This window comes from Equus caballus, chromosome X (assembly GCF_041296265.1).
Source record: "Equus caballus isolate H_3958 breed thoroughbred chromosome X, TB-T2T, whole genome shotgun sequence".
Taxonomy (NCBI): Eukaryota; Metazoa; Chordata; class Mammalia; order Perissodactyla; family Equidae; genus Equus; species Equus caballus.
Window position 1 is genome coordinate 20,485,996 of NC_091715.1, and position 72,089 is coordinate 20,558,084.

Consider the following 72,089-nt stretch of genomic DNA (forward strand, 5'->3'; position numbering starts at 1 on the left):
TTAATTAAATTTGCATTCCTCAAGAACTGATATTTTTTCCAGCTATGATATAGGGTTTCAGTGACCATTATTCAGAAAGCTACCTACAAGAGAAGGGAACAGCTTTCTAAGAATGGGACAAATCTGAAAACATTAACCAAATCGTACATAAACCTCTATCCTGTACTATGCTTGGACATATTTTTCAGGACTAGATGACCCCCTAAATCAACATTATCATCATCGTCATTGTTTAAGAATGAAGGTTTAGGAAAATTTCTTAGGGTATTTCATAAGATTGCTTGTTTCAGACAAAGATTCTTAAAAAATTTTATTTTGAAGAGAAAAACACAAAAGGATACAAAATGATTTTATGTAACTGGAGATGAGAAAATGAGACCCACGCTGTCCTTATGAGCGCCTATTCCAATTACATAGGTTTACATGAACCTAGGAGCTAGGTAGGTACCTTGTAGCCACTGTTCAGATAGATATTCTATTTTAAAGGGATAACCAATTTGAATTCCTAAAGTGAATAAAACCTAACTCAGTGACAGCTTCTCAGAAGTGAGAACATTGTAAGTAAGGTTCATGTACATTAATGTTATTTTTCTCTGAGGGGTAACAAATATTGTCTTTTATTAGGGAGAGTTGCCTGCATTTTGTCTGTTAGAATCAAAACGGATCAAACATATGATAAAGTTAAATAAGGTAGTAATTATCAAAAGGGGAAAACTAGGCAACACTTGGAAATTATTACTAAGATATTTAATTGACCAAGACTGGAAATAAAAAGTGAGCATAGGGGGATTATGTGAGAGGAAATGAAAACAAGGCACATAAAAAAGAGAGCAGGTTGTGTTTAGTTGAAGGATATTCGAATGACCGAAAAACAAAGAGGCATATGCATACACTTAACAGCATCTTTACTCTTTAAGACAGGAAAGTAGATACTATAAGCAAATGCAAAAACAAAGCCAAACAAAAAAGAAAAACAGAAAGAAAAATGAAAAAGAAAAACCCATCTTGGTTCCCCAGGAGTAAATTCTAGTCTGCTTCTGGTTCAAGTGAATTTACATTTAGGCTAAAAAGATTACGCTATGTGTATTTCAACCATTGTTTAGACTCAAATTCTAAATACACCATGGACAGTGGCTTGCTTTTCATTGTTTAAGTCAGTTTGGCAAATCTGTGGTTTTCGGATAGGCCAGGCTTGCATTTCACTCATTACAGAAATGGATGTGTAATGGACAGTCTCTGTGTTTATGCTGAAGGAGAACAAAGCCACTCCAAAGTTACAGTGAGGGTTAAGGCTCAGCAATTATCAGGTATTTTTTTTCTTCTTCTTCTGCCCTACCTTTGACCAGAGAGGCAGAGAAGAGAATGGCTAGTAGAGTGATAACTGTGGGACAAATACCTTTCTCAGTCTTCTCTCCCCTCCTCTGAAACTCTTTTTTTTTTTTTTGAGGAAGATTAGCCCTGAGCTAACTACTCCCAATCCTCCTCTTTTTGCTGAGGAAGACTGGCCCTGAGCTAACATCCATGCCCATCTTCCTCTACTGTATACGTGGAACACCTACCACAGCATGACTTTTGCCAAGCAGTGTCATGTCCACACCCGGGATCCGAACCAGTGAACCCCGGGCTGCCGATATGTGGAATGTGCGCACTTAACTGCTGCACCACCAGGCTGGCACCCCGCCTCTAAAACTCTTGATTGTAGGTTGTGTTACAAATTTGGTACTTACTTTATACATGATGCTCTGTATTTTCTATCTAAATGTCTCCTTCATTAGATGGACACTACTTGAGGGCATGGACTTTGTGTCAGATGTTTTGTAACCCTCTCCCACTTATCACCCAGCCAGAGATCCCACCAGCTGGTCCTTTGTTTGCTGTCAGTAAAATTAAAACTCATTGACCCGGAGCTAATAATATCTCCCTTTTATGTGCACAGCATAATCTAGAAAAAATGCCTCGTGTGTTATCTAGCATAGGCACACTACTAAAAATCTAGAAGTAGTTCACATTCTGTGAATTAAAAAAAAATTAAATAATTTGATGCTAACAGCCCTAATCTAGAAGCAGAAAACTAAATCTTGTACTGTCTGGATTGGTACTCACAGAAAATTTTGCTAAATTCCCTCCAAAAACCAATGATCTTTCAGTCCCAGGACATCATTTTAAAATGTGGTAACCTAATGGTCGTTGAAAGGGGCTTCCAGACAATGTCATGGCTTGCTTTTTTGTCGCAAATTGTTAAGACAAGCCTTCAATTCCTTCTTGACCACTGGCATGGAACTAAACAATTAGATGTGTCACAAAAAAAGATCTGCTGTATTTTAAGGTACAGTTTCATGCATTGTCTTACCTTCTAGCTGGCTACTCATTGGGGTTAAAAAAAAAAAGGCCAGGAAATACGTACCCTTGCAACCAAACTCAAACTGCAACCTCAGCTTCCAATTTCCTCAATGAGCCTGGGGTTTAGCTTGAGTGACAGTGGAATCCCCAGCCAGCCAATTAGAGGGTGGTTGAATTGGAGGAAGGCTGAGAGATTCAACAAAGAGTCCAGCTAGCATGTAGGGGTGGGTGAAGAGTGTTGGGAAGTGCGCTGTGGCTGGCAGAAGTGATTAGGTTTGATTTCCATTGAGTTCTCTAACACGGGTACAGAGCAGGGAGAACCAGATTTCCATGGAATGGATGGACTTTTTCTGAGCAGTAGCTGCCACAAAGGCAGAGTCAGAAATGAGCATGATGCAAACCATTGTGAAGGGCTCATTAGCTACATTTCACTTTTATGACACTCTGTAAATGGCATCCCATATAGCTTTTGCCTGGGTTTCTTGCAACCTGAGAGGATGGTTTCTGTGAATGGTAAATGTGCCTTTTTATAATCTGTCTAAAAGAAAGAGGATTTTTAAGGCAGTTAATATTTCTGAGAATTTGTGCAGCTTGTATTAACTAAATGTCAGTACCGAAACCTAGGATGTAATTTTTTTTTTTTACCTAATTGGCTATTATTTTCATGATTTTTCTCTAGTACGGTTGTAAAATCAGAGATGGCCAATATGAGGGTATTCTGTCCTTGGATAAATATAAGGAAAGGTGTATGTAACAATTTTTTTCATATTCCAAGTACTGAGTCTCTAAATATGTGGACAAATATTTGATTTTTGTTTGTTGATTAAGCAGTTCATATCTCTGTTTTAACTCTCTTACAAAGCACATCCACCCTCTGCCGTGTATAAAGCAGCCCTTGTCAGGTAGCAGTGAGAAGTGGGATATTTCTTCTTTCAAACTTCTATCTGATAGGTCTCTCTGAGTAGTGAATCTGACTATTTTTGACTTTTCTAGTAAAGATGCTATTTTCCCCTGGAAATTATTATTTAATGATCTCAGTGGCAATCTAGTATATCAATAGGAGTTTTGATAGTTATATTGGAAAGCACTGTACCCAAGTAAGATACTTTATGTTTACATAGAGATTGTAATATAGTTGCTATAGTTTAGAAGATAAAATATTATTATTATTTTTATAAGGCTCTTGAAGGTATCTTATTAGCAACTTTTTAAATAATTTCCTTAAATAAACAGGTAACTCATGTAGTCACAAAACTGATATTAACTGTTACTTTTTCTCTGAAAAACATATAACTGAACTTTTCGTCTCATCATGATTAATACAGTAACATTATAGATTTTCTATTCATTCCTTGGTGCCAACAGCTGAGAGGTGAAGTGAAGATGTTACAGCTGTTCAGGCATTTATTGTGTACAACCCATGGCACATATTGTACAGAAGCTCAGACAAACCACAAATGCACAAAGTAGAAGAAAACCCAACAGCATGGCGTGTATCATTTTTTTGTTTAATTTAATCAATTATGTGTTGCCAGTGTTTACTAAGGATATTCTAATTAATACCAAAATAACACATAGATTCATAAACAATATTTGGTGTGTATATATTTAGATAGATAGATAGATAGTTTTGAGTTCTGATTTATGGAATAAATAGTCTTACTAAGCTGGGGGAACTATCAGATTCTAACAAGATATATGAAAATAATTACAGTTTTAAAATATACCTAACCTTGTTTACTACTTTTTGCTCTGCATACTTTAATTAATCTGTAATTTGCATATACTGACCAAAATTACACATCGGAAATCTACTTCATTTAAATAGATACTGCTGTTTATGCGGAAAGCACATGCATCTTTTCTTCCTTGTTTCAACTATCTAGTATATACTTGCCCTTTATTCTATATTTAAGGCAGTAGAAGTAGACTTGGGAAGCCAACTCACCCAGTACAAATTCTAGCTCTGCAACTTATTAGTTTTGTGTTTTTGGGTAAATCAGTTAACATAATGTTGCCTCATTTTACATCTCATCTGAAAAATGAGAATAATATACAGACTATTCTAGATTATTATGAAAATTAAATGAAATAATATAAATAAAATAATTATAATATTGCTGTCACTATGTTAGCACTTAATAAATGTTAACTACCATGAATTTAAGCCTGGATATTAAATACAGCATCTCCTAACAACCCACAAACCTATTTATAAGGTTATAGTAAAAAAAAAAAAAGTGCCTAATACTGAAAAGTAGGGCTAAGCACTAATCTATTAACCAAATAAAAGAGCAATTACAACTAAGCAGGTATTCTTAAGAATTGCATTTAAAATCTCAATAAAAATTTCCACGTGACCCAGAAATTTCACATCTAGTTTTTTACCTGGGGAAAAAGAAAATATATGTCTAACACAGACTTATATAATGCTGTTTATAGAATCTTTATCTCTAATAGTCAAAACCTGGAAACAACCCAAATGTCCATTAACAGGTGAATAAATAAATTGTGGTATGTCTATACAATGGAATAGTACTTAGCAATAAGAAAGAACTACTGATAACATATAATAACATGGATGAATCTGAAAAACATTTTACTGAATGGAAAGGCCAGGCACAAAAGAGTATGCCATTTATGTGAAATTTATTGCTTTCATATGAAATTCTAGACATGACAAATCAGAATTATAGTGTTGGAAAACATCAGTGGTTTTGGGGGCTGAAGATGGGAAATAAACAGTTGTTTGTGTTAAATTCCATCTGTTTTAAATGCTTAATGTGATTGCTATTTTGCTGACTGGATTCTGCCTAAGAAAACAATTGTGGCAGGACATTAGAAAAAGAAGAGCATATTTATTACACATAAAGTAAAATAAAAAATGAAATGATAAAGATAATAGCAGAAATTAGAAAAATAAAAAATTATAGAGAATATGAAGTCAAAAGATCGTCCTTTGAAAAGACTAATGATATTGATAGTCCACTGGCAAGACAGATTAAATCCAAAAGTGACACATATATCAGGAATAAGAAAAGAAAAATTACTGCAGATTACACAGACACATAAAAGAGAATAATAGGATGATAGGACTAGTTTTGGAATGATAAATTAAAAACTTAGATGAAATGGAAAGTTTCTTAAAAAATACAATCACCAAAATCGAAACAACAAAAAATAGAAATTCTGAATATCCCCATTTTAGTAAATAAATTAAATCTATTATTAAAGGCTTCTCATGGGGTTAAGTTCAGCACGCTCTGCTTCAGTGGCCCAGGGTTCACGGATTCGGATCCCAGGCGTGGACCTACACCACTTGTCAGCCATGCTGCTGTGGCAACCCACATACAAAATAGAGGAAGATTGGCACAGATGTTGGCTCAAGACTAATCTTCCTCAAGCAAAAAAAGGAAAAAAAAAGCTTCTCACAGAGAAAACTCCAGGCACAAATTACTTCACAGATAAATTCTCCTGAACTTTTAAGTAAAAATGATGTCAAGTTTGTATAAATTCTTCAAGAGAACAAAAAATGAGGAAAGACTTCCCAACTTGTTTTGTGACTTTAATGTAAACTTTCATTTCAAAAACTTAATGAGGATCTGGCAATAAAGGAAAATTACAAGCATAGCTTATAAATGTAGATATAAAAACCCTAAATGAAAATTAACATACCAAATCCAGTGATATATAAAATAAAATGTGTCATGGTCAAGTAGCTTTATAAGGATAGAAGATTGGATTCATATTTAAAAATTAATCAGTGCCATTTTGCACACTACCAAAATGAAAGATAAAATCACATGATCATCTCAATAGATGTAGGAAAAACATTTGATAAAATACAATGTCCAAATATGACTTACAAAAAAAAGCTCTTAGAAAACAAGGAATTGGAAACAACTTTCTTAATCTGATAAAGATTTTCTACAAAAACAAAACAAAACTATCAGATACATTGTACTAAATGGCAAAATGTTGAAAGCTTTCATTCTGTGATAAGGACTAAAAGGATGTATTCCATAATCATCTCTATTCATCATTGAATGTGAGGCCCTGACAGCAAGAAATGCAAGAAAAATGAGTAAAAGTATATTAATTTTTAAGGAAGAAATAAAACTGTCATTCTCATATACCATTGTGTATTTAGAAAATTTTAAATAATCAACAGAAAGACTAATCAAATTAATAAGGGTATTGGCAAGATCACTGTATGCAAGGTCAATACATAAAAATCAGTTGTATTTCTATATATCAGCAAAATTAGAAAGTGAAATGTTAAAAATGATACCATTTATAATAGCATAAACCCACATAACTTCTCAAAATAAAGGTGCATCAAAAAACATATGCAAGAATATTTGTAGCAACTTTATTCATAATTGCCAAAATGAAAAACTACCCAATGTCCATCAGTAAATGGATAAATAAATTGTAGTATAACTAATACAATGAAATATTATATAACAGTGGTTCTTATACTTTTTAGTATCAGGATATGTTTTCACTTTAACAAAAGATTGAGGACCTTAAAAAGGTTTTATTTATGTGGGCTGTATCTATTGATATGTACAGTATTAAAACTAAAACTGAGATTTTTTTTTAAATAAGTTGTTTGGAACAGTCACATGTCTGAGATTTTACAAGATAGCCTGCTACAGTTTCCTGGGTGCTGGCAAAAGAAACGAGATGCCTAGGTCAGAGACAAAGGGTGTTATAACTCACAGCAATAGCAATAGCCAGAGTATCAGCATTTTCTTTTACTGGTTCTCTGAGCCCCAATTCCCACAGGGCATCATGAAGAGGGCCAGGTGATACCAGCACATGCAGTGAGTCATGTTACAAGAGAGAAACCCTGAGCTTAGGAGCCTGATTCTTTTATAATGGGCAGTAAGCATACCTGCCCTTTACTCTGGAGGGAGACATTACCACTATCTCTCAGGCTGTTCACTATATAAACATCCTTGAAAAAGTAGTCCAGAACAAAGGCGGTGAGTGCCTTCACTAGCAAGAAAGTGTAGAAACATGAGAGACTCATGTAATTGTCTTCCAACCCATTTATGTTAGCATAAATAACATTTTATGAAAAATAACTGTTTTCCAAAACAAAATAAAATTAGTGAGAAGAGTGTTGCACAATTTGACTTACAATTTTGCAAATCTATTCAATGCCTGGTTTTATAAAGGAAACAACCTGGATGTCTAATAATAGATGGCAAGTTAAATAAGACAACATTGCTGCATGGAAATAACATAAACTCTTTTAAGAATTGAGGTAGATCTACATGTGCTGATATGAAAAAGTACTCAAAAGATGTTAAGTCTATACATATATATATAAAATATATTGTATGGTTACATTTGTGTAAAAGAAACTAATACACATATGCATGTGTGTCTATGTGTCTATCTGTAAGGAAACAAAAGAAATATCAACAGTAGTATTTTTGTGTTTGAATGACCAGAAAAGGGGGAAATCTTTTTTTTTTTTAGTTTAACCTTCTTTGCTTTAATTTCTTTTACGATGATCGTGTAGAATTTTTATACTAATTGAAAAATGCAAATCTGTTCCTTTATTGTCCAAATCCCTTCAATGAGTTTTCTTTGCCCATAAAATAAAGACTTAAATCCTCATCCAAGCCCCACCATGTCGCCCCCCCCCCAATCCCTGCATCCTTGGCTGTACCACTTTCTGTCTCTGCTCTATTCTTCTAGTAGAACTTCTTTTCACTCCTCCCATTAGAATGCAAGCTCCATGTAGGCAGGAACTGTATCTATCACCAATTGCTATATCTCCTCCCTCTAAATTAGTGCCTGGAACACAGAAGGCACTCAAACATTTGTTGCATGAACAAATTTAATTAATTAACTGCTCCAATTCTCCATACAGTTTAATAGGTCAGGACCTTCTTTCTAAATATAAGTTTCCACTTTTCTCCACCTAACTATCTCTTTCACATCTTATTGGGCTCAACTTAAAGGCTATGAAAACTTCTTGACATTCCAAACTTGGATAGGTCTGCCTGACTACATGCTCCTCCAATACCCACTATTTCTCTCTCTTAACACTCAGCATAGTAGTAATCTTCTAATTACAACCCTGACTACCATCACCACCAATCCTCCCAGCTCACTCTGTATCCTCACCGTCATTTCTTAACTACACCTAACCCTCCACTCTATTTACATTATATTAATATTTCTGTACCCACCATCACACCCCTCACACTCACCCCTCAAGTGAGTGTACTTCCCCTCTTATGCAGCTTAAAGAGTCCTTCGTTATATCAAGTCCCTGACCATCAGTAACTTAACTGCCCCTCACTGCTTCCACTGTACTTGCCTGGCAAAATGCAACACCCTCCACATGATCTCTTGATCTCATTCGCAGCTTGTCTTCTACAAGATTTTCTTCTTGCAGTGAGTCCTCTTTCTCCTGAATCATCAGTTATTCCTTCCCTAGAAGATCATTCTATTAACACGCAGATATTCTCTAGTGACTCCCGTATTAAAAAGTCTCACCCTATCAATCCCCATCTCCCTCCATCCACTACAACCTCATTTTTCATTTTATAGAAAATTTTACCAAAACAATTATCTATAGGTACTGTATCAACCTCCTCACTTTCCATTCTTTCCCAAATCCCCCCATCAAGGCTTTTCTGTCTCATCACTTCACTGAAACAGCTGTTATCAAGGTCAACAACAATCTCCATGTTGATGGTCCTCACTTAGCAACATTTCATCTAAATATCACCTCTTCCATTTCTGAAATCCTTTCTTCTTTTGGCTTCCAAAAGACTTTCTTCCTACCTAACAGGCAGCTTCTTTGACTCTTCTACCCAACCTTTCCACATGGAATTGGTTGCTCCATGGCATGGTCCTGACCTCCTTTCTCATCTTTATCCATACACTCAGATTTTTTTATTAATTCCCAAGACTTTAAATACAATTTATTCCAAATACATCTCTAAAACCCTGACTTATCCCTGAACGAAACATTTGCACACCAAACTGCCTATTTCATGTTTACTATTTTCAAGGCTTTCTTTTTGATTTTCAAAAATTTTTAAGTTTAACATATTCTTGATTATCCAAGACCAACCTGCTGTCTCTACAGTCTCCTCCTTGTCGTTCAACCAGAGGCACTACCATCCACCCAGTTGCTCAAGTGACAATATCTAGAAATTATGCTTATCATTCCTTCACATTAAAAATTTCTATTCATTCCACCTCCACAATATATCTCAAATGTGTTTAATTCTCTCCATCTTGTTTTTTTGCTCCAATATACTATTATCCCTAACCTGGAACATTACAATAGTCTCCTGATTGTTTCACTCTTGCCTTTGGTAACATCCATTAACTACATAGCACCCAAATCAATCCATTGTAAATACAAATAAGATTGTGTTACACAGGAGAATCAAATTCTCTAAAAGCTTCCCAATATAATTAGAATATATTCCAAAGCCTTTAGCCTGTCATAGAAGACTCTAAGTTCCATTTAGGCAGGATTGTGCCTGACTTGCTCAGAGCTGAATCCTCAAACCTATAACAGACTTGTGTACCCAGTAGGTGCTTAATAATATTTGCTGAATTGATATAGGAAAAAATGAAAAGTTCAAGTATGTGGCTCTTAACAAGACCTTGCCTTTGGAATGCTTCAGTTTTATTTTGCCATCCATGTACCACTGAGCAGGTCATTCTCCTGCTTAAAAAAACTATAATAGAAGCTTTCCACCACTGCTAGGAGAAGTTTTAACTTTGAGCATAGATGCAAGGCCTTCCATGAGTCTGGCCTTAAACACATTTAGAACTTTATTTCCAATTTTTAAAAGTTTCAGGAAATAATCTGTACCTGAAAAGCTTTTCCTCCCTCCTTCTCTCTTTTCTTAGTCTACTTGCTGATCTCTTTATCATTCTTCAAAAGTTGTTACAGTATATTGTAAATGTTTTTGCATTTACATTACATCCTTCATTAGAATATGAGTTCCTAGAGGGCAGGGACAATTTTGCATGGCTTTTAAAAAGGCATCTCAAACAGATTGGTGGTTAGCAGAGAAGAAGGGGAGTAGGGGGAGGACAAAAGGGGTAAAAGGAGACATGTGTACAATGATGGATGGAAAGTAGACTTTTGGTGGTGAACACGATGTGGTGTATGCAGAAGTTGAAGTAGAATGATGTACAACTGAAATTTATATAATGTTATGAACTAATGTTACATCAATAAAAAAGGCATCTTCAGGTGAAATTATATCAATGTAGATTTTAAGGTACTTCATGGGTAAACTTCTATTATGCCTAGATTATTACTCAAAGACTAATTTATACTTCAAAATCAAAGGCCTGTTTTTATTTATTGAATTGTGATGTTGCCACAAAGATACACTCTCATCTTCAGCACTTAGCGTAAGGACTCGCACAAAGGCCGTCTCTCATCAAGCATGGAAGTAAGGGAGAGAGGGAAAGGGAAGGCAGAGAAGAACGAAATATTTCAGCATCACCTGAAACACATTTTATAATTCTTTTTTACATCTCCTTAGTACTCAACATTTCTCTCTTTTTCATGTTTTTTTTTAACCATTTTGTTCTTGACTTCAGCAGATGCCCTGTTTTATCCTGTAAATTGTATCACTCCTCATTTGAAGAACTCATTCATCCCTTAGTCTAAAAGACCCAGTTCAATCCCTCTTTCCGTATTTGGCAGAATCTGAAATGGACCCCACATTTATTCTGGACTAGTAGTCATAATTACTTCCATTGCTACTATTTATTTTTTAGACAGGGAAAATCATACACTATCTTAGGCTTTTGGCACGGTCTCAGATCTATGCTTTATTATAAGTTTGACTCTACTTCTTTGTCATGAATATATCTAATCCTGACACAGGTTGAGTGTACAATCCATTAACATTACTCATGGATGATGACTGAATTATATGTATATACTCAAGGCAAAGATAATATAGGATACATTCTAAAATTCCAATGACGACAAATGGCATATAGCCCACTTATTTTAAATATTCACATAATGTGTCTAAGATGCTGAGCTTCTGAGCTCTGCTCTGTTTTTACTTCATTTGTTGAGTTCAGCTATATTTAAAATAGCAGGGGACTATCCATTTTAGCAATTGACAGAGCAGAATCTCTGTACCATTTTTTAAAATCCTAAAATATAATAGGATATTCAAGGGGGGGAATCAGCTCATGTGAAATATACAGAGAAGCTTTATCCTTGTTATTCTAGTAGCTTCAGAATCCACTCAATGAATCCCTTTATGATAATATAGGAATTGGCATTGAGATGTGGGGGATCAGAATTGGCCACCCCAAAATGTGTTCCTTTGGCATGAGGATTATTTTGGATTGGTTACTTTTAAAAATTGCAGACATGGGAGAAGCTCTGAAAAGTAGAATTTACAGTTGTAAGAGACATTTACATTTGTAAGGGAAATCTCCATCTGTAAAGATGTCTCCCTCTCTGTACCAGGAAGAAGAGGGGATGACCTTATCTCTTGAAACTCTTATCAATGAGGAAGGCAAGGACTTAAATCTGCATAATAACCTTACTCTTGTTTACTGTACTTTTCTGGCAATCGCCCATAGCTGACTCCCCCTACCCCCAACATCCTCCTTTGTCTTTAGCTGAAGATGGTATTTAAGATGAGAGTCTCCACCATTTTGGTGAGCTGCTCGGTTTTTCCTGTCTTCCATGTATACAGTTATAAAGCTTTCTTTTATTTTCTCCTGTTATTCTGTCTCATATGAATTTAATTTGTAGCCAGCCAGAAGGACCTAGAATGGGTAGAGAAATTCTCTCCCTTCCCTACAGAGGCAATAAAAAAAATACAAGACAAAAACGGAATAAATATTTTAGTCTTATCTACATGGCAGAAAATAATCAGCCATATGTGCAAGGAGGGCCCATACAGCATAATAAAAGTTTGCTTGTAAAAACCAGGATTTTGAATGTGTAGTTCACAAAGTACCACTCTTATATAAACTAGATCATGGATAATACTGCAGTTAATTCTCAGTAAATGAATAACATGTCAACTTAATTGGTAAAATAAAGAATACAACCAAAGTAAATAAATAATGTTAAAGCTTGATCAAGTGCTAAAATAAAGAGTTTAGACAGTAGCTATTGAGGAAATCTGAGAAGAAATCATTGACTCTAGAAGCTAAGGAAAGTAGTGGAATGAATTATTCCCCAGGACAATCAATGACTCAGCAAGTGTCTCTTGGGTCTCTACTATATGGAAGGCAATGCCTGAAGCACAGGATTTGCATCTGTGGAAAGGAGTGAGATGGACAGTCTCTGATCCTTGAATTTGAAGACATCAATTTACCCTTCACTCTTTCATACTCTACAAGTCTCAATAAGACATTTTCTCCAGGCCAGTTAAATACCTACCCTTGAGTTATTAAAGTAACCTTTATTAACTGGTCTTCCCACCATCAATATATCTCCAGAGCAAACACTTTGTGGTAGGCAGAATAATGCCTATCACCCTAAAGATGTTCAAGTCTTAATCCTAGGACCTTTGGATATGTTATACTACGTGGCTAGGGGAAATTAAGGCTGCAGGTGGAATTTAGGTTGCTAATCAGCTGACCTTAAAATAAAGAGATCATTTGAGATTATCTGAGTGGGTCCAATGTATTCATAGGGTCATTATAAATGTGGAAGACAGAGGCAGAAGAGTCAGAACCAGAGGGATGATATCATGAGCAAGACTTGATTGGCCATTGCTGGCTTTGAAGATTTTGGAATGGGGGCAAAAACCAAGGAATGTGGGTAGCCTCTAGAAGCTGGAAAAGGCAAGACAATGGATTCTCCCCTAGAACCTCTAGAAAGACAAGCCCTGCCTACACCTTCATTTTGGGTCAATGAGATTCATTTCCGACTTTTGACCTCAAAACTGTAAAATAAAAAATTTGCATTGTTTCAAGCTCCTGAGTTTGTGATCATTTGTTCCAGCAGCACTAGGAAACTAATATACTCTGCTGCCAAGAGGACAGGTTCCTTTTCATACTGCATCTCTTGGAATTACCCCTTGTATAGCCTGTGACTTAACCACGTGGAATTACTTGGCATTCCCAGAACATCTCAAACTCTTTTCCACTCTAGTGCTTTTGCATATGGGCCCCCTGTCTGGAATGACTTTTCTTGCCTGCTTTATTTATTTCATTTTTTCTTTGTTTTGTATTGTCTATATTATTACTATTTAGTTTTTTTACTGGATTATACTTTTTTTCTGATTTTCTTTTCATTCTGGAAAATTTGGGAAGTTTTGAAAAATATAAAGAATAAAACAAAAATCTCACCATCCTAATATATCCAAAACTGTTTTGGTCTATATAATTCTAGTCATTTATTTAAATAACTTAATAGTTTTAACTATTATACATTATAATGAATGTTATTTTATAATTTATAATTTTTATAATATTGTGAGCTTTTCCTCATATTATTATTCTTTGATGATCTAATTGTTGTTCAGTATTCATTGCAATGATATTCAACAGTTTACTTGATCGATTGCCTCATATTATTGTATATCTTAGTAATTTCAGGTTGTAAAAATTTCTGCAGTGTTTATCCTTATGGTTACATCTTTATGAATATTTCTGATGATTTCATAGAATTACTTCTCAAAGTTAAACAGCTGAGTTAGGCTCTGAGCATTTTTGGTATGTTCTGGAAAGCAGCTTGATGGAAAGGTTGTACATATTTACTAATCTTCAGTAATATATGAAAGTACCAACACACTTTTTATCATTACAATACAAATAAATGAACAAAAAAATTTGGTCGATGGAATTTCATCATTGCTTTAATTTATATTTCTTGGACAGTTTGTGAATTTTCATGTTAATGTTTCTTACTTATTTTTCACTCTTGAGTTGCCAGTCCATGTCCTTTATCAGTTTTAAGAGTGCTTTTGTGACATAATCTTAAGACCTATTTTGTTATATAAATTGAAAATATTTTTCCCAATCTATCTATTTTTGTTCGTTTATTTTTGATATAAAAATACTTTAAGTCTTTACATAGTCACATATACCATGTGTTTTTTATACTTATGTATTTTGATACATATATTTTTTATACTTATAAAGGCCTTCATTGGTGAGGGATCAAATTAATATCTACCCACACATTATTCTAATTATTTTGTGTGTATGTGGTTTTTAATTACATTTCTGTATTTAATCTACTTGGGATTGATTTTGTTGTATAGTTTAATCTTTATCTTATATTTTCAAAAATAATAATTTGTCCAAGCCCTATTTATTAAATGATCATTCATAATCAAATAGTAAGTGCTTACATAAAGTTCGGTCTGTTTTGGACTTTCTAAATACATCAAGGATCTCTCTATTCTTGCACATAAACACAGTACTATAATGATTTGTCATTTTAAAATGCATTCCAATACCAGGTAGTGGAAGTTACCTTATTATTCTTTCCTTTTGATTTTTTAATTCATTCTTTTTTTTCTTTTTTTCTTTTTTTGAGGAAGATTAGCCCTGAGCTAAGTGCTGCCAATCCTCCTCTTTTTGCTGAGGAAGACTGGCCCTGAGCTAACATCCATGCCCGCCTTCCTCTACTTTCTATGTGGGACGCCTACCACAGCATGGCATGCCAAGTGGTGCCATGTCCGCACCAGGGATCTGAACCACCAAACCCCGGGCCGCTGAAGTGGAACGTGCGCGTTTAACTGCTGCACCACTGGGCCTGCCCCTTAATTCCTTCTTCAAAAAGAACTTTAAAATCATTTTGTCAAGTTAGAAAAAAATCCTTAATGGATCCAAAGTGCATTTGTACATTACATCTTTATGTGATTCTTTTTCATCTAAGAATAGATTCTCTTTCCATTTATGCATCTCTTCCACTATATCCTTTACCAATTATTTCTATTTTTAGATATAAAATCTAATATCATTTATAATATTATAAGTTTATTATTAACAAAGATTTTACATTTTGGTGTTTAGCAATACTATCTTTTTTCCATTATATTTTCTAACTAGTTACATTAGTAAAGACTCCGATTGCTGTCAGGGAAATTTACTGCTGTTAGCTTATACCTACAAAAGGTGGAGGTGATATTTAATAGCAGGATTCAGAGGCCTCTCAATGAATTTTAAGGCAGGGGTTTTTCAAGGGCTCAGAAATGAATTGTAAGCAAATGCCCCCGAGATTCCCAATTCTTCCTTTACATCTTGTCACTCTATGCTTGTCTGCTTGTTTTGTTTTGTTTATCCCTCTGAGATAGGTTTCCCCTGTTTTTTCCTAGACAAAAAAATGCGGTGAATGATTTGCTGTAAACAACTCATAACTTCTGACTTTCCATTTAGCCAGTTAAGCCATTCTTTCTCCCAGCCTGACTTCCAAATTCCCACAGAAGGCCCTGATTGAGCCAAGTTAGGTCAGGGGCTAACCCAGCACTGATCATCTCCCCCTTCTAGGGTACACTAGAAACAAAGTTTGTGTGGCAGTTTTACTTTTTTCATTTCCTATGCTTGCCTTCATGCAGCAGTGATCTGGAATAAGGAGAAGTGGTGAAAGTTTTAGTCTGGAGTCTTCAAATGATACTTGGCTCTCTTGTTATTGACCTGCTTCTTCTTTGTATGTATTTTTACTGTTTCCAAGGACAAAATATTGCACCTTGAAGTTACTATTTTCTAGAGAGGTATCACTTCTTATGGAGGCTGTCTGTTTAGCTTTGGAAAAGGATGAGTGAAGAAAAAGGATGTCTATGTTAGTAATTCAAAGAGATAGGTGAAGAAGGTACTGTTACTAGACAGCTGACTTTTCAACCTAAACACCAAACAGTATGGATTTCTTGGTGTCAGAACTGCAGTTTTAGATATTTACAGCTATTCTGAAATCATCTTTCTCAGAATTACTACTTTCATTTTAAAAAAAAACAAAGGGTGGCCATGCGTTCAAGAGCCCCACTAGTCCCTGTGCAGATTCCAACAGGGGGCACATCTCTCAGTAAATAGTGAGCCAATTAGCAATTCTGAGCTCTCACTCAAAGTCATCCTGGTCTCCGGGATGCTTCCAGAGATCCATGGTGGGTGCTCCTGCTGATCAAAGCTATTTCAGAGCTGGTTGTCTTTTTTCATGGTGATAATGATCTTGGGCATCTCACAAACATGATCACAAAGTGACCTAACCTTTAAAACTTGGAAGCAATATAATGGATTTTGCCTTCTTATTCTCATTTGGCAAAAAAGATGTGAATCCCAAACACCTAATTACCAATTGAATCTTTGCTTTTGACCATTCTAAGTCCCTACAGGCTTGGTTTTGAGCTCAAGCTACCTCAGAAGAAAACCTGAAAGGGGTCCAAGCTTTACTATCTTGAGCCAAAGAAAATTTAAGGCAATAATTCCCAAACAAAGTTATATTCCTTCAACTCTGATTACCTGGTGCTAGGTTTTGACGCTTCCTTATCTCAGTAATATCTTTGAACTAGGGAGATCAAAATGACCAGAGAGAAATAAAATCTTCACATTAGATTCTGCCTTCAAAACTAAACTGTTCACTGCACATGAACAAATTAAACCTTGTGTTTATTCTCACTTTTAGAGAGATGATGGTTGCCTTCCGGTGGTTGTTTGAAATGGGTTTTCTGGACCGTTATGAAAGAATCATGGCCACCAAAATTCCCTCATCTAATCTACCTGAGAGGTGAGAAACAAATTGGTTATCAATTTTTGTATGTGTGTATGAGGTAGATTGGCCCTGAGCTAACATCTGTTGCCAATCTTCCTCTATTTTGTATGTGGGATGCTACCACAGCATGGCCTGATGAGCAGTGTGTGGGTCCATGCCTGGGATCCGAATCTGGGAACCCAGGGCCACTGAAGCAGAGCACGCAAACTTAAACACTATGCCACCAGGCAGGCCCCAAGGTTATCAATTTTTGAATTATAGAAGAGTAAAAAAATTACTTTCTTTAGATGTTTCAGAGATTTTTCATAGTAGGCTGAGCCTAAATGTCTAAAGGCCCATAGGTTATAAATAAACTCTTCTGTGTGTCAAGGTAAACCTCTATTTGCTGGGGCAGGAAGAAGGCAAAAGTGCAGAAAAGGCTCCCCCTTCCAGGGATAGAGTGGTTCTCAGCCATTCATAATTTTGGAATATAATGCAGAGCTCTTTTGATTCATACTTTATAATTCTAGGAAGTAGGTGGACTAGAAAAGAGGAAATTCTCTTATGTTTCTTAAGGGTTAACCTACCTCATAGCACTTTGTCCAGAGGCTTGTTTTGTTGGGCCAGTAGCTCCCCCCACTTGCCACTTGAACCATCACTGTCCCACTACCTGGTAGTTCATATGACTCGCCTGTGCAGTTTTAAAATGCACAGATGTCTGAGCCAAAACACGGGGGATTCTGATTAGATAGTTCTTGGATCTCTACATAAACAACATCAAAGATACTCCAAGGATAATTCTGGTAGGCAGTCTCAGTCAGGCCCAACTGAGCTTTAAAAGCAGGAGGGATTTAGGAGGCTCCAGCCCATCAAGTCATCCTTTTTTCCAGTAGGTTCTAAGGTATGTCCCCATATCATATGTCAAATGAAGTTCCCTTTTTGTGAGTTCATGACTTGGTAACTTTCCTAAAAAATAAAAACTAAAAGAAAAAGAACACCTTTATTCCATGGGGTGGAATTCTGCTCTTAAATTAAAGACCAATACTTGGAGTTCTGTTATTTACTTATAAGATTTCATGATCCCCAAATCTATCAATCCTGATTTCTCAATGATGACTGTTGTTTCCTCCATTGCCATTGCCACCTAGTAGGAAATCAGTACAATTTGATTTTGGATCTCCCAATGAAGAGTTCTCCCCTGGAATACCAAGGAAGGAAAGGCAGCAAAGAAGTGGGGTGTACAGAGTGGTTATATACCATCAAAGAGCCTGTATCACATATGGTTGGAATGTCCCTTTTTCAACAGTCACGAGATTGCCTAGTTGGCACAGCGATCCACACAGCAGGTAGCAAGCCTGTTGTCTCAAGCTGGGTGGTCACAGGGTGAGTGCAGCAATCAATTCCTAGCCTAGGGAGAGATGCTTATCCTTAAGGAAATGCCAATGTGGGGCAAGTTGCCTCTTTATCTTAAGGGCATTTGTTCTTGTCTTTGGGACATAGTAAATGCTTAAAGCAGATATACAATGCATGCTCAACGGCCATGTCAGGCCCTTTTGGAAAAACAAGGTCAGGCCAAATTAGTTTTACACCAAATGGCTTCCTCATATACTCCCATATCCTATTGCTTGCCACTTATTTATCAGCTATTAGTGACATGTTCATTTTCAAGCATGTTTTTCATCATGCCACTCCCATTTGCAGATACCTATGGTGGCTCTCAATTGGCTCTCAAGTTGAATTCCATTTCCTGATCCTGGGTGGTAAGGTTCTTCACTTCTTCATTCTCCTTTACCTAAAAGTCCCTATTTTGCATGCTGCCATGATCACAGCCCTCTGTATTCCAAACCTATTTTTCAGAGTTGATGTCTTCAGGTTGCCTCTGAGTTTTCTTATTTACTATTATTTCTCCTGGAAAAAACTTGCCAATTTCTTTTGCTATATGATTAACACTTTCTTCCTATTTCTCCTAAGAAGAGAAATGGCCTTTAAAATATCTTTGTAGGCATTTTCACTAATCAATAAAATAGTGCGCCCATCATAATGGTTTTCAACGTCTGCTGCACATTATAATCACCTGGGGAGCACCAAGACCAATTACATCAGAAACTTGGGGGCTGGGATCTAGGCAACACTGCTTGTTAATCCTTTCCAGGTGACCCCAATATACTGAAAAGGTTGATAACAACTGCCTCAAATTGTTTCTCAGATCTTACTGTGCATAACTGTCAAGGATGCAGATCCTTGGGCAAGCGCTTCTTTGTGGATGCATGACTGTTCCTCATTTTGCTCTTGCCAGCTTTCCTATACTAAAAAGCATAGGCATTTTTAAAGATCACTTTAAGGCCTTAAATTTCTTAAGGAGAGACACAACTCCCTTCTTTTTATTTTAGCTTTTGACTTTATATTCCATCACAGTGGGTGCAGAGGAGCTTCCTCAATATGGTGACTTTTAGAGGTGGCCAGGGCAGAGCTGACATACTGCTTCTGTGTTGTATTAACTCAGTGGTGAAAATAGTGCCATGTTTGGTTCCATGCAAACATAGAACATCTCTGACATGTGTTTCTGAAAAAACCCTGGCTAGAATGTTGGGTCAAATATGGGGAATTTGAGCCATAGCATTGGCAGTACGCCAAAACCTAGCACTGTACTGATGGCTCGCTAAATCACTGATAATACACGGCTGTCTGTTACTTTTGGGCAAGTTGGTATGAACAAAGATGCAAATATCTAGTGGAAAGGGAAATTTCGTCACAGCAGGGAAGGCAACATTTTATCAGATGGTTCACCCTTTTGGACTATCCCAGTAACAGTGGATGAGCACAAGCCATATCGGGCAGAGGAGAAACCCAGGGATGGTGATGTAAGAGTTCAGAATTGATCCCCCAATCTGAAATAGTAATAAGCTCCCCAGATCATTTTGAATCAAATGGTGTGGAACATACTTTGAGGAATTCTACTTTAGCCTTTCTGACTTCTCCAAAGCTGTATTTTCTCTTGATGCACCTGCTTAATTATAGCTAGGAATGCTCTTTTGAAATGTGAAAACACTCTATAATTAGGAAAACAGAAAAGATGATCAGATGAACATAGATGTTGGAGCAATGAGACCCAATTCTGAAACCTGGCTCTTTGCATATGAGCTAAGGGAAGAATTTAAACCATGTCATTCCCACTGCTGAAGTTCCAATTTATCTGAGCATGTTTTGTGATCAGATCGGCCCCGCAGGTATCTGTTGAGAACAGGGCTCTAATGGACAATTGTTACTGCCCAGCTTATTTTATTTTTGGTAAACTATCCTTCCCATAACTGCTAGAGATGTTAATTACATGGCTTGCCCTGCTTAGTAACAAGGGTTGGCAATCAGAACACTCCATCTCCCTGGCCACAGTGGCTGGCTGAGGTATGGGCCCAGTTACTCAAGCTGGAGCAATAACATTCATCCCAATGGCTTTTTCTGGAACCAAGAAGAGGGAAGTGGTATCCTGCTATCCTTTTTTGTTTGTTTGTTTGTTTTTTTGGCTTGCCTGAGACCAAAGACAAAACAAAGAATAATAGAAAGATGGAGAAAAGGAGAGATGACCTTGAAGATATCGCTGAAGTCCTTGGACAAAGCTGTGTCTAAAGACAAAACCACCTCTGGAATTTCATTTGGTTGAGCCAATAATGTTTCTCCTCTAACCGCCACCTGCTCAACACTGAATTAAATTTCTGTTACTTAAAACCAACTTCTGACTCAGGGGATGAGAGAATTTTTAGGAGAGCTAATTCTCAGGGAAGTAGGAGCTAAATAAAATGAACTTGACCCACTAAGAAAGCCTTGATTATTAGAAAGAATAGTCAATCCTAAATTAAACATGACATCCCATTTTGAATTGATCATCTGATGTAATTTCCCCACCCCACCTTGCTCTCCCTGTATAAGTCTTATGGAATATCAGGATAAAAATATCAGAGTGGAGGGATTAAAGTTAAAAACCAAAGTCAGAAAGAGCGCTTCCATTAGAAATTTTGTAAAGTGTTGGGACATGCTGGGATGTTCTGGGATATAAGAAGAGGGAAGCACTTGGTACACCACTTCCCCGCCCCACTCCTGAACAGCTTTGCCAACAGAAGTGTGCCAACGCTTCATTTGCAGTGCTCAGCAACGACTCTGGATGTCTGACCTAACAGAAGGAGGACATAGTGACACTTAGAGGATGACTAGCAGAGACTGAGATGTCTCTGGATGTCTGGCAGGGTAACAGGGTGTCCAGAAGTGACTGGAAATAAATAGTTTCCAATGTATATCCACGGCCTGTGGATATGATGGTCAGCAAGTATAGGCTCGTATGTGAGCACACATAAATTAACACCTGCAGACTCTCAGCTATAACTGAGTGAGATTTTGGCAGGCACGTAGACGTCCTTTATCAGCACCTGGGGGTAAGAGCCACTGAAATCTAGGTTTTTACTTTTAATATGATGCCATTTGAACTCATGGTGTGCTGGAGTCTGAAGAAATTCTGATAATAAATAAGAAAGAATATGTGAAACTACTCAATATATTCCTAGTAAGCACTCATTAAATACTACATGCTTATTGTTAACACTATCATATAGTAAATTATGAAGAAATCATAATAGACTATTATAATAGCATAATAGATAATACTATATATGATAATAGATAATAGATAGCAAATGATTAAAATATTCAATTTTCAATCTTCTGCATTTCTTAAGGATGCTGTTCTATATACTGACACTCTTGAGTATATACTTTTCATCTTACCTAATTTATAGAAAAGCTCTGCCCAGAATATGTCACACGACCCTGTAATGTTTGCTTGTATTAATTCAAGTTTACTTTCTAGTCTCTAGTGTATTTGTATCATTAATATTTTTCTATTAACCAGAAAGATGAGAAACATTATATCGTTGTATATGATGCTGCTTTTTTGAATTTATTTTTTCCCGTGTGAATATCTAATGCCACATCACAAATGCCAATAAGATTTCCACCTAATAATAAGAGAAATTGTCCCATTTTGTACCATTTTTAAAAAGTATTTATCTCCTTTGAATGACAAGTATTATGAGAAATTTCTTTTAGCTGTACTGAACTTGTATTTTTTCTTAGACAGTAGTTTGGAGAAAAAAACAATTTCTTTTGTATTTTCCTAATAATGTTAAATGAAAAAACCTGCCCCATACTTGTCCCACCCCAGATAATGGCCATGATCTGCCTTCACGTCCAGGCTGCTCAGACTGGATCCAAGGAGAATTTTTCAGCACAGTCAGGAAGTAATTTTCTTAAATATCAATTTCATCTTCCATCTGGTCTCTGGCTTATCTGCTTCTGCCTCTGTCTCTTGGATAACCTAGGGTTTCTCCTTCCCCACTAGGTTTCTAGTGCCTTCGAGAAGCCGAGACCCATGTCTCAGCCAGCAGGCTCGAATACATCCTGCACTCAAAAGTTCTGCCAATCTCTTCTAGGACTGGAGCCTGGTGTAGTTCATCTTTGCTTCACGATACACTGTGCATATGTACTGGGGACATCATAAGTGTCTAATTCTCCTTTGATAAGATTTTAAATAATAGTAAAAAAAAATGAGTTGTGATAAAAAAAAAGTGTCTAATTCTCAAGAAGGGGTTGACCCGCCCCCGTGCCCAGCCTTAGTCCTGGTCCCTCAGACCAGCTCTCTCAGCCATTAATGCATGTATGGAATTGGTCTACATTGGCACATGCTTCCTGGGACTATTTCTTGCAGATTTTGCTCTTTCCATTTAGGCAGGCTGTCTTTTCATTTGCATCTCCCCTCCCAATTCATTCCCTGTATTAGCCAGTAATCTTATAGACTCTATTTAACAGACACCAAATTCAAACCGACAAAGTAAAAAAGGGATTTATGTTTTTGAAAATTCCAGAGACTTCAGTTTTCACCTTCTTTTCATCTTTTGTCATTGCTTTTCTCTGTGTATCCTTTATTCTTGGCCAGGCTTTATGCGGTACCTGGTCATTGACACTCACCTCAGAAGTGCTATTGTGACAAACCAGTGGCTAAGCAAACATTTCTCTTTTACATTAAGTCTGGTAAAAACCCAAGGTAACTCTCATTCGCCTAACTTGAGTCACATGCCACTCTTGGATTAATCACAGAGGCACAAGCCTACAATGCCAGTACTACCCTTAGATACAAGGGTGAGTCATCCCCATCAGAACTACATGAGATTGGGGTAAGAATGGACTTCCCAAATTAAAATTGGAATACTTTTACTAGAATAAGGGGGAAACATCTAACTTAGGCAAAAACAGCATTCTTAGTACTCTCAACGTATAGTTACTGTCTCAATTCTCAATGGACGGTTTAAATTCTCTGGCCGTCTTCACCTTTGTTTATTATTGACAGTATCTTCACCAATAGTGAGAGTATGCACTAACTCATAGAATGTTACCTGTTTGCTAATTGAAACAATAACAGGTAACATTTTTAGAATACTTTCTATATGACAGACTGTGAGTAAAGGGTTACCATCATGCCTGGGCTGATGCAGACCTGACTGAGAATTACCTTGGGCTCTGCAGCATTGTTTCCTTGGAAACAGTAAGTGTAAATGGGGAATGTTGAGTCAGCCTTTCTTGTGTGTAACTGCACCTGTGTTGGAGCTTTGCCTTGGCCTAAAGGACTTAGGCCTATGTGACTAGGACAGTATAAAATATTAATAGGGGGATGGGCTTGTGGTTTCTATAAGTTCAAGTGACCCATAGGCATCTTGATGCTCATGCTCTGGATGGGTGATGGGGCAAAAGAGTCTGTTTACTTGGGCAGACTCTGGGACTGCCAGTGACACGTTGATGATGTACCTGTTGTAATTCCTGCCTTGAGTTGTTCTATAAAGCTAAGTAAATGTTGCATCAGATTGAAGCCTGATGAGTCTGATTTTTGTCTGATAAGTCTTGCTGCCATCTCAAACCCATAACTTCAGCTGTCCTGCAGCATAAACACTGTCCCAAGAGCTTTACATACAACTTCTTATTTATTCCTTTTGGAGAATTCTGTTAATTTGGTATGATTTAGAGATGAGCAAGCTGAGACCTGAAAGGCTGCACAATTTACTCATGGTTATGCAGACAAAATGTAGAAAAGCCAGAATCATAACCAAACAGTCCAACCCAAGATTCTGTATCCTCAGCCAATATGCTGTGCTGGCATATATGCCCCAGATCACCTTTAATCTCTTTTATGGTAATGACCTCAACGTTGTTGGAAAGTTTTCCCACTTACATCTGAATTAACAATGTCATCTTATCATTAGGTCTGAATTTTAATAATTTAAGTCATATTAATGGGAGATGTTGAAAGGTGTTTTCTTATTGACTTTTTGATAGGAGCATACAACCTGTTTGTCCTATCATCTGGCGACGCACATTTGTTAATGTCAAGCTTTGGAAAGGTACTGTATTTTTACTTCCTACAGCATTAAAAAAGTTTGCTCCTTTTTCTTTAATATCTTTCTTATGAAATTTTTTCTCTAGACTGAAATTTCCACCGACATAGGATTAGCTAAAATCCTTTGTTAGGCACTTTTCTTACTACCTATGAAACTATTGTGTACTCCCTCCTCCTAATTGGAAACCATCCATCTGAAAGTTTTGAAGCTTGAATATTGTAATGGTGGAAGCTCTTTTTTAGAGTATAAGTGTGTCTTTGTGGATACAGATGATTGGTTATTTCAGGCACAGACGATTTGAAAAGCAAGCAGTGGAAGCAATATTTAACCTATTAAAATGGTACCTTTACCTAATATTCAAATTGTATTTAATGAGTTCTAACTGTATATTGTAATTAAGGTGAAACAGACATTTTGTCATAATTTTAAAGTTTTTAAAAAAGCTTTATAAAGTTTATAAAGATGAAGGCCCAGATGTCAGGGGTCTAAATGGAAGAGATAGGAGTAAAATAAAAAATACATCTTTATTTAACTTAAGTTTATTTATAAACTTAAGGGGAATAAATCACACCCTTTTTACTTACCTTAGAACTTTATTGGCTGAATTAATCTGAATCAGATTCTAGGCACGTCTGTCAGTCTTAAAGCTAGAAGTAGTAAAGGAAGTGTGTAGTCCACTGAAAGTTCTGGGTTGCATTAAAATTGCCTCAGATGAAATCAGGAGATTAACTGGATTGAAATCGTTCTTTTGGATGTCAATTTGATCTATTAGGAAAGTAGTCATGGATGGTGTTTGAAGCCTAAAAAATCAGCATGTAAAATGGTTTGGGATTTGGGCATTTTTGTTTGGATCATACTATTCATTATTCAACAAACATTTATTAAGTAGCTATAGGTGCTCACATAGAAAAGGAGTTTCATCAGAGCAAGAGAAAAAACAGATTTGAGAAAATGGGGAATAGCCAGCCCCACTTTTGCATTAGAATAAGCACTGGGAACTATGAATTTATTAAAACGTACAGAAAAATGTAGAACCACATCTATCTCTAGAGGTAAGGAAAACACAATGATTAGCCCTTTCCTAAGTAACTGGCAAGATACAGCCTTTCTTCGTTCTTTAGGGTGCCTGTCTTTGTCAATCCAAAGAATGCTAAATCACGAAAGATAATGATGCCTCCAGATAAACTGTAGTTAGAACACGGGTTCAAGGAGCAATTGCATGCTTGAAATATTCATGGTTAGAAAGACTATCACTATGCTTAGATTTGTATTTTGGCTTCAATAAAACAGTTACAATACTATAAAGGATGCTTTTGTTTTTTACTCATAAAACCCTTATTGATGAATTGTTAGTACCAAGGAATTATTCCTTTTTTTTGTAAGCTGCTTCTACAGCCTAGAATTGATCCAAGGGACATATTTTGCTGATTGGTGCATTATTTTCTCATGTAGTTTTGGGTTTAAAAATGCTTCTAAAGGTTTTCGGTTTTTTTCCATTATTATTTCATGTTCAATTACATTGCTTTGGGAATACATTTCTTAAAAGGTTAGCTGATGTTCAGAATCTCATTCGTGCATATAAGAACTCTCACTCCCAGTGGGGCAAAAAGGGAAATCATTTGTGTAGATGGAGGTCATTAGTGTCATATATTTGGCCCTAGGTACTATGATAGAGAGATCATATATACAGGCTCTGGAGCCAGCCTGCCTGGGTTCAAATTCTAGCACTGACATTAGCTGTGTGACGTTAGACAAGTTATTTGTCTTCTCATGATATTTTTCTCACTTGTAAAATAGGGATAAGAATAGTACCTGCCTCACAGGACTGTTTGAAGTAGCCAATGAATGCTAGCATTATAGAGTATTGTAATATTTCCTTTTGGTTCTATATTTTTCCAAGTCAATCCTTAAAATTCCATGCATTAAGTAAGACAAGATTTCTTTCTTATCAGATTAGATCCTCTATGTGTCATGGCTGTTATACTACTTTTTCTGTTTCATTTTCAAGGTAAGATAAGTAGTCTGACTTTATTTTGATTTAGAACAATATAAAAGTATAGTATTCATATTCTCAAATGTTAGGTATCCGTTTATATTTAATGTCCTTTTGGATGTCAATATGACCCAAAAGGAAAGTAGTCATGGGTGGTGTTTGAAGCCATTTATTCATTCATTCACAAGATTGTGCAGTGAAATGTGCTAATATTCTGAGGGATGCAAAGAGGAAAAAAAGGCCAGAATCTTACTATCTAGCAGAAGAGATAAAATTAGGTAAATAGCTACTGAAATTATTTTACAGATGGTAAACAGTAAAGCTATGATTCATGTATTAGCAGTAGCACTTGGTAAATATTAATTCATTCTAAAATTTAGAAAATTGTATTCCTTCATGACAGATTGGAAATTCCATAATTCATTTGGGAGATAGAGGTTTTATTCTCATCTCAGGAGGACTGAAATCAATTTAATATGAGGTTGGGTTTTAAAGTCAGTGCACACGATATCATTTGAAGTAAAAATTACCTTTGATCATTAAGATTGTAGGGGTTGGTTTTGTCTGGACACCTCATCTCCTTGACACCTTTTCCCCCAGATTTACAAGAGCTCTTTCTTCAGCTCAGCGACAGATTAAGCAGTTGTCTTATATTTAAAAGTCATGCTGAATGAAAAACATGTATTTTTAAATACTAGAATCACTCTCATAACAGCAAAAAGTTTACACAAATAAAGGAATTCAGAGATGGGACGAGGTGGATTAAAGGAAGAGTGGAATTATAACTCCTACTGCACCTTTACGTTGTGGCACCTTTGGTTGAATGGAATAACTAACAGAATCACTGGCACTATTTAATTTTTCTCTCTCTCTTACCCCTCAGTTCCTTTCAATTGTCCTGTGTGCATATACTTGAATTAGTATGATTTAAATCCATGTTTCTTGTGCACCAACAGTATAATAAAAGGACAAATACACATAGCATGGGGGTGATGCACAGCATGCAGAGGGATTCATCCAGCCCAATTGTATTGCCTCAACTTCCTAATCCATTTACTTTGCTTTATACACATGCAAGTCTTTATTTATTGCTAGGCATGTATGTTGGATGGAGTGGTAAGCTCTAAAATTTAAGTCACTTCTTCCTCTTCATCATAACCCTCCTAAATTCTAGCCCAGGTCTGGAAGATACCCTAAATCCAGTGGGAGGCCCAGAAATGGCTGGACTAGCCTAGTTCTACTCTATGGAAGAACAACGCTTCTTTCTTGCATGAAAATTATTAATTTGGGCATTTCTTCGGAGAACTATGCCAGGGACAGATAGTGAATGACAGAAGCCATCTTTACCAAACTCTACACTTAGTTATATTATGTATATGAGATTTAGTTGTGTAATTTGTCTTAGTCATTTTAATTAATCTCTCTAAAATCCAGATAGAGAATATATAGAGCAGTGATCCTTCAGCACACTAGCCTTAATCTGTTTCTCTTCTGAATTATTTAGGAAATATAAGAGAAATGATGATACAATGTGATAACCCCAACTTATGGGGGGAAAAGTACATAAATGTTCTGCTAGATTCTTTAGGTATAGCTGGATTCTTTTGTTTAGCTAGTTTCATTTAGTTATGTAAATGGCATCTGAAAGTTCGTGCTAAGTTTGCAAATTCAAGTGATCAGTATTTGGATGTTCCCTGTACAGTTCTTTAAACTTCTGTCTTTAATTTCATAATAAAATGGTGAGAAGAAAAGTCCTCACAGCTTAGGCTTTTGAAAATAGGTCTTTTCATATATTTCATTCCATAATCTTTTATTGATTACCTACTATATGCACTTGGATAAGTGTCATGGACAAACTTGAATTCAACATGGTATCTGCCTTTAAGAATTATATCAATAATCTATTGCTACAACAATGCTGAATGACAAACTTGGGGGCATGCAACCATAAGCATTTATTTTCACACTCATGGGCATGCAGGTTGACTGCGAATTGGATGATCTCTCCTGATTGCTTCAAATTGCAAGTTCTGCTGGATATGGTTCCTTGCTCCATTTCCTCAACATATGTTCATTCTGAGATCCATTCTCTTCTCTTGATGGTGGCAGAACTGCAAGAGAATAAGCCCCACCTGGGAAGTAGATTTCATGCCTTTGGTGACATCACATCTGCTAAAACATATTGGCCAAAGCAAGCCACACGGTTAAGCCCAAAGTCAGGGGGAGGGAAATAAACTCTGCCTCTAGTGGGAGGAACTACAAAGTCACATGAAAAAGGGCTTGATACAGGGAAGAAAGCGTTGGGACCAAACTCAAGTCTACCCCAAGAAGTTTGGAGGTTAGTTCTTGACAAAGCAGACAAAATACTGCAGTGCTGGCAATAAGACAGTCTTCTTGAACATAAGGATAATAGAATGCTCCATTTGTTCAAAAGATAAATGCGTATTATTGAGTTCTAATCTGTGCGTCCATTTTCCATATTCAGTGATTCTAACCTTAGATCATTTGAGGGCTGCATAAATTAGCCCACCTTATTATCAGACTATGTTATCACAAAGAATAAAAGCAATTCAAGAAACATTTATTAATCCCATTATTATTTTTACGATTCTTTTCTAGACCTATGGGAGCAGTGATAATTTCCAGTTCCCTTCTCTCAAAGAGGTCTCAAAGTAGTGAAATACAAGGACATTTTAATTTTTGTATCAACTAGTTCTTCAGCAGTGAATCTATGAGTATTAAATTACAAACTTTATTTAATTTCTGAAAAATTTTTAGGAATAAACTAAATTTTCCTCATGTTTGATAAAAGATTTACATCCATTTAAAATTATACCCTTGTTGTATAGATCAACATTGAAGGAAATCAACCATAACGTTTTATAATTAAAAATAATGTAGAGGTGTGAGATCTTCATTGCTTGCAGAACTTTAAAAATCCATTAATTTCCCATTAGTTGCAGCATAATGACCCAGCTCCTTAAATGAAAAGGAAAATAAACTTCTTGAACCAAACTTTGTGATAGAGACTCAGCATGTGCTATTAATTTAAACTCTTTCTCTCAATGATTTGATTATATTTTATGATACAACCAATTCAGTGGATTGGAAATGTAGAAAATGTTTCATTTGGTTCCTAAATGAGAGATAATGAATGTCATAAAATGTCTACTAAAATGAAGAAATTGCTATTAAGATAAAATATGTAAATAAGTCACAAACTAAAATCAATCTCTTTCACTCCGTATATATTGAGAGAGAGGGAGTATACATATATATCTCTCTCTCTCTCTTGAAGCAGTCAAGATTATATATATATGTATATGTGTGTGTATATATATATATATATATATATGTATATATATATATATATATATATAAAGAGAGAGAGACAGAGATAATGAATATATGGAGTATTTGTGTAGGTACATATACACATATATAATTACAGAATGCTTAAAATTTGCAATGATTATGTTTGTTTACTTTATACAATTAATTTACTGTCCCTAAATCATACATAGATTAACCTATTCTTATATGCTTGAATGCAAATTTATATGAGAACTTAAAAGCAAAAGGAGTTATAACCACATGCCAATCAGAATGCATAAAACTAAGATGCCTGACAATTTCAAGGACTGTTGAGGATGTGGAGTAATTGGAACCTTCAGATCCTCCTGGTAGGAGCTTATATTAGTACAACTGCTTTTGAAATCTCTTTGAAATATCTTCTAAATCCAAACATATGTATGCTCTATGACACAAAAATTCAATTCCTAAGTATATAACCCAAAGTAATGTACGTATGTACATGCATCAAAAGATATATACAGGGGGCTGGCCCCGTGGCCGAGTGGTTAAGTTCACACGCTCTGCTGCAGGCGGCTCAGGGTTTGAATCCTGGGCGCGGATGTGGCACTGCTCATCGAGCCATGCTGAGGTGGCGTCCCACATGCTACAACTAGAAGGACCCACAACTAAGAATATACAACTATGTACTGGGGGACTTTGGGGAGAAAAAGGAAAAAAATAAAATCTTTGAAAAGGTATATACAAAGGCATTCATAGCAATATTACTCATATGATTTCTAAACTAGAAGCAACCTAAATGCACATCAACTCTAGAAAAAATAAACAAATTGAGGGATACTCACAGTTGAACACTATACAGCAATGAGAAGGATTAAATTACTGCTATACAACATAACATGGAGGAACATCAACATAATTAGCAAAAGAAGCCAGGTAAGACTATACACTGTATAATTCAATATATATAAAGTTCAAGACAAGGCAAAACTAATCTAAGGTGTTAGAAATCAAGATGGTGGTGACTTTATGGTGGTGCTTAGTGAATGGAAGTGGGCATGAGGGGGCCTCAAAGGTGTTAACTTTTTGATCTTGGTGGTGTTAACATGGTGTGTATACTTAGTGAAAATGTATCAAGCTGTACAATTAAGATTTGTGCACTTTTCTGTATATGTTTATATTTTTAGCAGCTCTATTGAAGTATGATTGATATACAAGGAATTGCACATATTTAATGTGTACAATTTTATGAGTTTGGACATAGGCAAACACCTATGATACCATCACCACAATCAAGGTAAGAGACCCAATCCCTCCCAGAGTTTTCTTGTGTCCTTTTTTTGTTTTTTGAATATGTTATATATTTTTAAACGTTTACTTAAAAAATAAAGCACATATCTTGTTTCTCAATATGATGACTTCCTGTCACCCTTATTTTTCACAATTTCTGAAACAGCTGCTTAATGATTCTAATACATTCTTACAACTTCCCATTATTTTTCATTCTACAACTCATGGAGGAATTATTGTAATCTTTTCAAGCCCCTCATCTTGTTCACTTACTATTAATTTCTTTCGTGGTGATCAGACAGGAGACCTTAGAGAATTTATAGAGCCTCTCTTCGTTCTTGTATCTGCCAAATGAAACTTTACGTTGCAAACCTTGATTATTGATTCTCTCCATGACATTTAAAATGATATCTTTCATAGCAGCTTCGTCTGCTACCACCTTTCTGCCCAATGTAATTTACAGCAGCCAAGGAAATTTCAAAATTAGGTTGGAGACATTCTGTCCCAAACCACATGCTCCCTGAAGCAGAGGGGGTTTTGAATAGTGTGAGGTTATTCCTAATCCTGGCAATAATACCTAAGAATAACAAAGGACTTATGGGTTGATCTATTAAGTCCATTTTTCAAATCAAAGGTGAGGATTTTTTTCCTTGAGAAATCAAGGTTAGGTCTGTCTTCAGGCATGCATTAAGCAATGAACATGAGTTCCTAGGAAAGGAAGGCCTCCTAAGGTAAGCACGGGGCATACTCATTTAATTGGAAAGCCCTTTAACAAAGGAATTGCTTCCTCTTGAGCAGTGCTAAAGCAACCTCCCATTACTAAGGCATGTTAAACTACCTCTTGGGCATTTTGCCAAATCTTTAAGCTGCATTAAGGTCTTTTTGTATAAAATGTGTTTTTCTCTGAAGTAACTCAAACACTCTCTCCTCTCTCTCTCTCTATTTTTTCCTATCCCTTACAGACTCCATCAAAGGTTCCCAACTTCAAACATTAATTTCTTCTGTAGGTTTCACGAAGTTTCGCACAGGGAGCTATTGAGAAGCAAGAAATCTGATGATGAGGCAGAGTTCTTTTGTGACTAGAAGAGGTGAAACCCCTGTAAAATGCAGAAGACTTGTCAAAATTATTATTTTGGTCTTATACTAAAGTATAGCTCGTAGATTAACGAAAATCCACACAAAGTAAAAGATAAACAGGATACCTTAGGCACAAAGCACATTTAATCATGAATTCCAGAGAATTCGTTCAAGTATGATTACTGGATTCAGTGGTTGTAAGTGGCCAGATGTGCTGTGTATAGTGACGCATTTGACTGCTAGTTGTCCCCTCTAAATCTGCTGTACCTTTCTCCCTGGTCATGTAGGGCAACCCAAATGGAGACCATAGTCCCCAGCCTCCTTTGCAGCCATGTATGGCCACTCAACTAAACTCTTGCTAATAAAATAGAAGCACAAGCAATGTTTGCTCGATCTGGACTTCCTCTGTTTCCTCTTCACACGTGCTGGAAGCCAAATGAGGCAGCGGAGAACGCTGGGCAGAGGAGGGCTGCATGCTAGGGGATGGCACAGCACCAACGGGGAAGGATATCTTGATGTCATTGAGCCATGTCTCTAATCTACATGTCGAATTTGCATGAGAAAGAAATACACTTCTGTATTGTAGCCAATGTATGTTTTTATCTTTGTTGTGGAAGACAATCTTTATCCTAACTAAGCCAGATAGGGTTTTTTTGTTGTTGTTGTCCTTGATTAATCATTTTTAGTATGCTTTCAACTTATAAATGGAATATGGAATAAATATTTTATTATTTTCATGATAAAAATGCTTTATATTTCTGTAGGGTATTTCTTTTATCAGGATCTTTCTCCATATTCTGCTCTATGATAGTTACAACAATCCTGTGGTGGCAGTTAAGATGATTCATTATCCCTATTATACAAGGAAGGAAACAAGTTGATTCGCAATTGGACCTTGATCTTTCCAAATTATCTCAGGAACTTGTACAAGTTCAGAGGAAATGTAGATTGATGACTATATATTAATGTCAATGAAAAATATTTTATTAAATTAAAACCCACGATTTTAATAAGGTATCTCACTCTTTTGTAGAACTTAATAAATATAGCTTTTTAAAACTGCATTCATTTAACTAATTTATCTCTTTAATAAAATAAAAATATATTAATTAGTGCATTTTCAAATTAAATGTCTGAAATATTAAGAAATCTTACATTTACTTTCTTTTTCTATTTATAAATGTAGCAAATTTGGAAAATATAAAGGAGATGTTAAAAATTACTCATAGTCCTAAATAATTCAAATTAAACACTATTAATCTTCATCAAAATTATTTTAGTAATTTCATGGATATCCATGTTTTCATGAATTTATGAACGAATTTTTAAATGACATATTTTATACTTGCTTATTGTAAAACTAAGTAACAGAGGAAAGAAAAATCTGAAAATTATGTGTAACTACAAGACTCAGAGATAACTACTGTTAATATATGTGTATACTTATTTACAAAAATAAAAAATGCTGTTTTAAACATTTTCACTTAATGATAATGGCTAACATTCAAGATCCCCATTAGGGCCAGGCGCTGCACTACAAATGTTCCACCCATTTACCTTGTTTAACATTCAGAAGAAGCCTGTAAGGTAAGTGCTATAATTATCACCATCTTTACACAAGGAGGAACTGAGGCTTGGGTATGTTAAACAACTTAGGAATCATAATGAAGGTATGAAAGTATCAAATAGTGTCACAGGTTGTCTGTATGCAAAACCTGCACTCCAGACATTTTGCTATGCTATTTGAATGTCAAGAAACATGACGCTGCAATGTATCCCATCCTATGCATATGCCACAAGTGTCCCAATCAATCTTTTACTTCTGGCTATATAAGTTGTTTCCTAATATTAACAGCATGTATTTGTTGTTAAACCTTCGTACATGGACGTATCTATCATGATTTGTTGGAGTAATGTTCTAGAAGTAGAATTGCTGATCCAGGCATGTTGTAAGGACTTTTGAGATATATTACAATTGGAACTCTAGGAATTTGTACTAATTTCCCCACAATGTATGGGAACAACCAAATATCCACTGCAGAGACAACACTAGGTATTAACATATTTTTTTTACATATTTGACAATTTGAGAAATGGCTTATTATTTTTAAATATGAATTTTACAACTATTGAGGTACAATTTTTAAAATATGCTTATTGATAATTTCTGTGTTATTTCTACCAATTTCCACATCCACGCCTTTTATTTAACTTTCTACTTCATGTTCATACTTAAAAACTCTTGTCATACATTAAAGACATTAACGCATTCTGTGACATAAATACTGCACATACTGTCGATCACACTGCCAATAACCTTTAGCTTTTTTATTGGTGTGTTTTGAGATGCGCACATTTTTATGTTTCTCTAATCAAATGCTTTAGTGAATTCATTTACTGTTTCGGCCTTTGAAAACAGCTTCCTCACCAGTAGCTTTGTGACTAAATCTGCAGGTTTAACAGCTTTGGTGTGGTATACTTGACATACAATAAACATTACGTATTTAAATTAGAAAATTTGAGTAAGTTTCGACCTAAGTATATACCTATTGAAACCAGCACCATAAACAAGACAGTGAACATCACCTCCAAAAATTACTTACTGCTCCTTTGTACCCCCTCCCTTCTGCCCCTTGCTTCCCGTGCTCTCATTCCTAGGCAAGTACCAATCTGCTTTCTGTCACTTAGTCGCTTTCTGTAGATGAGTTTGCATTTTCTAGAATCTTTATATAAATGGAATCATAGAGTACATACTTCTTTTGTCTGGATTTTCTAAGTCATCATAAATATTTTGAGATCCATCAGTGTTGCTGCATGTTTCAACAGTTCATTGCTTTTTACTGTGGAATAGTATTCCATTGGCTGGTATACTACAATTTATTTATTCATTCACTTGTTAATGGAGATTTAGATTGTTTCCAATCTGAGGATAATACAAAATAAAGCTGTTATGAACATTCATGTATAAGTCTTTGTATGTATATATGCCTCAATTTCTCTTCTAAAAGTGGAATCACTGGATCGTATGGTATGTGTATTTTTAACTTTCTAAAAAGCTGCCACGCTGTTTTCCAAAGTGATTGTACTAGTTTACATTCCTATCAGCAGTGAACATGAGTTCCAGTAGTTCCATATCCTTGTCAACACTTGGTACGGTCAGACTTTTTAATTTTAGATATTCTAATACATGTTTAGTGATCTTTCATGGTGGGTTTTATTTCCATTTCCCTAATGATTAATGCTTATAAGCATCAATATATCTTTGGCATCCATTTATCTTCTTTGGTTGAGTGCCGGTTTACTCTTTTCCCCATTTTGTTTTCATTGGGTTGTTTGTTTTCTTATAGTGTTTTGAGAGTGTATATGTGTGTGTGTGTATATGTGTGTATGCATACACACCCCTATATAAATCATGGATAAAAATCATTTTTGGAATTATGGTTTCTATTTTCATCCTCTTAATAGTGTCTTTCAAAGAGCAGATTAAGTCCAACTTTTCTTTTTTTACCTTTTATATGTTATGCTTTTGGTGTTGTATGTATCTTTGATAATCCCAGGCAATTAAGATTTTCTCCTATGTCGTCTTCTATGAGTTTTATAATTTAGGGTTTACATTTATATCTAGGGTCCGTTTTGAATTAAGTTTTGTATATGGTACTGGGTATGGGTAGACATTCTATCTTTTTTTTGTATATGAATATTTAATTGTTCATTATCAGTATAGAAAATTAACTGACCATATATATTGTCAATGCAACATTTTTCTAAATGATTCTTCTAAAATTCAGTTGCATTTTCTCCAAAATCAGTAGGAAAGTTTTATTCAAAGTAGTCACAAAACAGAGCAACAAAGAACTTCATTTACAAACTGCAATTATTAAAAATAAGGTTTATAAACAAGAAATTATTAAAATATGCCACCAAAAGATCAGGCAACAAAAGCAAAAATAAACAAGTGGGACTACATCAAAGTAAAGAGTTTCTACATAGCAAAAGGAACAATCAACAAAATGAAAAGGCAACCTATAAATTGGGAGAAAATATTTGCAAATCATATATCTAATAAGGGGTTAATATCCAAAATATATAAGGAACTTCTATAACTCAATAGCAAAAAAACAAAGAACACAATTAAAAAATGGGCAGAGGAGCTGAATAGACATTTTTCCAAAGAAGACATACAAATGGGCAACAGGTACATGAAAAGGTGCTCAACATCACTAATCATCAGGGAAATGCAAATCAAAACCACAATGAGATCTCACCTCACACCTGTTGGGAAGCCTATTATGAAAAAAATAAAAGATGCCTATTGGCAAGGGTGTGGAAAAAAGGGAAGCCTTGTCCACTGTTGGTGAGAATGTAAATTGGTACAGCCTGTATGGAAAACAGTATGGATGTTCCTCAAAAAACTAAAAATAGAACTACCATATAATCCAGCAATCCCACTTCTGGGTATATACCCAAAGAAATGAAATCAGTACCTTGAAGAGATTATCTGCGCTTCCATATTCATTTCAGTATAATTCGCAATAACCAAGATATGGAAACAACTTAAGTGTCTGTTGCCAGATGAATGGATGAACATGTGTTACATATATATGATGGAATATTATTCTACCTTAAAAAGAGAAGGCGATCCTGCCATTTGCAACAACATGGAAGACATTATGCTAAGTGAAATAAGGCAGACACAGAAAGAAAAAAACTACATGATCGCACCGATATGTGGAATCTGAAAAAGTGGATTACATAGAAGCAGAGTAGAATTGTGGTTACCAGGGGTGGGGAGGTGCAGGAAATAGAAGGTGTTGGTCAAAGGGTACAAAGTTGCAGCTATGTAGGATGAATAAGTCTAGACATCTAATGTACAGCATGATGACTATAGTTAATAATATTGTAATGAAGACTGGAAAGTTGCTAAGAATGTAGATTTCAGGTGCTCTCATTAAACACACTAATAATGGTAACTATATGAGGAGATGATAATTAGCTTCACTGTAATAATTATTTCACTATGTATATCAAATCATTGTGTTGTACACCTTAAACATATACAATTTTTATCAAAATAAATAAAAGCACGGGAGAAACAAGATATTAAATTATGAGAGCTTCGAAAGAGTACAGTATCTAATTTTGAAATTTTATATTTGTGTCTGGACGTATGGAAAGATGGAGCTCATATTTTTAATTGGAAAAATTTATATTATGTCCTAAAAAGGAGAGAAGTTGAAAGAATTAGATTGTGTGGCAACTAAATCCAGTGAAATATTTTTTTTAAAAAATCATAGATAGAAGCAACTTTTTGTTAAGTTTTGCCTTGGGAAAATATTTGTCAAAAAAAGTTACTCGGCATGGGTGAAAAAATAAAATATTTACAATTAAAATATTTAACACTTTTCAATATGGAAAAATAAGACCGAGAATATCCTCCATTTAACAGAATTAGCTTTGGCTTACCAGGCACCTGGGCAGCTGTACAGAGACACTTTCATCAATTAAAATTATTAAAGTCTACAGGGGAGAAGTATTTGAAGTTGTCAACAACTTAAAATTTATCAGTCATCAAATGAAACTTTGAGGAAGGTGCAAATAATTTTTTGAAAAAAATGAAAAGCAAGACACCATTGGAAAAATACATTCTTTAGAAAAATACTAATGACACTATGAGAAACATATATAGTTAAAAACCTGATAAAAGTATATAGATATGTAACAAGAATAACCATTTCACCTATGTTAAATTTTAATGTTCAGAATATGAATAAAGTGATTGTTTTAATGTATACAGGTATATGATTTCTTAGAAGTTACTTTGGATAATAACCTTTGAATAGAACTATTTTTTCAGTTCACCAACATAAAACAAATATTTTAAAATTTCTATCTTTTGTTATTTTATCATCTCCTTTCAATTTACCATTTTCCCAGTTAGGACAATAAATTATATGGTCCGCCTCCTGATCAGTATCTCTATCCATCTCTGAGTGATATATGCTCCTTTATTAGCTCAGTCACTATCCTTTTATGATAGCTTTTATTTTAACATTTCATTTAATAAGGTAAATCAGCAAATACATGCTTTATATATAAAATAGTAAAAGAAGAGGAGGATGAGTTCATATAAATAAATAAATAAATAAATATAGGTTTCCTTTCTACAACTAGTCATGCAATTGTTACAGTATTTATAAGTTCCTTCTTCTGTTACACATTTTATGTTCCCTTTACCTCCAGATGAAACCTCAACCGGTCACAGTAGTTTTCCTGGTAGGATGACTCAAAACTTCACTTCTGAGGTTTCTGAGCCTAGTAGTCCTGCCTGAATTCACTCGATGTATTCTGCTATTAATTCTTGCCATTAGACAGAATGATAAACGGCACCTTTCTGTCCCTGATTTCACGAGGTAGGCAACTGTCCCAGTATCAGTGAAGGACTCAGTCCATGGCTCTCAAGCTAATCCTCACCCCCCTCCTGGAAGTGGAGTTTCCGGTCCTATTTGATTTCTGGTACTTTCCTCCATCTTGGATGATCCCTTGGCCTTGGCTCCACCAATTTCTAGCTCCCTCCACTTCACCATATTTCTGTGCCAATGTTTTTTTCCATCTTGGGTCATGGTTAAGGCCTCTTGGCTTATGGAAGTGAAGAGCAATTTTAGTTCTTTAGAATAAATTAACACACCAAATGCATTTATTTTCCTCCTTCGTGAATGTTGAAAATACTATGTTCAATTTTAAGTTAGAGGTGGACATATTATCAAATTTATTAATATTTAGTTTTTGGGAGAAACTTACGTTCCATAATAAAATTTACTACTCGATTTTTGTCTTATGTGAATTCGAGGGAAAATCGTTTTTATTCTTTATTCATTTACACTTAACCCATCAAAAAGCTGCATTTTTAAAATCTGTAACCAAGAGAATTGCAGAAAATAAAGTTATGATCTTGTGAGGTAGGAGTTTTGTTAATGAAAACTTATCACGTTGTGATGGCTTTTTACAAGATAATAAAAAACTATTGTTCCTAATTTAAATTGCAGTTGGGAAGAATTTTACGATATCTTTCTTCATTGAGCCTATGAAAAGGAAAAGAACCCATCATTGTCTAGCAGCCTCTTAATCTATACATGACAAGCATAATTTTAAAAAAAGACAAAATATTCAGGAGAAATTATTAATTTTCTATTTGCCTTACATACACTCTAGATCTTTTAATTTTTCTTTTCATTTGTAAAGCAAGAACAAAACAAAACCTACAATACGTACAGCAGCAAACAACAAAAGACTGAAGTTGAAAGAACAACGCATTCTTCCGTGATGTGTTTGCTAGTTGTATCTTGTCACCATAATAATTTGTTAAATTTATTTAGTGCTTTATGGTTTGTAAAGTACTTTCACAGACTGTAATCTTACTTTTGATCCTCAAATAACTCTGAGATATCTACTGTGTGTAATTTTCCCTGAAATAGAGATGTGCTGGCTTACACATAGGTTTTCCAGCTCTCTTCAAGACCAAGGATATACACAGCTAGGATTATTGACTATGTCTCAAAATTAAGTATTAAATTCATAAACTCAATCTCATTAACATCATGGTTGACCACCAATCATTTTTACCCAATTTGTTTAATGTTATTCTTCCAAAAATATTATAAAAACACCATTGAGCTGAATGAATGTGTAACTTAACAAAATCACACAGAATTCAATTACCTCAATTAAAATACTTAAGTAAATCAAAGAGTTTTGCTATCTTTATGCTACAATTCTCAACAGAAAAATAAAGAGATACCAGAGAGAACTGGAAGGGCATGAACTCTCTAAAGAGTCACACTAAAATGAAAGATTTATTACTCTATGTCATTAGGTAAAAGAATTTGAAGATAGTATTCAGCTTTATAGCTTGGAATGAAGATCTTCCACTACAGGCTATATTTTCACAGTTTAGGTTGGCCCATGACCACTGTCTTTTTCAGGTTTTTATGTGCTCTGTTGTAGAATCTATTAGAAAATTCAGGAGTATTTAAATGCTTCATACAGAGCTTCGGCTTTAGCATTTTTAGAGATTTGGAATTGGATCTACACGGTTTGCTTGAATATGTAATACAATAAAAATAATTTCAGCTGAAAGCAAGGAAGCCAGCACATTTTGGTCAAAACCATGGCAAAAAAAAAATGAATATTAAATAGTTCTGGGTATTTTATCTATTGGTAATTTTGGTGCAGCCTGGGGCCATTTTGTAACCCTTAATGTTTTATAGATATGTTGTATCTTGTAGAAGTTTTCAGTTTTTTACACTGCTTGTTTCCTTTCATTATAATTCATTGTCAGTCAGTTATTCCAGCTTTGTCCTCTCCTGTGCAACATAAGAGAATGAGTTGAAATAATCAAAGCATCTAATAATTGCATAGATACATGTGCTTTACATATTTCTCTTTTTATAGTGTTTATATGTATTAGGCTGAAATATGAGATTGTTTTTATAGGTCAAAGTGATTGAATACCAGTAGTTTCATATGATTTAAATGAATACATATGTAATATATGTACACAAACATACAATTTGGAAATATATACATTGAGATGTTGACAATGGTTACCCAAAGGTAAGATTAAATGATAGTAATTTTTGGTTTTCTTTTATACATATGTATATTTTATTTTTGAAGAATGAACAGCTTGATTTGTAATAAGGACAAAAATATTGGACAAAACTATACAACAATAAAATAAGTGATTCTAGAAAAAAATGACTTGAGGTATATATTTTTAAATCTCCCACCTAAGTTGATGACTCCAACAATGTATTGCCTATTTTACTTTGATTTCTAGTAGATGTCTCAAATAATGTATCCAAAGCTAAACTCTGTCTTTCCCCAACTTCAGCCCCCCCTCCCCACTGAATTTTCTCCTTCTATGGTCTTCCTTTTCTCAATAAAAGGCAATTCCATCTTTGATTACCTCAGGCCTAAAATCTTTGTGTTTATCTTTGTCTCGTTCCTTTCTTTCACATCCTACATTCAAGCCAATAGGAAATATCCCATCTCCATCCCTACCACCCTTGTTCACCAACATCAAATCTGAGCAGGTTTATTGCAAATCATCTCCTAACTGGTCTCCTTGCTTCAACTCTTGGTAATGAGCGTGATCCTTTTAAAATAGCAACCACATTATGTCACCTCTCTTCTCAAAACCTTTAAGGGCTTCTCATCTCGTTTAAAATAAAATCTATATCCTTGACTATAATCTACATGGTCCCTGGTGATCTGTTCTCTGGCTACCTCTGACCTCATCTTCTTCCACCCTGCCCCTTCCTTACCACTCTCAGTTATACCAGTCATCTTCTTTCTTTACCCCAGGTTACTGCAACTCCTATACTGGAACACTTCTTCTTCAGATAGCAATATGGCTTCCTCAACCACTTCATTCATGTCTCTGTTCAAATGTCACTACATCAGAGAATCTCCTTGACCATCCTATATAAAATAGCTACATAGACAGATAGCTAGATATACATATAGATAGATGTAGCTATAGATATAGAGGTAGATATAGATAGTGTAGTATGTCTTCATCCACACATTACCATCATTAGATTATGAATTCTGCAAGCAAAGTCTCTGGTTTTTGTCTTTGTTGACTATTGTTACCTTTATACTTAGAACAGCTCTTGACACATCACAGCATCAAAAAAACATTGACTGAATGAATTAGTATAATGATTATACAGTACATGGTGGGGGCAGGGGAGGTTTTTAAAGGAACGGAACCATGACAATCCACCACTAGTCGATTTTCGCATCCACTTCACTTAGGATTACAGGAGCAATAATTAAGTGCTTGAACTCACTTTAGAAGCTAGAATGACAATTAGTCACTGTGAAAGAGTTGGCTCCTTAATAGATACAGTAATCCTGTGTCCCTGGATTTAGAGTCATCCAGTTGAGAGATGGTTAGCAACTGAGTTGCAGCAGGGCAAAGGAGGGACATTGATGGAGAAGGCTGAGAAAGAATTGATAGGACTTGATAACAAATCAGGTGTAGAGGGGAGGGAGAGAAAGGAAGAGGGCGGAACTTTCTGGTCTGGGATATTGGGACTAAAGGGATAAAATTCTGCCTTTACCTTCATCTGGGAACTCCTACTTTCTCTTCACCAACAATATTGCCTTGGCATCAAAATTAGCAATTCTGTTGACAAATTAGCATTATGCTGAAGAAATAACACTAACAATGTGAAATCACAATGGCAAATGAGCTGATTGAGATTCCTGTAACATAAAACAGGGACAAAGAAAAGGAAAAAACTAAAACTAAACCAACTCTTAAAGATAAGACAATAACTCAAGAACGAATATGATGGCATTTAAAATCCTAACTACTGAGCACTTTTGTAACTGGGTGCCTTTGTTCAAACAAGTGTTGCCACTTGTCAGCTGGCATTTCCTCCTTTTTGGATCTACTAAGATCATCAGTCAGTTTTTGTGCCAACAGACCTACATGCTGTGTAACGAAATAAAACAATGATGGAGCCCTGTGGACTTGAACTAGTCTGCTTAACATTCAAAGGCAATGATTTAAGACTTAAATTGCAAATCAATAATTTAACCTAAGTCATCTTCTATCACTAAATAATATATTCGCATTCAACATAGAGAGTTGCATAGACCAAGGGTTCTCAAGCTTTATCTTGCTTCAGAATCACCTGGGGGGCTTGTTAAAACACAAATTATGAGGCTCCAGCTCCAAAGATTCTGATTCAATAGGACTGAAATGGGGTTCAATTATTTGCATTTCTAACAAGTTCCTAAATGATGGTGATGCTGCTGACCCGAGCACCACACTTTGAGAATCACTGTCATAGGGTAATATTTCTGTTACCAGAGAAAGTGTTCTTTAAAATATTAAAATTTAAATCCAAATGTAAAGTAATAGCTATGAGACTGGGATATTCCTTCATCCTTGTCATTGCCAGGAGGGCAATTTCACACTCTCCTGAAGCTCTAAGAGATGTAATCCTTGGATGAAGTGTTAATTAACCAAATCACTAGTGAGACAGAGAAAATAGGGAAAGGAGAAACAAAGAAATGCAGTTTTCAGGTCTGTGTCCTGGAAATGTAGTTCTGGCTCTTATGAAAGGAATATTTTTAGACACCCAACTAAACTCTTATTCTCCACATCTATTGTCAGTTGCTAAAATGGTCAGGTCAGGCTTGATGGTTAGCCTTAGGGAGTCAGGCTAAAAAGACAGAAAAACTATCTGTGGGCAATTTCTCAAAATGTTTGTGTAGATCAGGAGCTGCTTTCCCTTATATATAAATATAATTTCAAACATAACTAACTTTTTCTAATATGCAGGATTTTTTTTAAAAAAATGCTTTTAACAGAAAAGCAAATCTCAAAATGTATGACATATTTCTGTAATTCACCAGTCCATTTTATAAGATGAAAGATTTTTGCTGCCTGAGATACTGTTTCATGCTAAATGCTTCAGAATGCAATAATATTTTCACATCAACCTATTAAAAATTATTTTCCACTGAAATAGTTCCTGTAATATATTTGTGAACACCATCTCTGCAAACAAAACAAAATAAAACTAAAAAAGTCTTCTTCTCCAAAGAAACTTTTGATGATGAAACTTTCATGGGGCCCATCAATGCCAATAACATGTCTAAAACACAGTAGGCATTTTATATCCTTGCTCAGTGACAGACTGCATGATCCAAGTGAGTTGGTAATACATTAACCACTATTGACCTTATTCTCATGCATTCTGGCTTCCCAGAGGAACTGAGTGAATTAAAACAAAATTTGTATTTGGAAAATGGCTGCATGTAATGGTCAAATAATTGGTGAGCATGACAGCAGAGGATAAATTTCACTGGTGTAGGTAATCTTCATATAAGTGGGAACAAAATACGAAATTAGTCTCTAATCACAAAAATATATTGATCAACATCCTTGATACTTTTTCTAGGAGATATAATTCTATACTTTTAATTTAGCAAGTTAGAATTTGCTAGAATGCAACTTTGAATGATCAGTGGACATTTTTCTATACTGTCTTTGGACTTCACCTATCCCTTACAGCATTTTTGCTTTAGCAATTGTAGGGGAGGAAAAAGTTTTCCTCGACCCTCTTAGGGTCCCTGGTTGGGTCTAAAAATTAAACTGACAAAGATTAATAGAAGAAAATCATACAAATTGTATTGAATTTGTACATGTTCGTGGAAGCCTTCACAGGAGAATGAAAACTCGAAGAAGTGGCCAGAGCAGGAAGCTTTTATATATTTTAGACAAAGAAACAATAAATTTGTGAAGAAATGACAAGACAAAGGCATTTGGGCTAGGAGTAATAAATGGTGAAGAAGTAACTAGGAAGATAAGAGTTGGTTTAATAAGGTTTGTTTATAGCGATTTCTCAACCTCAAATTCCCTGTCTCTAGTGATAAGTATGTCTTCTTCTCCTGGTACAGGGAGGGTACCTTTCAGAAGGGCATTTTATGACCTGTTTCGGGGAAGAAGGGCATGAGAGCTGAAGTCAGAGTGACTTCCTGCTTCTGCTGTTGTCTCAAACCCCTTCAGCTCAAGATATTCAACATGCCAAGGTGCCATATTTGGTGGCATCGTATCCTGAACCCCATCACAATATTTCATTATCATTTTACATTTGGGGGTGGGGCAGGGGGTATTGCATACTGAGGCCAAATTTCATAAGTCTTCTTAGAATTGTGACTAGGTGAAGGAGGAGAGAGTGATTCAGAGAACTCCAGGCAGTTCTGTGCTTGTACTAAGTGACGATTAGAGCTGCTTTAAGTTACTATCATTTTAAGACTCCAGAGGTGGACTCTCAGTGTAATTCTATGGCATAAAGAAGGCTTAAGTTAAAGACCACAGGGAAAATATAACTTTTTACATATAATCAAAGTGAAAAATTGGGCTTTTTGGTGATGAAAGTATAAATTGGGCTAAATGAGTGTAAATATTAAAAAAAGATCTTGGAAATTTATGAGAAACTGGGGTAAAATAAGTCAACAGAATTAATTCGAAAGTCAAAGTAAGGAAGAGCATGAAGTGTTTGTGAAATAGATAAGATTTAAAAGCATGTGATTGACCAAGACATGTCATGAATATACTGTATAATTTAGGTTGTTTGGGAAACCTATTAAAATTAACTCCTCATAATTAAAACTGACTTCCTTAATCACAGTGAAATTTTCACATTATATTTAATCTGGATAATTAGTACGGTGTTGGTCTTGATATTGGAGTTCGACTAAATTGTGTATGCAAAGTCATGAAATGTAATTATATTTGTCAAAAAGGTTGTTCAATTTTCAATGGTTTGGCTTTCAATTTGATTCTTTGGCATTCACTTGGGACTATCATAAAGTCTGCTCTTCAGACTTCAAGTTCTTCACCCCTTCCTGATTGGAAAAACATGACTAAGGATGATCATTCATATTCACTGCGTATTTTTCAGAAGAGTACCAGGAAACAAGAATACAGCTAGGCATACAGTTTACTACTCTGTGGACCTTTTCTCCAAAGATAGTTGCGCAAATAAAAATGGAAGAAAAAACCTTTATCGACTGATCAAACCAGAGTTTATTTCTTGTTAAACTATGTTTCCAGGAGGATAGAAAGAACCAAGGGAAAAATGAAAGCAAAATTCATTGTATACCAACATGGTGCCAATGAATCAAAATGACAGATACATAGAAACCTCCATAATTATTTGTTCCCAAATTGAATCAATGGTCTGACTTAAGAGGACACTGCCTGGTGAGTGTCCTGCCAGCTAAGGTCATATTAAAATAGGATTTGCAGAGTCCTCAGTAATTGAAAGTAACTGTGCTGCTACCTTAAACTCTATTTAACCACTGATATTTAGAGAGAGCCTCTTTCTTTCTCTAAGTCCTTCCCCCAATACTGAACAACCGTATTTGTGCTGCCTGCCTTATCACATTGGCTTATTTATTGATTTTTTTATGTGACTTCTTCTCCCTTCTAAATGGTGAACTTCCTAAGGGAAGTAACTATGCCTCAGTACCCGGCGTATCATGAGTGCTAAATAAATGCTTATTGAACAAGGATATCTTGGGCAATCTGAGCATAAACATAATTATTCCTATAATCCAACCAGCCTTTATTGGGTGCAAGCTATGCACAGGATATGTTGCTAGGCATTAAGATACAAACATAAAGGAGATACAGTCCCATCCTTATGTATCTTACAATCTGGTTTAGGAGGCAGATACATAAAGAGGTGTCTTTTGTACAGCATAGTAAGAAAAGGAGAAGTTGTGTATAAGGTAGGATGGGAACCCGGACTGGGAATACTCCATTTCTTTTTAGAAATATTCTTTTGGCAGGAGGAATGCAATGGATTCAGGGAAGAGAAAGGAGGATGCATGAGTGCTAGTCATGATTTTCCCTTCAATTTTCCATCCTTCCTTAAGGAAACACTTATTCTATTCAGTATTTTCTAAGAGTCCTTTGTGTTAATTATATCCCTGAATGCCAGAACAATGTCTTACATCTTTGCCAAAATTAGCACTGTGTCTATGGTTTTACAACTGCTGCTTCTTTCCTGCCCTATACCCGCTTTCCCAATTTACTTTTCAAGGCAGTAGATTCAAAGCATCTGCTCTGGGTCACAAAGAAATGTATTTGATTCTCTAGTGTGTCACTTACTACCTGTGAGCCACGAGTTACAAAATAACCTGTGAACCAAGTTACAAAATAACCTCCTTGGGGCTGGCCTGGTGGCGCAGCTGTTAAGTGTGCTCGCTCCGCTTCAGTGGTCCGGGGTTCCCTGGTTCAGATCCTGGGTGCAGACATGGCACCACTTGGTAAGCCATGCTGTGGTAGGTGTCCCACATATAAGGTAGAGGAAGATGGGCATGGATGTTAGCTCAGGGCCAGTCTTCCTCAGCAAAAAGAGGAAGATTGGCAGTAGTTAGCTCAGGGCTAATCTTCCTCAAAAAATAAAATAAAATAAAATACCTCCTTGACATTAAATGTAATGATTCATATGAAAGTTTTAGTACACTGCCTAGCATATTGAATGATCAATAAATGTTAGTTACTTTTATAAATGATCCCATCTAGATGATATACCTGACTTCCATTCACTGTCACAAGGCAAAAGAAACCCCTGGTAATCAGCATTTTAATAATAGAAAACAAAAGTTCTGTATAAAGAAATAAAATAAAGTGAGGATTTATAGCTTTATTTGATACTTTATTTAGTTGCTTTGCTGACAAATTATATATTTTACTCATTCTTACAAAAATCATCTTTTTATAATTTTGCCAAAGTCACACATGTATGTGTTTTAAAATCAAACAGCATACAGAAAGATGTAAAATACAATCAGTAATCTCCCGCCCTCAGTCATCCCACCTTTATATCACCCTCCCCCTAGGTAAACAATTTGAAAAGTTTCTGCCTTCAGCTCTTTTTAAGGCTACTGTCATATTTCTAAATACTATTATTATATGATAACTTTTCATTTATTAGTTTTACAATTTATTTACACCTTTCTCCATTGGTGATGAGCAACTGGCTTATTAACAACATCCCGTAACTTCTTTCTGCTCCTGCCAAGGAAATTTTATATCCGTAATCTCAATTCTTCCATTCATCTTTTCCTCCCTGTCAAACATTTTAAATCTCTATTTCTGGTTCCATTACTCTAAGTGAATTTTTGGATCACTTGTTGTATTAATCAGGGTTCTCCAGAGAAATGGAACCAATAGCATGTATGTATGTGTGTGTGTATATACATATAATATTATATATCTATTTAAAGAGATTTATTATAAGGAATCAACTTATGCTATTATGGGATCTGGCAAGTTCCAGGATCTGCAGGGTGAGCTGGCAAGCTGGAGATCCGGGAGAGCTGATGGTGTAGTTCCAGTCTGAAGGCCTGTAGGCTTGAAACCCAGGAAGAACTGATGTTTCAGTTGGAGTCCAAAGGTAGGAAAAATTCCAACGTCCAAGTTCAAAGGCTGTCAGGCAGGGGGAATTCTTTTACTTGGGGGAGGGTCGGCCTTTTTGTTCTATTCAAACTTTCAATGGTTTTGAAGTGATGGACCCACATTATGGAGGGCAATCTGCTTTACTCAGTCTACTAATTTAAATCTTAAATCTCATCCAAAATCACCCTGATAGACACATCCAGAATAATGTTTGACCAAATTTCTAGGCACCTTGTGGTCCACCCAAATTGACACATAAAATTAACCTTCACTGTTGCTCTGGTGGGAAGTCAGGCACCATGTCAAGAAGACCCTCAAGCAGCCCTGGAGAGGGGCCCGGGTGGGGAGGAACTGAAGGCTCCAGGCATTATTCATACCAACTTGCCAGCCACGTGAGTGAGCTATCTTTGAATCTGATCTTTCAATTCTAGTCAAGTTTTCAGATGACTGCAGCCCTGGCCAACATTTTGACAGCAACCTCCTGAGAAACAGCCATCCAGAACCTCTCACCTAGCTACTCGCAAATTCCTGAGCTACAGAAATTGTGAGAGATGATAAATGTTTATTCTTGTTGTTTTAACCACTGACTCTGGGGAGTAATCTGTTATGCCTCCATAGATATCTAATATGCAGTATTTTGATCGGTTAATCATTGTTTACCACCAAATCTAGCAATATGCTGGAACAATATTCCCTTTTCTAACTGGTCCAATGTTATGGCCCCTGTGACACTTAGTGAAGTAAGTTTCCAGTGTCAAATTCAAACAGATTTTTAAATCCAGAAAATCCTTTTATCATGCTTTCAATATTTTCAAAATACGCAATCCTACTGTCTATTCTATTTCACTCTCTCCACCACCCAAGGACTTCTAATCTTCTGTTCTAGTGCAAGACTCTTCACTTGCAATGCTAGTTGGCTGTCATGCCAAGTCCCCTTGCACTGACCTCCTGGGGTGTATTCATTCTTTCCGGGGGAAGAAAGAGTTGAGAAGGTGTGATAAGTACCTGAATGCCATGAGTTTTTATGAGAATGAAAAGAAGGCAGCTGTGGGGGTGGGGACAGAGATTGGCTCCAGTTAATCTGTTAGCACAAATTCTCACTCGTGCCATCTTATTTCACTTGGTCTTTCTGAGTTTGAAGTTTCTTCAGGGTCTGAAGGGCTGATATGCAAGCCAGTGACTGTACCCACTCCAGGGGTATTCTTGGTTGCAAATAGTTTTGCTGATTCGTTAATACTGTTCCTGGATATGCTTTCCTTTTTACAGATATTTGTTATCATTTCTTGTCTTTTGGTGGCTCTACTCTGAGGGTCTTGTGGCCTTATACATTTCCATTCCATGTACTATAATTTTAATGAAGTATCAGCAGAACTAAGAAAGAGATGTTTGTGTTTAAAGTGCCAGAAACCCAGTGTACTCCATTTTGAAATATCTATTTTATACTATCTCAGAAAGTATCCAATTGAAAAGCATTTCTGGATTTAAACCACAAAGCCTATTTTTATTTGGGAAGTAATAACAAATGTGAAAGGAAGTAATGTGTTTCACTATGAAGCAAAGTCAGTTTGAAAAGTAGTGAATCACGGAACTTTCATAAAAGAAATGCATTAGAGAATACTATGATTTATTCCTTCATTGATTCTTTTTGTTTTTTTTTCAAATATCAGGACTTTTTTTTTAAAGATTGGCACCTGAGCTAACAAATCTTGCCAATCTTATCTTTTTTCTTCTTCTTCTTCCCTCCCCCAGCCCCCTAGTACATAGTTGTATATTCTAGTTGTAGGTCCTCCTGGTTCTGCTATGTGGGATCCCGCCTCAGCATGGCTAGATGAGCAGTGCTACGTCTGCGCCCAGGATCTAATAGGTGACGTTCTTTGTTAAATGGTGAGGAGATTAAAAAATCAAGGTGTGGTTCCTGGCCCCAAGGAATTGATGAAATGAAAAATTGACCATGTGAACAAATAATTCCAATTAAATACAGAATGTAACAACTAGCAAATTAAATGAAACAAGGAGATATAGAAGGGTGAGAGGGGTGACACTGTCTCGGTGGGAACATGTTCTTATTCACCCAAAATTCCCTAAGACTTAATCCAAAGCATGGCGTAGAGATGATGCCTAAGCAAGTGATTATTGGAGGGATGGATATATGATTGGAGGGAAGTCGAAAGGATCTAGAAAACTTCGTGATAGCAGAATTTGGTTTGGGTCTTGAAGAATTGGCAGAATTTTGGTGGGTGATGTTTGAAGATAAACAAATCATATTTCCAGAATATTTCTGTCAGGCTTTAAAGAACTAGGAAAGCATGAAGTGCACTTTAGAAACTCAGTTGAGTCCTTTCATTGACTCTTAAAAAGTAGCCTGGCATTGGAACATAAAGCCAAGTGAATGCACGGGTTAGAAATATGAACTCTACTTGGTAAAGATTTGGCAGAGACTGCTAGTTCTCCTTCATATCCATTATAACTTTCTTCCTTTTAGTAACAGAATCCCCTGAGTTTAAGCTGGGATGGGGCCATGTGGTTAAGTTCAGTCAATGGAATGTGAGTGGAAGTACAGAAGCTGAAGTTAGTTTTGGACATGGTGGATTTAGAATGCCCATGGTAATCTTAGTGCAAAGTTCACTTTGTTATTTGAATTTAAATTCCTAGCACTCCAGAGTGAAATTCTGGCACAAGACTATTTTAAACACTGCTGCCAAATAAATCTCCCCAAAACTCAGTAATGTTCAGCACTTGAGTAAGCCTCAGCATTTAACAGGGTTTCTTACCAAGTTTAATTTTCTAAAAAAAAAAAAAAAAAAAAAGCTGAATTGAGCTGTATTTATCATGGTATTGCTCTGCTAAAAATAACTTACTCTTTCTATGTATTAGTTAAGGCACAGATTGAACTACTCTAACAAAAAGAACTCTTTAAAACCATTGGCTCAAATAAGATAGAAGTATTTTACTCTTTTATATAGAGAAGTACGGGAGAAGTAGATGAGTGTGGCTCCATGAGGATATCCAGGGACACCCAGGGTTGTGAGGCAGCTCAGCCATCCTTAATCCTCATCTTCCAAGGTCCCTGGTGTCATTGTTAATTTCATCCAGTGGGAAAGAAGGAAATCCAAGGCAAGTGGTTTAATCATAGGTGAGAGATCCCTTCAGCGGCACACATCACTTCCACTCTGTGGAATAGACTAGACACACAGGGCAAATGAAATAAATAGTATTTAAAGAAGTAATGTGCTATGGGGAAAAGTGGAAGTGAGATTTCCACATAAGCAAACAAGTATAACTGCCCATAAGAAAATATATCATTGCTGGATTGGGAGCAGTAGCTGTAAATATAAGAAAAAAGGGACCAATTAAAGAAATATGGCATTACAAGACTTGTTTGTGAAGAAAAGTCACAGCTCTCTGGAATTTTGAAATTGAATGACTGGGATGATAATGTTAATAAAAAAGAGAGACAAAAGTCAGAATAAAGAGTTGACTTATGGAGGATATTAATTAGAATAATATAATGTTGAATTGAGTGTTCCTAAGACATCTAAGTGAAGTTTATCTCAAGAGGACAAATCTGATTTTTAAGAAGTTCCATGTTTATTTTTTTTTGTCAATAAAAATGATTCAAGGAGAGACTTCTCCCTCCTCCTGCATCCTGGCTTCTCTATGAATTGATTCATAAAGCAATCATGTATTGAATATTTGCATTATGCTCCATGTCTTGTCTTTATAATAATAATAGAGCTATACCATGAATTGCATTTTTGTATAAATGTTCTCATTTAAGAGTTTCCTTTTCCTTTTTCCCTTTAAATAAGCAAATGGAATTCTATTATGTGATTTTGTGTTGAAATCCTTATGTCTCCCTCTCTGGATCTTTGTAGCTGAGAAGAGGCAGGAATCAGATCAGGCCCCTGATCTCCACTAGGTAGAATGGGCACTGCAGACCCCGGGCTGCCCTCTCCTATAGGGAGCTTGAAAAAGAATAGGGAGAAAACAAGCTCTGCTAGAGTTCATTTGATTCCTCTTCCTGACATTGTTGACAACTGGAATCCCACGATTCTGGACCTTGCTGACCTATTCAGAACTTGATTGTTCTGCATCTCTCTGCCTGAGTGGCAATCTCTGGAATCAACCTCTGTTCTGTCTAGTCCTCTAGTATCTGACAGAATTGTTACCTGCCTACTGGACTGCCTGTGGAGCTCTTTATTTAAAAAAAGACATTTTATTGTTGAAATTTTCAAATATACACAAACCCAGAAAAAATAATATAATGATCCCCGTGTATCCATTAACCAACTTCAACATTTATCAATATTAGACCAATCTTTTTTCATTGCTTCACTTACCCTCCTCTTTTTTATTAATTTTTTTGGATTCTTTCAAGGAAAATCTCAGACATCATATCATTTTACCCATAAATACTTTAGTATGCATCTCTGACTGATACACACAGACATATATACATATGTGTGTGTATGTATCTCCACCATGCATTATTACATCTAATACATTTAGCAATAAATTCTTAATGCTTACTTCATACTGGATTTGTATTAGAGCTCTGTGATTGTTTTAAAGATGTCTTGTTATAGTTGGTTTGTTTGAATGAGGATCCAAATAAAGCCCATACATTAAATTTGGGTCTTAAATCTAGTTTTTATTCTGTAAAAGTTCCTTACCCCTACCCTTAGTTTATGCCTTTATGCCTTTGAGAAAGAAGGTCATGCTCGTAAGTGTGGTACTGCCAAGCATTTATTTGCCTTTCTGGAACTTTCTGGAATCAGCCTTTCTTATTCAGCCATCTTGTAGCTGAAGAACTATTCTTACTTGGTTGGATTCTACATACTGCCTGTTTGTGATAAGCCCTCTTTATTGCCAACCACAGTCTTGTGGGACAAGCACTCTTCACCCTAAAAGTACTCATTTACCTCCAGGTATATTTTTCCTTTGTTTTAACCCAAATGCTAATGGGATTTCTCATAGACACTCTCTTAGACAAAGATAAATGTTATTTGAATACCCCGTTCTTCACTTAATTATTTTAAGACCTAGGATTACTGTATTGGAAATAAAAAAATTTAACCATTATATCATTGAAGAAATACCAATATTAAAAACAAAAAGAGGTTTTTATGAACAGAGACAGCAAGTAGGAGAATTATAATATAAAAGCATCACACATTTATCAGATTTGGAACTAGACCATCAGATCTAATTTATTCTGTGAATTTTTGTTCCTTCTATGAAAATGCTTTTTAATAGACTCAAACAAGTTACATATTGGTAAAGCTTTCAAGATCCACATCTATCTAATGAACATAGCCTTTAACTTTTAAGTATGGATCTTTATTTGCTACCAAGTAGCTGCTTCATTTATCTTTATTTCTATGAAAAAAATTGTATACTTCCATTTGTTCATTTGTTTCTTGTCATCCTAGGAACTCTGGTGATGATACAACAGGATGTTAGCAAAGTGTTTTAAAGGCTTTCAAAGATGGGAGCTATGGAATCGTAACAAAAACAAACCCAGATGGAAAAAAATGATATATCTAATTCCAAATACAATTAATGTATTGATTAAGCAAAATAATATAGTGTTTAGATTCTACAAAATATAAGAATCTCTAGTCAGTGATGTTACAGTGAATTTCAAGAGTACCTAGAGGGCAGTGTCCTAACTTCTGTGTGTCTAGAAGAGCAGTGATATTTCTAGGTGAAAGATCAACTACTAAATGAAATCATACCAAGAACAGTGGAGACTGTGTGTAAAAGAGAAGAGGACTTCTGTTTTTAGATGAAATGTTTTAAATTAGCACTGAAAGATTATTTATACCTTTGAAATATAACTAATTTTTATGGGACAAATTTTCAGTGTCACTTGAATTCATTAGCATGTATAGAATACTAACAAAATGGCAACTTAAATCAGAGAGAAAGGCCTATAAATTCAAGGAGGTCTAATAGAATTAATGGATGGACGTGCCATATTTCAGAAATACTAAGTCAGGAAGAACTACAGTGACTCCTAATAACAGGCAAAGAAGATCAATTTGGAATTTATATTTTTGAATAGATGAATACTCTATCCCTTGGGCCAAAGCATGTTTTCCACAATACCTAGATGTGGAAATGAGCTCATTTCTCTTCATGGATCTTAGGGGGAAAAAAATCAATATTAAAAACTAAGATAATTAGGATGTTCTGAACTTTGTTGTAGATTCTGTGGGTGCAGAGGAAGGGTGATTTTACTACTTGTTGGAATACACGTAATAACAATATCCCAGTTGAGAAACATAGATTTTTCTTTCCTTCTAACTTTATAGGCAGAAAAATGACCGAATGAATAATGCCATGACTGAAGTGTTTCTTCCACTTCCAGTACTTTCCTCTGTGGGAAATGTGCACCCTGGAAGTTGGATGGATTTGGGCTGCTTCAACATTGCATTAAAAATGGAGACAATTATTCAATCAAGTTTCTTTTCTTCATTTTTTTCAGTGCAAACCTCTGCACCTTTTAAGATTCTTCCTAAAAACCTGCTTTATTGACCTTTAATAAGAGTGAGCTAAATTTTCCCACTTTGAATGTAGGAGGGGTTCCTTAGTGAAGATATTCCACCATAGTTTCTTATTCTCATTTTACTTTTCTCATTTTTCAGCAAGGAAATTAAAGTAAAACTTTTAAATTTTTTTAAAAAACCTATTTTCCATTAAAGATGAATTTACATTTTCATTCTTTTCGTGAAATACGTTACTGAAGTTCATAAACCTCCTTTTCAGAACCTGCTTTTTCAGAATTTATCTACATTGATAGGAATGAGAAACATTTCTCCTTCAGATGTGACCTGTTTTAAATGTAAAGTGGAAAGCCCAGTACAATTAATTTTGAGATATTTATTTTTGCATCTTACAAGTCAAATCTGAATCGCAATACATTAATGTCCCTGCATGTGTTCACATTATGGTGAAATCCACATGTGAGTGGGATAAATAGAGGTAAGACATAATAATTTATGCAATTATATTCTTCTGGGGAACATATGTATGATAATTTTCTGTAGCCCTTATGTTATTTTTTCGAACATCTCCCAGATCTGACATTTTCTGGCCCTGATTGTAATTCCTAATAACAGCTTCCTACAGACACAATAGCTGGGAAAGTATCTAGAGATCGTGTTCACATAACTGTAAGTCAGAGAACAATTTTTCCTCTGATAGATCATCCGAATACGACAACACCGCCATATGCAGGTTTGATCTAATGGACAAATTTTTAAGTAACACTAATACATAGATTGAGAGATGATATATGTATATGTGGTGACGGTGGGGACGTGTGTGAGCGCGGTCAACACACAAGGAAAGCTGCTTATTATATAACCAGTGGACTTTTAATTGAAGTTTTTCAAATCTACTACCTCTTCCCATTTAGTTTGTGACTATATCCAAATGGTCCTTTAGCTTAAGGTTATTAAACATTTTTTAATGGTACAATTCATGTAATTTTCAAGCATTGCAATATAGAGGGAAAAATAAATTCTAACTACTCAGTGATTCAAACTGTGACCATATCATATCTTTCCATGCAAGTTTTGGTGCACTTTTCATTAGCATTTTGTCATCTTTATTGTACATATTTTTTGAATTAGCAATACTTTTTGAACTGAAGAGCACATCAAAGCACTTCTCTGTGTTATTATGTTGGCTTCGTAACAATTGTTTCCAGTGACTGGATAACATTCTGTTGAGTTTCATTAGCTATATTACTATTATTAGATATTTAATTAGTTTCTATTTTTCCCATTCTACAAATAACACTATGAAGTCTGTCTTAATGCATAAAGGTTTCATATATTTTAAATTTTGCCTGAGGATAGAACACTGATATGTATTGAATATGTAAAAGGAAAAACAAAACACCCAAGTATTCCTTCTGGATAGGGCCCTCTGTTCCACATTTTCTCTTACTCTATGCCCTGTGTCATTCTTCTCAGCCATAAACACTCTCATTTTAGTGCCCTCATCTCAGGGAAGAAACTCTTGCAAACTGAGTTCTCTCTTGGGCATTGTTCGTGAGGAATGTCCTTGAGTATATTTCTCTCTTTGAGGCTGCATGTTAAGGTGGAAAGAGCATGAATCAACTTCTCATTTACTCTCATGTTGTACACATTCTTGGTTTTCTCATCTCTAAAATTAGAACAATACCTATTCATCAGGATTGATGTGAAACTTAACAAAGAATAAAATCTATGAATACTACATAGTGCTAGATATATCTGAGGCTCTCATAAAATGTAACTTGAATCTTAATCAAGACCCAAGTTATTAGCCAGATACTTTATAGACCTTTTAGAGTAGTGATGTCCAAGAGAACTTTCTGTTTTGATGGAAATGATCTGCATTGTCCAGTATGGTAGCCACCGACCACATATGAAATGGGAAACTACAACTGAAGAACTGAATTTCTAATTATGTTTAATTAATTAAAACTTAACTAGTCATATGTGGCTAGTGGCTACTGCAATTGGCCAGCGCAGTTCTAGAGAATACATTCTTGCCTTTGTTATCTAAAGAATGAATACCTCCATAATGATGGAATTTCTGGATAGGTAAAGCCTGGGCTACACTATGAAAACTAATGAATAAAATACTCTGAGACTCAGATGACTATGTGAAAATTTTTAATCACGGCTCTTTAGGCAGATAGGAACTCTTTCTTCACATAAGGCTGGAACTGGCCTTATCAGGACAGCTGACAAGGCCACTTTAATGTTGTTAGAGCCCAAAAGCATTCCCCAAAACCAAGGTGATTGTCTGGAAAAAGTGTGAGTAATACATGAGTAGTTTATTACAGAGTCAAAACCAAATATATTGACGAACCAACTTTGGCCTACTGAATATTAAACCACATTTTCAAAAAGCAAAAAACGCTGAATAAACTTCAGCAATAATGAGCTATGACAAGGCATTTGACTTGGTGCCTTGCTTGCTCAGTAAGGCATTCTCTTGAAGTTAAGTTGATGGGTGAGATTTAGTTTACATTGTGAAGAATATAATAATAGAAGCAATTTTTGAACCTAATTGCTAATAAAGTGAATAAGTAATGGCTTCTAAATGCTAACATGTGACTCTTTAGTAGTTAATGTGAACATACTTAAAAGAAGTTAATTTTCATGAATTCACATTTAGTAATATTACTAATTAATAGTGTCACATTTATAAATGTTGGAAATTATTCCTCTAAATTTCTGTGGTATAGTTACTATAGTACTATCAATTTAAACTTGTAATTGTCAGAGGTACAGGGAAAGGCAAGCACTACATTTTATGTAATTAATATAGAGAAATTATTGACTTGGATTTGTGGAATTTATATTTATCACAAAGCTTTGTTAACTACATGCTAACCTCTGATAATGTTTTTTAAATGATTAATTGTAAATCTATTAAAGATAAGACTAGAAATTATAAAACAGATTATCACTGAAAGGAAAAAATGTGCCTAATAATCACATTTTGGACAATATTTTAAATTTAGTAATGCATTACACAAACAAAAATAAGAACACTGCTTTATTTCAGAACAATGACTTGGTCCCCATTTGAGTGTTTGTTTTTCTTATTAGAGTCATTGTCCTAATTTATTAATTTACTATCTGATACTGACTGCCCACTGGAGGAATCCCATATTGAGCACAAGTAGCTTGTCTCTACTACTCCTGCTGTGATCATCTGTTTTAAGTGTCAAATTGGCTAGGTTACAGTCCCCAGTTATTCAAACACCAATCTAGGTGTTGCTGTGAAGGATTTGTGGATATGATTAACATTTACCATCAGCTGACTTTCTGTAAAGGAAATTAACCTCGGTGGGTCTCAGCCAATCCAGTGAAAAGTCTTAAAAGAGAAACAGGTTTCTCTGAGGAAAAGGAAATTCAACCTGTGGACAGTGGCTTCAGGTGGTGCTCAAGATTTCCAGCCTGCCCTTCCTGATGGCTTGCCCTATGGTTTTGAACTTGCCTAGGCAGCCCCCATGATTGCATAAGCCAATTCCTGCTGATTCTCTTTCTCTGGCGAAACTCTGACTGATACACCTACCATGTTCGGTCACTGCCAGGGAGCTTCCTGGGGAGCCTGTGGCCTTGGCATGAATGCTATGCAAGATCCCAAAGAGATGACAACTGGAGGCTACCAGCCAACTGTACTCTTTTCAGCAGCTTTTCTCTTGAAAGGAGATCTGAGCAGCCACTGTTCAAGGTTGACACATAATTTTATAAGGATTACCTAGAAACCACAAAGTGCTAAATCCAGGGAATTCATTGCAGGACTTAACTTATTTGAACTCCCTATTAAACTCCATTCTCCATCTTCAGAATCACTGCTATCCCTAGTTCTCTGACTAGTCTTTCCTAATCTCTTAATGACAAATGCTTTAATCATCTATATGTTATATCTTAGTTTAGGATCTCCCAGAAGCAAACCCCGAGACAAGGATTTGAGTGCAAGTAGTTTGTTTTGGAGGTGAACACAGATGCTAACCAGCAGCAAAGTGAGAAAGTGAGATTTAGAGGGAAGGAAAGTTTAAAAAAATTAGTTTTTCAAGCTAGTTATCACAATGGATAAATGGCATTTAATCTGGCTAGCAAACCATGGGAGACTGTGCAAGACAACACCTCAGAGTTATCCCATGCAAAGAAATGAGGGAAGTGGAGTATTTATCCAGCAGTTCCCAGCAGTCATCCTAAATGCTGCCTGCAGTGTGGGTGGCTGGTTATCAGCATTAACACCCTTAAACCTCGGTCATGGTCTGTGAGCAGGCAGAGTGGTCTCCAAGGCCCAGAGAGAGCCCTCAAAGTCACAGGTACTGACAGTTGGAAGCTTGCTGTTACACACTGAAGTGTCACATGCCAAAGGGATATGGTGGGACACTATCAGTGTCTGCTACATACTACCAACCCATGCACAGAGTAGATGCTAAAGCTTGTTTATTGAATTATTGAATGACTATGTAGACCTGGACAAGAACTTCCGTATTCGTTTGAGGGTTTATTTGAGGTCCCATGTAGAATGGAAATTAGCTCTTTGTCAATTTCACTTTCAAGCTGAACGATGGCTGCAGACGTGATTCTTAGCCATGAGTCTCCTGGGGTGTGTTAGTTCACACTCACCCTCGAATCTACCTTACTTTAAAAAATGTACTCCTTGAAGAGAATTGTACCTGTCTGCCCCTAACTTTCTGGAATACCCCAAAGAATATGAAATAAAACTTTCACCATTTTATGACAGTAATAAAATAAAAAGTTATATTCTATCAATGATCATAGTAAATACAAGCTATTTTAGGACGAAACCATAAGAAAAGGCAAACAAAACTATGCAGTTTTGGTAACTTCTTCCACAGACTTTTCAAAAGGGAAAATAAACAATATCTACCTGGACAGACTATTGAATATTTTAAAACCGGAGGGTTCTTTCAGTGCACCTTCACACTACCTTGTCATCATGCTGACAAAATTTGCTAAACAAGTACTGCTTAAGAGGATTTCACATTACTGAGAGAAAAAGGCAACCCATAATATAAAGCATTAAACTGCAAGGGAAGCCGGCCTAGGTAATTCTTACAAAATTGATTTGTGTTACTTGAGATCCTAGAGGCAACAGGGAAACTTTGTAGCACTCAGCTACAAAATAAACCTTTTATCTTCCTGCCCTGTGTATTTCCTTCTTTATGGTCCAGGGCGATTTTTTTAATAGTTGAATTCTTCATATTTCTACAGTATACAGAGATCTTAGAAGTGTGCATAAAGTGTTCAATAAATATTATGTATTATTATTATTATTGCAAATTGATTGGATCCATGTTAAACCTTACAAAATTAACAGGAGTGGTCCAAAAATTGTGTTCATAGTGGAGTAAACAATATGGCAATGAATATATACTTAGTTCCTGACATCAGATTGTGGGTACTAAGACAATTACCATGTATGAAGGAACTAAGGGTACCTCCAATTTCTAAACCAGCATGTCCTTTAGCAGTGTCTTTCAACAAATCCCTGGAAAGGAAAACTTTGATCTTTAATAAACCGTCATATGTGCTATGTCCTGTTTCCATTTTAGTTGCATAATTTTTAGTTATGTAAATGGTCGTATGATCTCTCCCAAAATGGGGAGAAGGATACGAGGGTATCTTGTCATTATGACTATACTCACACAGGTTAAAGAGAATAAACAGAGAAATTCTTACCAAATAAGAACTCCCTCCATTGCCTTTTTTCTGAAAGTCCCAGTGGCTGAATCAGACCCCCAATGTCTCTGTCCACCAAGTTCCTTTAAACAGCCTGGTGTATTCACATAACTTGTGCTCTGGGGGTTAAGAACGGAGGCCCTGGATGCAAGCTGGTCTGATTTCAGACCCTCGCTCTGCCAAGTTTATCATCTGAGTCACCATGAGCACATAAGTTTTCTAAGTCTTAGTTTCTTAATCTGCAAAATGCGAATAATACCAGTACAGAATCAATAATACAGTTGCTGTGAGGATATGGTGAGATAATTACGGTAACATCTGGCTTATTTTAAATTTTAAAGCTGTTAATTGATTGAATTTTTTAAACCATTTTTAAAATTTTCTCAGTGACTACAGATGATATCTATATATCATGCTTAGAAAAATAATCCCTATATTTTTAAGTACATAACTTAAAAACTTGGAAGCCATGAAATTCTTTTCCAAAGAAGACACAGAATTGGGACAGCCCTTCAATAGGAAAATGATGCAAATCATCTTCCTTTACCTTAATGACCAACAGTGATAGTAATTTCTTCCAAGAAAACTTAGATTAAAAAGAGAATCAAACACATATTCTATGACTCCAGATACCCTCTTTGGGTTTCATATTAAGTTATTAAGTACTTCCTGTTAATTTGAGAAATTTAAATTGACTGCCAGTACTCTTGACTATTCCTTTAGTAAAAGCTTTGCTCTATCATTGTAAAAATATAATTCCCTTTCAACGTCAATTGTTGTGAGATATTTCATTTCTTATGCACCCAAAAGAAAACATTATAGATCTGGTGGACAAAAAAATCTCATCAAACTCTGAAATTAAATCTCCGCTACAAACAAGTCAGCTTAATCCCATCTCCAGAGGATTTTCATCTTTAACTGTTTTATAAATAAGTTTCCATCTTAACAATGACTTATATATACTTAGTCCTTGATTATTCAGATGACAATAGATGTTAATAAACAATATTAAAAGAAAATGTCTACCAACTACTAAAGGTGAAAAAGATCATTACTTCAAACCAAGGATTCTCAAACTCTAACACAAGGAAAGACACAGTTTCCTTCCACTGGTGATCATGTCTTGCATGGCACTTATTTTACTTGGCAGGGGCAGGGAGGAGGGGTCGCAAGTTTCCCTGGTGAGGGTGTAACAGAATGCCTAAGGGAGTGTAGATAAGATATTTCACTGGGGTCTGGGTTGATCTCCTGGGTGGTTGGATTTTGGCACCATTGTCAAACTCTTCAAAGTATTTTCAATAATTATAATGGCATAACACTATCATTTAGATGTTCATATTTCACATCGAGACTTTAAATCATGAGATTTGTTCATATGTCTACTTTTGAATATTTTTTGTTTTGTTTCATCTGATTATTATGATCTAGGAGAGAGTATATTTCTCTGTATTGCTGCAGGAATTAATACAGAATTGGCCACTGAGATCAATCTTACGTGTGCTCAGAACAGATTAATATTTGTGGTGTATGATTTTTTATACAACTCAAATACCTCCCCAATCTGCTCACTGATGCTTATAAAATGTAATTCCTCTAACACTAATAATGATGGTTAACGTTTATATGGCATTTACAGCGTGCATGGCATTCTGCTATGTGATTTATTTATATTAACTAATTTAACTCTGTTACCTAGTGAATAGATAATGTTATTATCACTATTTTACATACTTGGAGACTGTGGCAACAAGAGAATATGTAACTTGCCCAAGATTGTAGTAACTAAAAATGGAAATATGCAATAAGAATAAAGGTAACAATAATAATATTAATAAGACAAAAATATCGATAACTACAATCTACTGAACTCTTATATAGGAATTCAATATTACATTTAATTCTCACAATATTACTATAAAGCAAACCTTATTTACTTTTCCTTTCCAGAAAGTAAACAAGTTCAGAGAAGTAAATAAATTTTCTCCAGGTCCCACAGCTAATTTAGTGACATAATCAGAATTAAAATGCCCATTCTTCTGACTCTAAGGCTGGTGTTCTTTCAATTATACGGCATTATATCTCAAGAAGTAATATCAAGAAAGTAGTAACACATTAACATAATTCACTATACAGCTTAAGTAACCAAAATCAAATATTTTTCTGGCATCAGATTTCAAAATAGCGGCATGGGGAATGTGAGGTATCTGAGTGAAAGGGGAGACATCTTACAAAGTCTTGATACTCTGCATTTTGTGGCCATCAAAAAAAATCCACATTTTGCCACTGATGTTTAGTTCAATTCCATGGTCTTCTTTATATATATTTAGGTAAGATGTGGTTTTTTAAATGAAAAACATTCTAAGTTTTTGATTTATTCTTCTGCTTGTCTGTTTAGATTTTTCATTTATTTTTCTTGACACGAAATGAATGTCCTTTACCTACTTCTTCAAAATCATTTCTAGTACATATTTTCAATTTAATGCTACTAACTGCCATTTCTTGTAGCATTGAACCAAGAGTCAAGAGGCACATGTTCTGTTCATCTATCACTATTGACTGACTGGCTACATGATGCCAAATCCTCCAAATGACAAGTAAATAATAGTTTTTAACTTGTGCTAATATTTTATCCACACTATAACATTTATCTAGTTATTTGGGAAATGCTAAACAATTGAAAGAGGTTTTCATTTTCATCTGGTTGACAGCATGTAAGCTGTCATTTGAGATAGTGAAAGACTAATTGCCATCTATTTAATCAGCAATAAACACGTATGAAATTCACACACAGAATAGTTTTAAGAGCTTTAGCTCTAAGATGCCATATAAGTAGAAAAATAATGAATGGTTTAGGGTACTAATTCTAGACATAGACTATATATCAAGTCAAACTGCATGCTCTGAACAAGGTATAACATTTTGTGCTATAAACATTAGAAGGAAAAAAATAATATTGCCTGGTGTTTTAAAATTATGCATTGGCATGAATTCATTTCAACCGTTAAAAATATTCAATATTCAATGACTCAGCATTTTGGTAGAAGACGGGACAAAAAAATGAATGAGGGATTTCCAATTTATTAAGGAGATTTACTTATTAATTTCACCTCCAAAATTGTTATTTTTAAGCTGCCTAATCTCTCTCCTGTTGCAGCTAACCCCCCACGCCCTAACCCACAAAGTGCTCTAAGTTCTGATTTTATCTACCTCCCCCTGTAAAATGGGACAAAACATCTCTTGTTGGGGAAAGGGTAGTCTTGGCATTTCGATTAGTATTCATAAACGATCAGTAATCTGTTTTCTTCCCTACCTCGCTCAGTTAAAATAAACCCGGATAAATTAAATATGCAGATATTAATGTTTGTAATAATAATATGATGGAAAATTTAATATAAAACTGTAAATAGAGACTTGTCACATTTATCATTTGTGGTTTCAAATTTTTTTATAAAATTGTGTAGGAAAGAAGCACTTCTCAGACTTTAAAATAAAAATGCTAAGCTGTCTTAAGTAGCTGTTTTTGGGTGGGCATATATCTCATTAAAGACAAAAGAAATTAACAACAAAAAACTAAAATAAAAAATTTACAAACGAAATGTGCCTGCACAGAAAGAGTAGGGTGATCATTAATTGGCTAAGTGACAATGATTAGCTGCATTTCCTTATAAATACCTCCAAATAAGCTTGAAACATGATGGGTGACAAAACAAGGTCAAACAGGTGATTTTGCCAAGTTGATAGGAGAGTTCAAAAGAAGACGGACAATAGTCCAGACTGAAAAAATACTATGCCTATTTCAGAAAGGAAGGTCTCCCCCTCCCAAAAGAAAATAAATATTCAGACTTAATTTCATTAAGTATTGTCAGATTACTCTTCAGAAAGCCTTTACCAGTTTAGATTCCTAAGAGGTGCTCATTTCTCCTCATTCTTGGAAAACTTTCATATTATCAACTTCTAATTTTATTTATCTGATGGTTTAGTAGCATCTCCTTTTTAATTTGCATTTTTGTTGATTGATAGTGATGATGAGCATCTTTTCATATACGAATTATTTATACTTTGCCCAATTTCCTGTTGATATCCAGGACTTTATTGACCATTTTGGATCTCAACATCTTGATGTCATAAGCACGGTAAATAGCTTCATACTGATATATAAGATGTTCATCTTAGAAAATAATGATTTAGTTTTTAGATAAGTCCTTCTTAAATTAGGTAAAAACAAAGCACACATGATTAGGTTAACATCGATTTAAAACTACAATGAGGTATCACCTCACTCTGGTCAGAATGGCTATAATTAACAAGACAGGAAACAACAAATGTTGGAGAGGGTGCGGAGAGAAGGGAACCCTTGTTCACTGCTGGTGGCAGTGTAAACTGGTGCAGCCACTATGGAAAGCAGTTTGGAGTATCCTCAGAAAATTAAGGATAGATCTACCATATGATCCAGCTATCCCACTGCTGGGTATCTATCCAAAGAACTTGAAAACACAAAGGCATAAGGATACTTGCACCTCTATGTTCATTGCGGCATTATACACAATAGCCAAGACTTGGAAGCAACCTAGGTGCCCATCAAGGGACAAATGGATAAAGAAGATGTAGTATTTATACACGATGGACTACTACTCAGCCATAAGAAATGACGAAATCCAGCCATTTGTGACAACATGGATGGACCTTAAGGGTATTATGCTGAGTGAAATAAGTCAGAGGGAGAAAGTCAAATACCATATGATCTCACTCATAAGTAGAAGATAAAAACGACAACAAAAAAAACCACCACATAGCATTGGAGATGGGACTGGTGGTTACCATTAGGGAAGGGGCAGGGGGAAGAGTAAAAGGGGTGATTAGGGTCACATGTGAGGGGATGCACTATAATTAGTGTTCAGGTGGTGAACATGATGTAATGTATCCAGAATTTGAAATATGATGTACATCCGAAAAAAAAAAAACTAAAAATAAATAAATTTGAAAAAAAACCCAAAGAAGTCCTTCTGCATTCCTCCAAACAAAAAGATATTCTCTCATAGTTTCTTCCGTAGTTTCAGGAGTTTACCTTTCACATTTAGGTCTTATATCCATCTAGAGTTCTTTGTGTGTGCATTTTATTTTCAATATTTCTGGGTACATATCGGTAGACATTTTGGGACCTTTTAAAAAAATATTCCAATCTCGGTGCTCTGTGTTTAGAAATGCCAAGAAAACACATTTACTTTTATTTCAAACACTGTCATATTAGAATGTTTTTTGTCATTTTATTTTATGTAATTTTATTTCCATTACTTTTCTCCTTTGCCTTTAATTTCACAGTTTTACAAAGATATTCACATGCCTTTCTTATGTTAGTTTCTCTGACTCATCTGCCTTGTTTCTGTGGCATGTTCTGAGTTGAACTTGGAGGATGGAGACATAAACTAATTTGCTATGTTATCAGGAAAAAGATGTAGTTGCACCCCCAGGTCCCGCCTTTGAGCTGAAGCACTCATTCACTGAGTGGCTGGGAGTGTTGGCTGTTGACAGTTCACATCTGAGTTCCTCCATCCCTGGGAATCATCAAAGGCCAAAGGGACCTGCCTCTCAAGGTCATGTCCCAATCTAAGACAGCCTAGTAGCATATTTTAAAAATTGCTTTATATGAACTTTATGTATTAAGATTATTAAAACAACTTTCTATATTTGTTGTAAACATATACTAGCTGGATATCTTTTACTTGTAAGATATTTTTGGATGAATTAAAAACGTTTAATTTAATATGTTTTAAAATATTGATACATTCAAAAGAATATACCTTTGTGTGTGCGTTTATTTGTAAGTTATAAATCACAATAATATAATGAATACTCAAGAACTTAAAACACAAATCCAAAATGAGAACATGTTGGGGAAATATAATTAAAACAAAATCTCCTGCCAACCCAGAAAACCTCTCCAATAAGGGTAGAAGAGAAAGAAAACAGTCATATTATTGAATAAGCCTTAAATCAGAATGTGACGTGCATCACAGGAAATCCACTAAGAGATTACAAAGGCAGAAAGAAATCTCACCCTTTTATATAGCCAAGTAGATAGAACCCATTACAGCCATGTTCTCAAGAGAAAAAATAACTAGTCCTCAGGTAGGAGGACTTGACAGCAACATTTGTCACACATAGTTCATCCTAAATTCATTTGGTAGTTAGAGTGACCATCTGTGTTAGCTAATTGGTTTTATCTGAAGGAAAAATAAATTTCTCATATTTTTATTACAGGAGGTAATTTTGGAGCAAGCCTCCCACTGAAGTTTCTCCTACAGAAAATGGGAGATAGGGACGTTATCTTCTCTGATGAATACATTTCAAAGACATTTCCTAGAGAAAGATATTCCTGGATTGTAAATCTGTAAAGAGGCTTATTTACGTTTTGAAAAGATTTACATACATCTCAAAGAAACAGAGAAAGAATTTACAGTTACAAGTTTTCTAAAAAAAATGCTCTGAAAGGTGGCAAGTTTCTCTCCCTTTTTGCACTAGGGAAAATTAAATTTTTTCTTTTTTGACTAGTATTTACCCTTACAAACATATATAATGTGATACCTACCAGCAATATATAATACCATCATTTTACATCCTTTCCAACAATTGATGTAGCCAGACTTCTTAATTTCCGAAAATACAACAGTTATAAAATGGTGCCCAGTGTCTTGATTAGATACTTCTTATGAACTACTTTAGAGTTTCTCAACCTCATCATCTCTTGTTTCAGTTGCTGCACCACCAGTGTAGCCTTCTAGCATTCTCAAGCAGACACAAAATAACAGCACTTTGCATCATGCCCTTGCCAAACCTGCGGATTCCAAGTTTAGGCCAAGATGTGGCCTCTGGAACTCTGCTCTACGGCCATGCATATGCCCCATGGGATGAACTTCGACTAGGGGATATGGGAAATAAAGGGTACATTTTTCCACTCTTCATCCCTCACGTACAAGTTAGTAATTCAACACCTTCTGAGAAGACAATCCTGTAGGATAATTAGTCATACTTAGCTGCCACCAGATCATTAACACACCTTCGTCTTGGCTTTCCTTCCTTCCCTGTTTCATTCTGCTCGTCCCTCACTCCTGTTCTTTCAGATTTCATCCTCTAATAAAGTAGTAGCTTTCTGGGGAACCCAGCTTAAAATAAGATCTTAATTTTCATTTTGTTGATTATATAGTATGTATTGGCCAGAATTGTGAAAAGCCTGTTCACGTGTTTTATTTATTTATTTTTATCAAGGGGAGGTGAGATATTTGTTTATTGTTTTCTCATGGGCTAGTAGGATTTCTTTACACATTCTAAAGACTAAGGGTTAGGAAGTTACACGATATGGTTTTGTCCTTTCTGTTTGTTGTTTGTATTTTCTTTTCACTATCCTCATTTCTTTTCATTGACAGAATTTCTTAATTTTGATTTGGTTGAATTAAGCAAATTTATTTCTGTTTATCTTAATAAATTATTTCCTATCCCAAGGTCAGAAATACGTAATTCTGTATTGTCTTCTAAAGATTTTCAAGTTTTGCTTTTTCATATTTATATCTTAATAGATATTTTGTTAGATTTTTTCCTATGAATCTCATAATTATTGTAATTGTAAAGAGTATGTTCCATTAAATTATGCTTTTATCTGTTTCTGGATTATGTTGATCTTATAGGCAGCCAACTTGCTAAATTTTTGTTATTTATAATATTTATGGAAATGCTGGGTTTTCTAAGTTAAGAATAAATCACTTCTGCATAATGACAGCTCTTTTTACACACACACACACACAAATTTCTTTTTCCTTTTCTATTGCACTGGCCAAGATCGCCTGTACAGTAATGATTGGAAACAGTGCTAACTGGATTTCTTGCTTTTTTCTGAATTTTGACAGAATGCTTCTATTTTTTTTTCATTATAAGAAGTATTTGCCCAAGTTTTTTGGTTGATTCTCTTTGTCAAGTTCAGGAGGTTAACTTATATTCCTAATTTACTGAGCTCCTATCATCACAGGGTGCTGAATTTTATCACATATTCCTGCATTATGAGGTAAAAATATTTCTTTTATCCTTTCATCTGCTATTTTGGAGAATGGTTTTTACATATATCCTAATTGCAAACTACCCTGCGATATCCATATTGGCTATGTTGGATTATTATCAGTTTTATCCTCTTTATGCTATGGTTTCCTAATATTTGGTTTGGGATTTTTTGCATCTGCATTCATGAATTAGTGTCCCCAAATGAATTTTGATGGGGATTAAATTAAAACAGTAAATTGATTTATGAAGAATCAATTGCAATATTCTATCTTTCTATTGAGCAACAAATCTACTTTTTCTTTTGTCTATCAGCAAAGTTTTATTCATGTTATTCAAAGGTTTCTTCTTTTAGATCTCAATTTTTTTCTCTGTTAAAACAATTCTTTGGCATACCATTTGTTACTGTTGTGGTTGTTGATGCTGCTTTCATTGTTCTGATGTTGTTTGGTTTTTTGTTTGCTACTTTGATAGGAATTTTTTTCCTTTTTATAACTTACAGATTATTGAAATTAAACTGGAAATATGTTGATTTATTTAAATCCATTGTAGGCATTTTTCTCTTGATTAGCTTGATATTTCTAGGTGTGAAGCTGTCATCTGCAAATGACAATAATTTACTATGTCTTTCCGACATCATATAATATTTCAATTTTGTCTTATGTCTACCAGAACTTAGACTGGCTTTGTTTATTCTTATTTTCCACAGTGCTTTGAAAGTTTTGCATTTGTTCACACCAGTTGTTATAGTTATGATTTTTTAATAGTATACTTGAATGTATTTCTCTAATTATGCAATTCAAAGATGCATGGTTTCTTTGGGATCAAGCTTATATAAAACAAAAACTGCAATGCTCTTTTACTTCCATTTCTTGTCCTATCCACTTTTTGCTATATATTGATATAATGTGTGCCTTGAAACTATATTGTTAATATCATCAGAATTAGTTCTCAAATGAATTCAGTCTGGCAACTACATTTGCTTAAGAACTTGATGTGAGAACACAGGATGAACAGAGAATTATGTAGGCAAAAGTAAATAGCAATGGTCTTAAGTTAACTCAGTAACCAAATTGAAAGTACAAGCAGGGTACCTGTAAGGTGACTTCTACTAAAGCAGAGCTGCTGACAAGAGATGACATCCTAAACATAAAACTGATAATCATCTTAAGGAAAGTCAAATTGTAGAATTCCTAAGAAAAACTTTTCTGGAACTCAAAAAGAATAACAATGTGCTTCTTAATTTTAAAATTAAGTAAATAAATTGAAGAGGAGGATGGCCACTCTTGAGAAGCTGACTATTGGCCTGAAAGATTAAGGGGACAGAATACAGTAAAAAAATATGAATACATATGATTTCCAGAAAAATTAAAAGGAATAGAGGAACAATGTCAAGGAAAATATGCTTGGTATGAGGAAAGATGTCTGCAGACTCAAAGGGCTCAATGACTTTTGCGAAGAATTGATGGAAAATGACCTGTATCTGGGTTAAATTCCTAAATTCAATGAGAGAAAAACAAAACTTATAAGTTTCTAGAGAGAAAGACAAGTTACTTAAAGGAAAAAGGATTAGACTGTCAATAAGACTTCTCATGTGCAATCTGGAAACATCAGACAGGGAAATATAATATGTCCAGAATGTGAAGGAAAAAAATGATTCTAACACAAAAAATTTACACCTAGCCATGATGTAATTCACATCTCAGGATGAATGATGGAGATTTGTGGTTATACAAAAACTCATGAAACATATTACCCATCTAACTTATCTCAGGAAACTACTAGAGAGATTATTCTAACCAAACAACAAATAAATCAGAACAGTCTTCAAAACAGGGAGTGAGAAAAAGGAGAGGAACAGTAAAGAGTAAAAGAAGCATGATATAAATATAAACCATATTTATAACTAATTGGATTGTGCTATTGGGAATGAAGATTTGAAATATGAATGCCAACTAATGAGACTCAGAACTAATGATTCTTGGAAGAGAGAGAAATCCTGCAAAAAAGAGGATAATCATAGTCAAGTATTAAAAGTACTAAACTATCTCATTAAAACCTAAGAGTGGAACAAGAAAGGAGTCAAGTAAGCATTTTAAGCGGGTTGTAGGTATAGGGAGCAGTGAAGAAAATAAAGATGTTCAAAATGTTTGATCTGACCTGAATAGGTGGTAAAGTCAGGAGGCGTGGTCAGCATTTTCTTTTGATGTATTTTAAGATAAATATGTATTTGATTATGAGTGCAGAAGGCAGAAAACTAATAGTAGTAGAATGATGATAAGAGCCAGTATAACATCCAATTAAAGAGAAACAGAATAGTAATGTGACCAATCCTGCAAAAGCTACGGAAAGAATAAAGAAAAATAATAACTTGCAATTAGTGTGTGAAATATATGTGGGGGCACTCTTGTAGAAGTGAACCCTTAACTTATGGAACCTGACACTATATCCAGGTAGACAGTGTCAGAATTAAGTTTGAATTTTAAGACACCCAGCTTGTGTCTGGAGAATTGTTGGCTGAGTATAGACCAGCTTGAGAGTGAGAAAATCCCAGGGACCACAGTCTTGGGGGCCTCTCACATTTTCATAGATCTGACCTCTATGAATCCCACCAGGTTCTCATAGGAAAGATCCAAGATAGATATGCCCCGGGCTCTGGAAAGGGTAGGGGGAGAAGAATCATAGTGAGATGCTTGAAAGCATTCTTCATAAAAAAGAGTCTAATCTCTTTAGTAAAAGACTTTAGGAACCTTATCCTTGCTGGAGGAATGGCATATATCTCATTCCAGCCCCATACAGACTTCTTGTCTCACCTACGAGGAGAATAAAATCTACACCACTGAGAAACACTTGGAAAGAGCACATCTCAGAGACACAGTCTCATTAAATGGAGGGATATTTACCATAATAGTATAGAACACCTCCTCTCTCCCATGCTTTGTGACAGAACCAACAGTGCTCCAATATAGTAACAGTGGATTACAGCTGAAAAAGCTGCAAGATGCAGGCTCTATTTGAGGAGGAGTTATTAAGGTGGCCCATAGTCAAGAAGGAAGACAAAAACAAGGATATTTAAAGGAATGTTAAGCCTTTGGTATCTACAGCTAATATTAAACATAGCCTGATTTATAGTCATATTGATATAAATCCTCATACTAAAGCCCTACTTACCTCAGTTCCCATTACCTGATATAATATGTCTGGCTATCAAAAAACATTACAAGGTATTCCAAAAGGCAAGCACAAAATAACGTGGTCGGAAGAGGCAAAGGGGGCATCAGAACCAAATTCACATATGACACATATGTTAGAATTATCAGATTGGGAATTTAAACTAACTGATTAATATGTTGAGGGCCCTAATGGAAAAACTAGACAGAATGCAAGAAAAGATGGGTAATGTAAGCACAGAGATGGAAACTAAGAAAGAATCAACAGGAAATGTTAGAAATAAAAAATGCTGTACAGAAATGAAGAATGTCTTTGATGAGATCATCAGTAGACTGGATATGCCCAAGGAAAGAATCAGTGATCTTGAGGATAAATCAATAGTAACTTGCCAAACTAAAATGGAAAGAGAAAAAATGAGAAAAAAAGAGAACATCCAAGAACTATGAGGCAATTTCTCAAGGTGTAACATGTACATAATTGTAATACCAGAAGAAGGAAGAGAGAACAAGGGGAAGAAATAATT